The sequence below is a fragment of the Coffea eugenioides genome, chromosome 2, assembly GCF_003713205.1.
Source record: "Coffea eugenioides isolate CCC68of chromosome 2, Ceug_1.0, whole genome shotgun sequence".
Classification (NCBI taxonomy): domain Eukaryota; kingdom Viridiplantae; phylum Streptophyta; class Magnoliopsida; order Gentianales; family Rubiaceae; genus Coffea; species Coffea eugenioides.
In genome coordinates, this window is record NC_040036.1 from 20,026,831 (window position 1) to 20,096,087 (window position 69,257).

Consider the following 69,257-nt stretch of genomic DNA (forward strand, 5'->3'; position numbering starts at 1 on the left):
ATAATCAATAGAATTCAGGCCATCGTTGACGATGAAAGTCACTTGAAAAAAACAAAAACATGAACGTTAGTCAAAGTAATACAAAGAAAATTATAGTCCGTAAGTTCAATAATTGGACTTTAAATTTCACTTCCATCTTAATGCTAATTGGACTTTAAATTTGTAAATGTTTAAAATAATATTGCACTTTTTGGCTAGAAACAGAGTAGTGTGATTTGTTTAGACAATTTATCACACGACCGGAGAAGTAAAGTGTGGGGCAAAGCGTGAATTACCCTTTATTTTATCATTTTAACTAATTTTCATAGGACATCACCATTTTCAATTGACCAAATTCTCTAAATTGTCAGAAATGTCTTAGATGTCTTTAAAATCGATGGAATGGCATGCAAATCTTTGTCACGACTAAGGCATTGGCATATATGGAATGGCATGCAAATCTTGGTGGCCAAAGACATGATCCTTGAAAACGATGTTCTGGCCTCTTAAAGTGTTTTGAAGATGGTCTGGTCGAGATACGGATGTTCAACCTGACAAATTGTAGCAGTGTAACGGAACCGCTTCGCATGCAAAGTTACGCTAGCGATTCGTCAGTATATCTGCCACTGGACCATCCAGTGGTCACTGCCCAGCCTTCCAAGGATCGGTGATGTCGAACCCTTCACCCCACCAAAATTGTCAGAATAGGTGTCGGTCTTCCTCGACCATTTTCGATGAAATTTTTATTCACATCGAGTCTCGTCAGTTTATTTTTTGGAAATTAGACGACTCAGCGGCAGGGCATCCCAGAAGCCCAGGTGTTTTCCTCTTGTAGCCTCTTTATAATGTTGCTGAGACATTTGATTAAACGATGGCAGCGGGGTCAATCCTGACGACGATGCTGCTGCTGGCGGTTTGTACCATAGCCATTACAGACCAAAGAAGTTTGGATGATTTTTGAATGCCTGGTTGAATGACCATAAAGGACTGCTTGTGCTAAGAAAGCAAAATGCTAGGGCATATCGAAACTGATAGCTTGCTGCAGCTGCGGCATCCTCCCGTCTGATGTTATTTGTCACAATTCACATTGCACGTTATTTATAAAATTGGTATTTTACCCAATTAAGAAGATAACATTTAATTTCATCACTGGCTTGAATTAAAAATCGAAGCTTGCTATTGCCTTTTAGTTTGTATATGTGAAAATGGTTCATTACATTATGTATTATTTTACCTTGTTATTGCCTTTTTCAAGCTAGGACAGATACTTAGAGAATATATCAAAATAGAAATCATAAGTAATAAAATGAGACATTGTATGTGTTACAAATATGTGCTGTACATGAGACTTTTCTAATTATTTTTTTTAATTTTAGTCAAAAGGTCGACTTTTCTAATTCGTTTACTGAATTTCTTTAATTGGACTACAATACCAACCACACACCAAATAATCCCTCGCATCAAGATAGAGAACGTGCCCCGTTTTCGAATTGGACTTTCATCAAATTTAGTACGTAAGCTAGATCTACTGGCCATTAGCCAAAGAGAAACGAGCAGCAACATCGCTGTTTTTGCCTATCTTCCAGATAAAGAACGGAAGCTCCCAAAAAAAAAAAAGTGCTTCAGACAATATGGAGACCATAAACACCGACGAGCCAGTGACGCCGGCTGGCCGGCTATTTCTCCAGGCGGAAATGAACCAGATAATCAACTGTGCGATCGGAGTAAAGAATACCCTAGACATCGACGCCGTAAAATCAGAAATCACAACTTCCATAATGCTCAAGCAACCGAGGTTCAGCAGCCTCCTAATTATAGACTCCCACGGCCGAGAGCACTGGCGCAGAACCCAAGTCAACGTCGACCGCCATGTCATAGTTCGCGACGAGCCCGTAACCAACGGTGACCCCTCCATCTCCCAAGAAGACGCCGTCAACGACTACATCGCCGACCTTGCCGTTTCCTCGCCGCTCAGCACAGACAAGCCCTTGTGGGAAGTCCATCTATTAATGGCGCATAACTGCCTGGTTGTGCGGCTGCACCACGCGCTTGGAGATGGGATCTCTTTAATGTCCATGTTCTTAACGATTTGCCGGAAAGCTGATGACCCGAGCCAGATGCCAACTATTGGCGGCGTGGGGACTTCTTTGGCTTCTTCTGGTGGGCAGAGAAGGAAGTGGAGGACGGCCTTGTGGAGGGCGCTTTTGGTGGTCTGGTATACGTTGGTGTTTGTGGTGGAGTTTTTGTTGAGGAGCTTGTGGTTGAAGGATAGCAGGACTGCCGTGAGCGGCGGAGCTGGGGTAGAGCTCTGGCCCAGGAAGTTGGCCACGGCCAAGTTCAGGCTTGATGATATGAAGGTTGTCAAAAGAGCAGTGGCGGAAGCGGTAAGGTTTTCTAATTTTTGGTTTTACCATTCTACTGTTACTTTGGAAGCTGTAAGGTTTTCTAATTTTTGGTTCACGACATGGATGACTCATCTTTTGGTTCACGGACTCAATGACGTGGATGACTCATCTTCGAGTTATTAATGTTGGGTTAAGTGATTCTGGGATTAATAATCTAAGTTATTTTGATTGATTTAGATTGGATAGGATATATTAGAAAATAATCCTTGTTTGGTTAGAAATTGAATTTGATAGAATTACTATTTTAATGATCAAAATATATCTTAATTTGTAGGATCGTTTTAATAAAATAATTTAATAATTTATAACGTTTATTAAAATAAAGTAATTTGAAATTTTAAAATTTGATATATAAAAAATTGTATTCACTCAAACTCAACCCATTCGGGCCCTTAAAAATAAGTTTTAACATAGTTTTTGAATCTAAATTTGAAATTTAATTAAATAATAGTTGAATTTTGGCTAAGTTTGGGTTAAATTGAATAAAATCCAACCCATTTAAGAGTTTTAAGTATGCCAATTTCAAGTTAATATAGAAGATTTTTCTTTGAGTTAAGTTTGGGCTTATTGAAAGCCCAATTCATAAGATTATGTATTTATATAAAATTTTATTGAGAAAATATGGTTTGTAAGGGCAATTTAATCCTTTTATTATGATATAAGTAGGGGTAAATTAGCTAAAAATTTAAATTAATTAATAGGGGTAAATTTGTCAAAAAAATTAAAATAATGCATAGGGGCAAAATAGCCAAAAAAAATAATATAATTAGTAGAGGCAAATTAGTCCATTTATTATTATATTATTATGTGAGATAATGGTTATATAACATTTAGTATGAATTTGTATCATTCACAAGGGTAAATTAGTCCAAATATTGTTATGTTGGTAATAGGGGCAAATTAGTCAAAAAAATTTAAATTAATTGGGAGACAAATTAGTCCATTCATGTTATATTATTGTGTGAGAGTAAAGTTATACAATTATGAGAGTATAAATGTATATAATTTGTAAAGATAAATTAGTTTCAAATTTATTATTCTATCTCTTGGTCATTTCGGAATGACTAATACCAATTTTGTCATGGGATTATTTTATCCCATGGATAGTGTATTAATTCGGTTAATTGGGATGTGTAATCCAATAAATAAAATGCAATCAAACATGGGATGACACAGGATAATTAATTCAATCTTTTGTCATCCCATGAACCAAACGGAATCTAAGTACTCGTTCTATGAGAGATAGGTAAAACCTTTAAATTTTGTTGGCATGCCTAACTGTTGTGTATCTAAGTGTCACTTGAAACCTCCAATGGGACCAAGGAGTTGTCCTCACTCGTTGGCAGGGTATTCTTCCCCTTCTTCTCAACTTTCTTTCTTTTTTTTTATGCCAAAAAACATAAATACTTACGCAAATTGGGAGGACTAACCTCATAAAATGGTATATATGATACGGACTTTTCATAGTTTTGGACAATAATTAACAAGCCTTGTCTATAAGATAAACCTTTCACAATTCCAAATTTTTGTTTTTTTTAATAATGGGGAAAATTGGCAGAAACATCCCTTGAGGTTTCTGATACTTGCACTCACCTCCCCCATGGTTTGAGAAATTGCACTGACCTCTCTTGAATTTACTGATTCTTTGCAAATTCAGTCCAGGCGATTAAAATATTATTTTAGGGAGTGAAATGAGAAATTTGTGTCAAATTTGTCCTTTGTACTACATGCCAAGTTGTATTAGAAAAAAGAATGTCAAAATACTACAAATCAATTAACAATTAATAAACTTTAAGGGGTGTAGTTTATGGGGCAAATAGGCATTATCTATTCAAAGTACCAACTCTTTATGAGCATTTAACTCTCAAACATTTATTTTATGATAAATACATCAATGTTTATAAGTAAAACTCAAAATGTGTTACAGTAATATTTTTACAAAAAGAAAACCGGTAGGTTATCTATTTAATATAAATTAAATATTTTTTTAAAAAAGAAATAGCCCATAAAATATTAATTCTTTATGGTTTTCTTCTATTACATGAACAAAGTATCGGCTCTTTATGAGCATTTTATTTTGAATCATTTAATTTATATTAAATACATAAATGTTTGTAACCAAAATTGAAAAATTTTTACACTAATATCTTTACGAAAGAGAAATTGGTAGGTTTTGTATTTAACAAAAATTAAATATGTGAAAGTAAATACAGATTTAAATTCGATACCTCTACCAGGCAATTTAAATTTAAAAAAAGATTTGAAACTTCTATTTAAATTTGTATTTACTTTCACATATTTAATTTTTGTTAAAACAAAACCTACTAATTTCTCTTTCGTAAAATATTAGTGTATCACTTTTTCAATTTTAGTTACAAACATTTATGTATTTAACATAAATTAAATGATTCAGAATAAAATGCCCATAAAGAGCAGATACTTTGTTCATGTAATGGAGGAAAGTCATAAAGAATTAATACTTTATGGGCCATTTCTTTTTTTAAAAAAAATATTTAATTTATATTAAATATATAACCTACCGGTTTTCTTTTTGTAAGAATATTACTGTAACACTTTTTGAATTTTACTTACAAACATTGATGTATTTATCATAAATTAAATGTTTGAGAATAAAATGCCCATAAGGAGCTAGTATTTTGAATAGGTAATGTCTATTTGCCCATAAACTGCACCCTTTAAAGTTTATTAATTGTTAATTGATTTGTAGTATTTTGTGATTCCTTTACTAATACTACTTGACATATAGCACAAAGGACAAATCTGACAGAAATTTCTCATTTCACTCCCTAAAATAATATTTTAATCCCCTGAACTGAATATGCAAAGATTCAGTAAGTTCAAGGGAGGTCAGTGCAATTTCTCAAACCATAGGGGAGGTGAGTGCAAGTGTCAGAAACCAATTATGAATTGCCTTTTCCTGGATACATTTTATAATTATTTTTACTTCAATATATTAATTCGTTACATTACATTTTTTATCAAAAAAAAATTCAAAAATAGTAATCCAGTTGAGAAGTCACATTTCGTTGCTTTGTATTTGCAGACCATCAATGACGTTCTTTTCGGCGTAGTCTCTTGTGGGCTTTCGAGATACCTCGACATCCGATCGCCCAATGGTATCGTATAATCTATCTGACATTTTTTTTCTATATTAATTACCAACTTTTATTTGTTTATTTATTTTTGCGTCACATAACATTCATGTTAGGTACTCAAGCAAGCAAGCAAGCAAAATTTCATTCAAGTTTGATGTGTGTTGTTCTAAATTTGCATGAGCTATTTTAGTCCAGTAAATCATGTCTGAATACTTCTCCAATTGCTGACATGAAATCCAGCGCTTACAAGAAATTGAGCTTCCCATAAATTAAAGATTAGAATTTTGTAATCCCTTTTCTTTCTTCTTGGTTGAGTTTGATAAAAAAAAAAAAACCATGCATCACGAAACTAAGGACTTGGACAACTCAAATCCTACAAAACTTTAAATTGTTTATTTAATTTGTGTCCGTAATGCCCTCTGCTAATTGCCCCCACTGCCCTTGAATGTGGAACTAAACGAAGGAAAATTATATGGCCCTTTCAGGAAACCATTTCACAATCCCACGTGAATTTAACCTGAACAGGACTGTAGTATCTCCTTTAAACAAATGCTGATGCAGAAATAGGCAATAGGCGGACATTTGATTTCCAGAGAAATAACATGAACCTCAAAACTTGATTCAAATGATGGTGTAACTATTTTCTTTGATTTTACCCCCCCATTCTTTCTTTTGCTCAAGTGGTAGTGGTACCTTTGCGAAGAAATCCTTCGTTATTGAAAGTTTCCAATATTGGTTGTTGCTCCTAGCCTTGCAAGATGGGATTCAGATGACTGGACTTTCCATGGTTAATTTAAGACCTCAACCGGGCCTGCAGGTATGTGCATTTATTAGTAACTACCATTGAGATTTAGACCTTGTCGCTGAACCTGAAGGCATGGTGGTTTTGCACAGGATTTCTCAAAGCTGCTGGATAGCAAATCCGGCACCCGCTTTGGGAATCAATTTGGTATGCTGCTGCTACCCGTTTACTATCATAAAGGAGGTTCTGATCCCCTCCAATTTGTAAGGAGAGCGAAAGCTATGATTGACAAGAAAAAGCTATCATTAGAGGCACTTTTCTCGTACAAAATTGGGTATTTCGTCATGTCTTGCTTCGGAGCAAAGGTTAAGTTTTACCGAAATGCATGAAAAGTTATCGATATCAATTCTTTTGACTGTGTTGCCAGAATATACGTATTTTACAGCGTGTTTCATAGCGACTAAAGTCTAGCACTGTCTTCTGCAACTCTATTTAACTCTTCTTCCTTGCTTTTCTTGCACTGGGTGTTTAGTTGGCCGGCTTGCTTAATTATAGGATTGTCTGTAACACCACGTTCACAATCTCGAATGTGGTCGGCCCTCGGGAGGAGATCACAATTATAGGCAATCCGGTGACTTACCTGAGAGCCAATACCTCAAGCCTGCCCCATGTAAAGTTCCTGCCCTTTGGTTCATCTTTTCTTGCTGTATCAACACATTAATTAATTGTTTTGACGGCGGTGCTGCTGCTTGAAATTTGAACACAGGCCGTTACCGTGCATATGGTTAGCTATGCAGGAAGAGCTGATTTGCAAATATTGGTGGCTAAAGATATCATCCCCGATCCCCAACTTCTGGCCAGGTGTTTCGAAGATGCTCTGCTCGAAATGAAAGAATATGCAGAGGCAGCCAACACGACTCGAAAAGAAAAGTAATCGCTTGTGTGCTGAGGATCACAATTGTGCGGATAAGAAATCATCTTTCATCTTAACAGAAAGCATGGAACCAGTGTTCTATTTTATCTAACTACTATATAAAAACCACCTAAGAGTATCTTCACCAAGAAGTGCCATGTGGATAATTTAAACTGATTTGGCATTCTTTGATTGATTTGTTGTTTTAAAACTATTTTTACCAACAATTGTCATCTGCAATTGACCACTTGAACATGTGTCTTTTGTATATGTTTAACTCATTTAATTTTCCACTCAATTAAATGAGTTGAGCTTGTGGATATTAAAATGAAGATTGAATTATGCACTCATAACGGCTATCTCACTCTTACAATATGAGTTGAAACTTTTATTTTTCTGCATTCTTCCGTTTGGGCCTTTTTGATTCTTACGGTTTCAGAGTCTTTTGGTATTTCATAATTTTTGGTTTCAGATGACGAGCATAACCTCCATAAGGCTTTGCAAGCTTTCAGGCACAAGTTTCTTTTTTGGAGAAAAAGTGCTCACAAATAGTATTAATCAACTGGTGCTCACGGTGTTCTTTGGTAAGGAATTTTCTATTTGTTTTCGTTGTTTTATTTGCATCCAAAACACAAAATAAATATTTCATGGATAGTGAATCACCAGTACTTTGATTAATTTTTTCCTTTTTAAATTGCCTTTGGATAGAAGGGTATAACAATCTAGAAAAAATTATTTACTATATCATTGTTTTCATAAATTTGTTTTCATTAGATAATTGATCTCTTGTGATAGAGTTTGAAGATCAACAAATAGTAGCCATATTCACAAAAGTTTTGGTTTGCAAGTTTGTCTTGAACTACTCTTCTTATTGTTTACTACCTGTTAGATAAAATTGTCTGAGAGGCAGTTTCTATTCGATTTAATTTATAAAGAATGGTTAAGCCAATTGTTTAGATTGTTTTAGTGAGCTGTTGGACGTTTTGTACAGAGATCTCCGTTGGGATAATATAGAATTAACCCAACTTGTTTAAAGTTTCTTTAATTTTTGTAAGCGCTAATTACTATAATATATAGGTGTATAGTGCTATATTTGTTACTTCCCATCTAGAAATATTAAATTTGTATAAAATGTTTCTTTATATTAGTAGGGGTCAAGGGGTAAAAATTTAATCTTTGGCAAAGTATGTTACTAGCAATTTATGAAAGTTTGTTCTTCGTTGTTACCACCAAATTAGTTCTTAAAGAAATAGTAGCAACGACCTTTTTGACTGCACAAACGTCAAGTCCAGCAAGTATTGTGAAGAGAAACTTGCCCTTCAATGATCAAATCACACAAAAAGATTCTGATGAAAAAACATTTGAAACTAAAACTCCAGCAAAAGAAAAAGTAAATGCCAGCCCTGCAAAGAAATGCAAGACTACCTTGCATATTAACTAGCATTGCTAAATTGTCAACCTCTTTTATTATGCCATTCGTCTAAACCATTCTTTTGTTATCAATCACTTCAAACTTTCTTTTGACATAATATATTATGATCTATTACCCTATCACTTTAATTGGCTTAAGGTTGTGTTTGGATTGCATTTTTCATGATTTTTCATGAAAAAATTACTGTAGCGATTTGATGTATGTGAGGAAAAAAGATAATAGGGAAATGTGATCACGGAAAACGACGTAATTTTCCGACGGAAAACCGCAATCCAAACAAATATATGTTTGAATATACATAGATTGACTTGAGTATGCTTTTCTAAATATATGTTCCACTGAAATTTTAATGACAAATACATCATCCTTCAGTGGGCCACTGGCTGTGCCTTGTACTTTACATGTATACCTGTGTACATGTACTATTGATCTGGAAATTAGGCCCTGATGACTACAAGAGCTTCTAGTCTCAGGCAGTTTGCCTGGAATTTGTTCCGCAGCACCACGAAAGACCCGAGTAATGGACAAGAAGTTTAGGCATAATCTACTCGTTATTGCAGCAAACCTTCTTGCTTTTTTCTAATCGCAATTGTTCGTCAATTCTTTTTGAAGCTACTATATATTATCCTAATTACTGAAATAAGCACCCCTCTCTCACTCAATTGGCATCCACTGAAATTTGCAATCTCTGAAATCAAACCATGAGGCTAAAGACTCAAATCTCGTGTATTTCCATACCAACTTATAGACAAAGCAACAGGATAAGTTACATACCAATTCACAAGCAAAAGTCAGCTTTTATTGCGTTAACTTAACATGTCTTACGTGGCGAAGGAAAAGGGCGTCTTCTTGCTGCTTCCCCTCATTCTCCCAAGGAGCAGCCTCCTCACAAAACCAATTGCTCTTCCCCGTTTCTTGGTCGGTACAACCACCAAGGCCCCGGCTTTGGAATTTTTACTTGCTTCACGCTTTGGAACGAGGTCTGCAGCTGCTAGTTGGGAGCCAGAAGGATAAAGCGCTCTATCACTTATGGTTCGACAGGGAGGTTGCATCTGTGTCTCAGCAGTGCTTATAAGTTCCTTCGACTGGGAAGGTTTCAGATCATTCATTATAGTACTTTCTTCACTTAACATCCGATCAAGTAAGGATAATCGCTGGTTCAACTTCTTATTATTCTTGCTGGGAATAGACAACGTTTTATTTGCAGAGGATGCTTCCTTTGGTGGAGTCAGGGCATTTAACTGGCTCCCAAGGTTTAAAATGGTTGCCTCACACTCTGCCAATTTCGCAGAAGCAGCTTTTATCTCCCAGCCCTGCCAATTTGAACAATTATCAGCATGGCACTCGAGCAGTCTTTGGATTTAGGGGTTGAAGGAGTTACGTTTATCAGACTACGTATGCCCATATTGGAAAAAATATTTGATATGTGCGTGTGTGCAAATTGGACTCTAGAAAAATCTCTTGGGTTGTAACAAGAGATCATTACTCCTTTGCAACTGCATGGTGCCATTTTAGCCAACCACCGACATGGGGAAAAAAAAGATGCAGCATCACAAGTTTGCAAGACTGCTGCATATTAGTGGAAATGCATATACCAGAACTAAGATCCTCCAACTTGACTCATATGTTACTCTTGGAGAGCTCAAATTTTGAGAACGGAAAACCTTCTATTCGTTAAAGGGGAACTTACTGTCTGAAGCAGCTTTCCCTCTTGATTTATGTCATCTCTCAGAATTTCCTTGCTGGTAAGACTGGTAATAGAATTCCAAAAGTATAGACATGACACTTCAGTTATTAAGCCAAGACAAATAGTTTTAACTCCTTTGAAACAGCAGAACTTGAGAAAAGGAAAATACCTTTCAAGTTGGAGTTGGAGTTCAAGACACGTCGCTTCCAATTCTTCACAACAGTGACTCTTATCCTCCAGTTCTACTTCAAGAGAAGACAACTTTTGGGAAACATCATTGAGTCTTGCTTTTGCAACAGTAAGGTGGGTGTCAAGTTCTTCATTTATCAATTTCTGATTTTCAAACTGCTCTTCCATCATTCTTTTTGATTCACTCAATGTTTCCAATTCAGTTTCTAAACCTTTGATGCTTTGCTGTGATTGCTCCACGTCACTTGTAAGAGCCTCGCTCTTATCCCTTGCAGACTGCAAATTCAGCTCCAAATCTTTCTGCAAGGATTTCAAAAAATTAAGCTCGGTCTTTAATGCTTTATTCTCTACTTGAAGAATAGAACGAGTCCTCTCCATTTCCAACAAAAGGTTTTGCACAAATCCAAGTTCAATAGCAGTTCCCACAGCATTGTGAGAAAAATGATGCCTCAGATCATATCCAGTACCAGAAATAGGCTGATTGGTAATACAGTTGTTCATGATCCATTCCAGAGCTGACGATAATTCTGCAGCAAACTTCTCAAAACTAACTTTCCCATCCACCAGATATTTACATGTAGCTCCAAATTGGTGCAAAACAGCAGCAAGTTCACAAGCTTTCCATCCAAAAACATGAATTGCAAAGTCTTCGGCCGTTGTGAGCTGATTAGATGGTGAAGCACCTGATTCCATCTCTAACCGGTTAGCTCGCTCAGTACAATCATGTGAATGTCCAGAAGTCAATCTTCTGACAAATTCAACAATTTTGCCAATTGAAATGCTTAGAGGTTGGATAACACCATGGCTTGTTTCTTCCAAACAGGAGCATACATCAGGAACACCTTTGGATGAGCCCAATACTGGAGATGCTGTCTGAGATTTCCATGTAATGTAGCCACTAATAGGTAGTAGCTCATTTTGTCTAGAATGAGCTGAGCTCCTTACCTCATAAGTTTCACGGTGCACTGCAGTTCTAATGTCTTCAAGAAGTTCATCAATACTTCTTTCTGAAACATGAAATTGCTCCAATATCATGTTCAGGACAGCCTGAAGCCAGTCACGTGGTTTTGTGGAAGAAGAATCACTCGTTTGTAGCTCCTGGTGCCTTTCACAAATTTCGTCTCCGACTGGAACAAGTTCCAAACCTGTTGAATCCACGTGATTCTGGCAAATCTCCCTCTTTGAGTAACCAGGTTGTACATGGTGCATATCTGAAAAAGCATGATAATTATCGTGGGGGACATTGATAGCAACTATTGCTTGCTTCTCCATTTCAACAAAATCATCCATCAGGCTCATGTCTGATATCCCCAACGTTCTGTGATCGGGCATATTCTTGTGGTCTGCATCTTTGAAATTCTCAAATTCTGAGATCAAACCAGAAGTCCATGATCGAGAACTACTTGTTTCATGTTCCTCATGGATGTTTGTATCTGATACTGAAGAGACTTTACTGGACACAGTATTCAACACAGCCAACTCCAAAGATCGCTCAGCTTTATGAGGCTCCGCTAGCTGGGCTTCACCTTGTGCTGATATGGGAACTATATGCGTGCATGATGTAACAGAATGAGAGAGATCATTATCTTTCTTTACCAAAAGATCCCTGAGAATCTTGTTTTCTTGTTCGGCATTCTGTAAACGATCAACCAAGAAACTGATTCTCTTACTGGAGATATCAAGGTTTTCTCTGGTAGATTCTCTCACAACTAAACCTCCAGAAACTGGATTGGTTTTTCTCCTCCTTGTCTCTATCTGTCGTCTTCCTTGGAGTTCAACTTCAGCCTTCAAGTTTGCGAGAAGAGCTGGAGCAGGCAGCCTCTTACGCACCATGACACGCAACCTCTGGCATTCAGTTTCTAACTTCTTTACTTTGTTCATGCTCTCTAAGTAGTGCTTCTGTGAGGCATCTGCAAAGCGGCGAGTGAACTCTATCTCTTCATTTCTAATATCAAGATCTTTCTCGAGCACACGGAACTCATATCTCAAGAAAGCATTTTCTTTTTCAACAGAATCCAGTCTTGCCATTAATGCATCAAATTCTGCTTCTACCTGGGACCTGCGAATTCTTAGATCTTCAATCAGGCTTTCTTTCACTTGGATTGCCTCACTAAGATGGGAATTCTCTGCTGTAAAATTTGCAAGCTTTTTGTTTGCTTCTGAAAACTTTTCCTCTAGTTTTTTGTGTGCCTTCTCGAATTCCTTTGAAGTTCTCATTATAGCATCATTTACTCTTTGCTCCTGTTCTTCTCTAACCACATTTAGTTGCTGCATGCAGTCCTTTAATGCCGCATTTAAGTTCCCTAGTCTGTCATTTGCGGCCAATTTTTGTTTCAAAGCTTCATCCAATTCATTTCTCAAGTGCAGTACTTCTGCCTCTACTTTCTTCTGAGCTGGAGTATAAAAGACGGAACCATTTTACTTTTCTGATTAGCCATTTATACGTTTCAGAGATCAGCGCAAATGCCACCGATCATTCAAACCGAAAGAATGAAAATACATTTTGGAAACTGCTTAGCATACAATATTAAAGAATGCAAAGTTTGCGCTTATCACCTGCCATAGCTTCTTCTGCCATTTTTGCATGATTTTGCAGAAGCTCTTCTTTAGCATTGCTTTCAGTTGTCAGAAAAGCTAACTTCTCGTTAAGGATCTTAACGGATTCCTCCAGAGCTATTTCGTTTTCATTTGGAAGAATCTGCACCCACACAAATGAAATGAAATCACGTGGCAAAAATCAAAAGAAAGAGCTTGCAATTTCAAAGCAGAGTTTCTTGTGCGAGACCAGTAATAGTCTTTTGATGGCACCAGAACCAACTAATTCAAAGCTTGAGTGTATAAGCTTATTACACGTAGTGAAGAATTTGAACCAACTTATTGCACGTAGTGAAGAATTTGAACCACGTCACACAGGCTTGACAGAGAAGAGACAGGTTTATTTACCTCTTCTTTTCCTTTCACATCACAATCAGCCTTTCCATTTGCAATGATTGTCTTCTCTGAAGATCTTTTCCTCCAAAGCCATGTCTTCTGATCCATGATTAACTGATGAATGACAAATTAAACAGTAATCCATGTCATTTAAATTCACATAAAAAGATAAGAATGCAGTATTCCGACTCAATAGTTCAGATTGGACAATAAGAAATGCCATCTGACGTAAAATCATTTTTCATCTGCAACAAAGGCTAATAATTCAGTAAACAAATATTCATCAAAATATGTTCATGGCATTTGATTTTTTGGCTTGTAGCTTCATAAAGCAAGTCACGGCCTGAATTTAAAGGAAGCGGTCAATTTTCAATATCATCCATCAAAAACACTCTAAAGCTATTAAAAATCCTTGAGGAATACAAGTGAGTTAACAGAAGAGTCTAAAAAAATCATCATTTCTGAGACGACTAACAAATAGTAACAGCCAAGACTTGATGACCCGGTCACAATGTTGATGCTGCCTTGCAGCAAGTGCCACAGGCGAAACATGATTTGCATAGATGATGAGTAAAAACAACTTCAGATCATAGATCTTGCACAAGCAAAACTAGAGACTTGCTGGTCTGAGCAAAATTGATTCTCTTAGATGTTATCCACGCAAGCTGTTTGTTGTAAATGTGTGACTAATATATAACACTATGTAAAGATAATCAATTGCAGCCACGGGAAGAGTTGGTATGTGATCCCAACCCGGTAAGACTAGGCCGCGGCTTAGTAACTGATCTTCTAAATAGTACAAGTGCACAATTATTCAGTGAAGATCTCAGAGTTAGGTTTCTTCTCCTCCCACACTCTTCACTGTCAGAATAAAGAATCCACCAACCACCCAGAAACTGCTGGCAGATTGGAAACTTAAAATAATCCAAACAAAATAAAACAAAAGCGAAAAAAAAAAAAAAGAAGAATGAGACAAGACTCCTCGTGCATGTCAAGATTCAAGATCATGGAAAAAGAATTACAGAGAAAGAGAGAGACAGTATTAAAATAGGCGAGTACAGGCTGAGAATAGATATCCCAAAACGTAATTATTACTGCATGGAACAAGTAAAAACGACACATACGCAGGTTACTCAACTCAGCTGCCACTCTGGAAGCAGTGTGTTATGACCTCGATGAAATGAAGAAGAAGATGATATTAATACAGGCGGAAAGGTCGAATGCAGCAGCTGGGCAGCACCATGAGCTCCATTAAAATGACATAATCAAGAAGAACACGAACTTTTTAAGTAGTTAGGATCATCAGAGTCTGACACTGGGGGCGAGCAAGCTGGGAAAAATATGAGGTGATGCTCCACCGACAGAGACCCATGTCTTAATAGCCAGATCACAGTTAATATTTAATAGTAATAATGATGTGGTGGAAAGGAACAGTATGCATCGACGGTAGGTATCGAATTGACGAGCAAAATCGTAAAGGAGTCAGTGATGTGGGAATGGCGCCCACTGTACAGACTGCCAGACCCAATGGTAAGGCGATTTCATTTATTTAATCCGAAGATGCGCTACAACAATCTTCCAATTATCAATCACTACTTTTTCTTCTTTTTTTTTTTGGTAGAATTCAGTTTGATTTGGATTGATTGACTCTAATCACTGACTCCAATCAGAACATATTTTGGAATCACAAATTGTAGAATTAAGAACCATTTTTGACATTTTTATACATTCCCCTAATGCAATTTCCAAGAACTTCTATCACGTATAATCTTTGTTGAGAAAGTGATTCAAACTTAACAATCGAAACAATTCAATTATCAATTGTGCGACGCCACCCCAGAGACTGAGAGGTCCCTCCACTAATGAGATGCAATAATACTTCTTTGACATATGAGCAATTACAGAGCATGCATGACGATCAACAAAATTGACCCATCGGCCAATGATTTTGTCCTTACTTTTCCTCGGAATAAAGCGACATCTTGTCCTATATTTTATTTTCATAACCTGATCTACATGCTTGCCTCTTTTTCCTAGGAAGGTATCAAATGCTAATTAATACCCCTATATGCCAAGTTTAATTTCTTACTAGGATGGACTAGGGAGCATTACTTATTTAATACCCCCATCTTTAATTCCTTTTTTTAGAACGATAATATTTATACAACATAATCTATTTTATTAGATTGTAAAATGAATTAACAGATACACAGATCTGACTAGATTAAAAAAATATTTTAACTCATTTTTTAATTTTTTTTTACTACAAATGAGATTCAAACTTTCGATCAACAATTTAAAGAAGAATTTAATCCTTTTTTCAATTCCTTGATTAGTCTTCTTTTTTATTCGTATCGAATGTGGATTGAGATTATTGTTTTATTTGGTGGAACACCAACTGTCACCAGTCAGAGCAACTACGGGCGGCTTTCCAACTCCAAGTGGATGTTTTCAACTTTTCATTATGTCTCTTAGCGTCTAAAAGAATTTGGGTCACCATATCATGGACCAGCTTTTTGTTTGAAAGGTCAAAAAGAAAGTTCATCCATGCTTTTACTGGTTTCGTGCAACTTTTGGATCACAAAACTATTTACTCTAAGGGAAATTTGTCTAATTGATCCCTAACATTTATCAAAAACACTTTTTTAGTCCCTAACATATAAAATCAGCCAAAATTATCCCTCACATTTAAATTGTGATCCAATTTGGTCCTAATGCTCGTTTTTGTTCATTTTTCCGGTTAAAAATAGCACGTCTCTCTCACGTGATCATATTATTAGGGGTAAAACCGGAAAACACATTTCATTACCGGTTGAAAGTAAAAGGATAGGGGACCACCATCCCCTTTTCACCTTTCCCCCTCAAATTACAATTTCAAGAAACCCTAAATTGCATCCCTTAATTAACAAGCATAACTTGGAAATGTTAGTGATGATGATGACGACGACAAAGCTGTAGAGTAGGGATGTAATCGAGCCGAGTCAAGCTCGAGTAGTGCTATACTCGAGCTCGACTCGACTCATATATCCCTAGGCTCGAGCTCGATCGAGTCAAAAAAATTGATACTCGAAACTTGACTCGATGTACTCGCTCTAAGCTCGAAACTCGACTCAATAAGGCTCGACCCTTAGTCAAGCCTTATCAAACCGAGTCTAATCAAGTTTTTTGACTCGACTTGACCAAAAAACTGAGGCATTTTTTAGACATTTTTTCTTTTTAGGTATTTTTATAATTATGTTATTACTTTTTTACCCTTATAAAAATTTATTATAAAGAAGAGTATATTGTAAATTTCGTATAACCTATACCCATAATAGTCATTTTATAATTATAATACATATATATTATTTAAATTATAAATATATTATTTAAATAGCTCGGCTCGACAAGCTACTCGACAAGCCTCGAGCCAAAAATTTGAGACTCGAAACTCGACTCGAACGCCAATCGAACTACTCGAAACTCGGCTCGAACTCGGTTTGACCGAGTTCGAGCCAAACCTTGACCGAGCTACTCGCTAGTAGCTCGGCTTGCGTACATCCCTACTGTAGAGTGTGACGGCCTACGTGCTTGGGGACATGGCATCTCGTCCTAATTTCTGCCTTAATGAATTGGATTTCGTTTTCTCCACCCTCGTCGTCAGCTCCATTCTCAATTTCCTGCTCAAGTATCTCTTGGCACCCACCTCGGGGGTTGAGGGCGCTCCTTTTTCTGGCCGCCTCCCCTCCATCTTCGCCGTGTGTCCTACCAGCCATATGTTCGAGCCGGGGACTTACGGCGTGTTCAGTTAGATGGGAACTTTTATGTACAAAGGCACCCTCTTTGCAGCCGTGGGTTTCGCCGCCGAACTCGTGGGAACTGCCATCTCCAATGCCCTGATCAAGATGAGGAAGAAGATGGATCCCAATTTCCAGACCCCCAACAATCCTCCTCCGACGCCTTTGAACGCTCTCACCTGGGCCGTCCACATGGGCGTCAGCAGCAACTTCAGATACCAAGCCCTCAACGGCATCGAGTTTCTACTTGGCCAAGGGCTTTCCCTCTTTTCTCTTCAAAAGCTTCGTCGTCGTTTTGAGGTGCTTAAATAATGTCCTTGGAGGGATGTCTTTTGTCGTACTGGCCAGGTTAACATGATCACAGGCTGCTGCTACTGTTGCTGCTCCTCCTCTTCCTCTGTCTTCCGCTGCTGCTGAACTGGAACAACAACAACAACAACAACTAGTCAAGGAGGATGAGGAGGTGGTGGTGGGTGTCTGGGAAGGTGGTGCTGCAGCTGGAGATGCTTTGCCTGCTGATAAAGTCAAGTGGTCCCCTATTATTTTACTTTCAATCGGTAATAAAATATTTTTTCCGGTTCTGCCCCTAAAAATATGATCACGTGAGAGAGGCGTGCTATTTTTAGCCGAAAAAATGAGTAAAAAAGAGCAATATGACCAAATTGGATCACAATTTAAATGTGAGGGATAATTTTGGCTGATTTTATATGTTAGGAACTAAAAAAGTATTATTGGTAAATGTTAGGGACCAATTTGGCAAATTTTCTTTACTTTAATCAAGTCTGCCATTCAACAAGAACATATAAATGTTTTTTTTTCATTTATTCTCATTTACCTATCAAAATAACTTCCTCTACAAATTCGAGAAGCCAACAAGTTGGGCAATATGAAGCTATGAACAATAAGTTGCTGTTTGTTTGGATAGAGTATTATTCCAAATAATTATTTGGAATAATTATTGTAACACTTTTTGTGATGTGATATATGTGAGATAAAAAGGTGGTTGAGAATATAAAAAAATTAATTGAGAAATGTGTTTATGATGCAAGCGAAAATTTTTTTTGGAAAATTTTGCTATCCAAACATAGCGCGCCCGCATTCTTCTTATCAAACTCTAATATGCATGTCTAAATCTTTTATTAAATCCTATCAAGTAATCCATAAATCCTGTGGATTTTACTCTCATTACCAATCCTTTTATTTTGGATTCAGTTTATCCATCGAGTAATCTCTACCCAAAAAGTCGATCCTTGTTTACCAACTGTACATTGTCTAACCAAATTCAATTATCTCTTGATACGTTCTGCTAATTTGAATTGTTCAAAAAAAAAGTGAATTAGATTTTTTCAAACTAAAATCAATATACATTGTGTTAAATCAATTCATTGAATTTTAAACTCGGTAGAATCATAGAAAAATTCAACATTTTATGAAGGAACACTACGAGTATGTAAAGTGTTTTGGGAACGATCACATTCATTAATTGTTTATTTTTTATTCGCCTCTCTCTAGCTAAAATAACTTTCTGTGTTTCCACATAATGCGTTTAATTAATGAGTGGTTTAGGCAATTGACAAGCCACATAAACGAAGTCATAAATTTTCATTAATTCATGTCTCTTTCCCCACCTCGTGGCCTTCATATTGAACGGTTGTTCTTGTAAATACAGTAATCCTCCTTCATTACTTTCAACTTGTAGTACATTTTAAATCAAACCGCTCCATGATTCGCCATTCTTATCCGAAATTATTATAATCTAACTAATCGTGAATTTTCATATTTGCATTAATTAATTAATTAAAAAAAACACTGGATGTTGTTACGAAAATGGCTATTGTGTGCGTGCATCTAAAAACCAACTCCAAAACATGCAGCTTTCTCCTCAAAGTTGTGGTTGGGTTTGGAGAGGATAGTTATCCTCTGGGCTGGACAATTCTTTGTGCGCAATCATTAATAGGCTTGTGTTAAAAGAGGGCTTGGGCTACACGGCAAAATCCTAGCAGAATTAGCAAACCCGAGCTTCCATCCATATACTGATGGTCCCCTTAAAAGCCCAAACCCAAAAAAAAAAATAAAATTCCCGGCGTCCCTGAGCAAGACCTGCCCTGGTTTTAAACATCACTAACCAATAAAAGATCGCCACGTGTTCCCGGAATCTAGCCGACTCCGTAATCGAAAAAAGAATTAAGAAAGCAAAAAGAAAAAAAAAATCCCAATCAATTTAAAAGTCAAAGCAACCCTCAGAATTGTTCAACCAAGGCTGGAGGACAAAATTGTCATTTGGCGCTGCTCGCATCACCGCCGTTCTTCCTCGATCCATATCGTCAGTCTCCTCTTCATCACCAATCCATTCTTCTCGTAATCACCAAACCTAATCTATTTATCTGTCGTAATTGTTCAATAAACCTAATTTTCTCTTGCCCATAGCAAATAATTTTTCTATGGAGATCGCACCGACGGTGCCGGCGTCTAGCGATGGCCGCGACAGAGGATCCCTGTCCGTTTCATCACCCAAGGCGGAACCTACGTCTTCTGCTTCGGCGTCGTCATCTTCGGTGGCGAAAGAGGTGACTAGTAACAGTGCGGCCGTGAGCAGGTTCGATGATGACGATGAGGAAGAGGATGTCTGCCGGATCTGCCGGAACCCCGGTGATGCCGACAATCCTCTCCGATATCCATGCGCTTGCAGTGGTAGTATCAAATTTGTTCATCAAGATTGCCTGCTTCAGTGGCTCAATCATAGTAATGCTCGCCAATGCGAGGTTCGGTGGTTTCTGATATTCTCTGTTTAGTTATGATTTCCTTTCTTTTTTTCTTTTACATGTGGTGGTATCTGCGGGTGATCTGGATTTTGGTTAGGGCTTTTTACTTTTCCTTTTCATTAAGTGTTTACTAGTCTAGTATTTAAGCATGTAAGGAGTTTTTTTATCTGAATAATTTTTAGAATCCTGAATTTGAGAGGAGAGGAGAAGTTAATAGAGATCACAAGAGCATGAAATTCAACGGCACCGAAACAGTTTGTTGTGTGTGTCTTTGTGTTTAATTGAATAAGCTGTAGTTGAGAAAGTTTAGAACAAGCCGATTGGTAGGTGGCTTATCGTTATTCTCGTTTTTAAGATGGTAGGTGTCTTTCTTGACTGACATTCATTATCCCTCTATGTCACATGAATTGCAGGTTTGTAAGCATTCATTTTCATTCTCTCCTGTTTATGCCGAGAATGCTCCAACAAGGCTTCCATTTCGAGAATTTGTGGTTGGGATGGCAATGAAAGCGTGTCATGTCCTACAGTTCTTCTTGCGCCTTAGTTTTGTGCTCTCTGTCTGGCTTCTCATCATCCCTTTCATAACATTTTGGATTTGGCGATTGGCTTTTGTTAGAAGTTTTGGTGAAGCCCAGAGACTGTTTTTGAGTCACATTTCTACTACAGTAATTCTTACTGATTGTCTGCATGGATTTCTACTTTCTGCGAGCATTGTGTTCATATTTCTTGGGGCAACTTCTTTGAGGGATTATTTTAGACATTTGCGAGAGCTTGGAGGGCAAGATGCTGACAGGGATGACGAAGGAGAAAGAAATGGAGCTCGTGCTGCAAGAAGACCTCCTGGTCAAGCTAACAGAAATGTAGCAGGTGAAGGAAATGGCGAAGAGGCTGTGGGACAGCAGGGCGTTGGTGGTGCTGGTCAGATAATCAGAAGGAATGCAGAAAATGTTGCTGCTAGGTGGGAGATGCAGGCTGCTCGTCTCGAGGCTCATGTGGAACAGATGTTTGATGGATTAGATGATGCGGATGGAGCAGAGGATGTGCCATTTGATGAGCTGGTTGGAATGCAAGGACCTGTTTTCCACCTGGTTGAGAATGCATTCACTGTAAGTTTCTCTGTGCCATAGCCATTTTTGTTCTTTTCCATAACCATTACTTGTTCCTTAGCTCAGTGCATTAAAATATTTTTTTTTACTTAGTCTGCTCTGAATAACTTCAGGCTGAGGTTTGTATGCATTTAAATAAATTATGATCTGCCACCCACTCACCATTACCTTTTATTTTTAAGAGCAAGTCCGTTGATACACTTCTTTTTGCTTCTGACTAGGTTCTTGCAAGCAACATGATATTCCTCGGAGTAGTAATATTTGTGCCATTCTCATTGGGAAGAGTTATACTTTATTATTTATCGTGGCTTTTGTCCTCAGCTACTAGCCCAGTATTGTCAACGGTCATGCCACTTACAGAATCAGCCCTCTCGTTGGCCAATATTACATTGAAGAATGCATTAACTGCTGTAGCGAATTTGACTTCTGATAACCAGGATTCGAATTTACTTGGCCAGGTTGCTGGAATGTTGAAAGTGAATGGAACAGGGCTGAATGAAGGATCAAGCAACCTTACCACCTCCTTTTCATCTGAACTGCTGAAGGGACAACCTGTTGGGCCATCACGTCTGTCGGATGTTACCACGCTTGCTGTGGGTTACATGTTTATCTTCTCCCTCATCTTCTTTTACCTTGGAGTGGTCGCATTAATTCGATACACTAGAGGGGAGCCGTTGACCATGGGGAGGTTCTATGGTATTGCTTCTATTGCAGAGACTATTCCATCACTGCTAAGGCAGTTTGTGGCTGCAATGAGGCATCTTATGACCATGATAAAGGTTGCTTTCCTTTTGGTGATTGAACTTGGAGTTTTTCCTTTGATGTGCGGCTGGTGGTTGGATGTCTGTACCATAAGAATGTTTGGGAAATCTATTGCACAAAGAGTGGAATTTTTCTCGGTTTCTCCATTGGCAAGCTCTTTGGTTCATTGGGTTGTAGGAATTGTGTACATGTTACAAATAAGTATTTTTGTCAGTCTTCTTAGAGGGGTATAAATCTGCCCATCAAACAATCAATCACTTTTTATCAATTTTTTATGTCATTCTGAATTTATCAAATAATCAAGAGTTTGTTTGTAGGTTTTACGTAATGGAGTGCTTTACTTTCTTCGAGATCCAGCTGATCCAAACTATAATCCATTCCGTGATCTGATCGATGATCCAGTTCACAAGCATGCTCGTAGGGTTCTCTTGTCTGTTGCTGTTTATGGGAGTTTGATAGTTATGTTGGTCTTTTTACCTGTTAAACTGGCCATGAGGGTGGCTCCCTCAATTTTCCCTCTAGATATTTCGTAAGTCATCTCCTCTCAGTTTCTTCTCCCCTAAGATTGTTGCATTCAACATTTTGAGTTCTCACACTCTCTCTCTCTCTCTCTCTCTGTTGCAGTGTATCCGATCCATTTACTGAGATCCCTGCTGACATGCTACTCTTCCAAATTTGTATTCCATTTGCTATTGAGCATTTTAAGTTGAGGACAACAATCAAGTCCCTACTCCGATACTGGTTTACTGCAGTTGGTTGGGCACTTGGTTTAACTGATTATTTACTTCCTAAACCTGAGGATAATGGAGCTCATGACAACGGAAACGGGGATCTAGGTAGGCAAGATAGAGCTAACGGACACCTGGGTGGACAGGATAGAGCCTTAGTGGGAGTTGTCCCTGATGATGTGAACAGAGCCAGGAATGCAGTAGGAAATGCCAGTATGTCTGAGGAGCTTGACAATGATGAGCACTCTGATACAGAGTAAGTTGCAGGAATGCTAACGATGAACCATATTCTTATTTGGACAATCATACCTCTCATATGCAGTATTCATCCTTAATAACGTACAATTGTTGGTGGAATAAAATTTTTGCTTTGGTGTGAGCTCTTTAGAGACCTAGTCCAGCCTATGGTTGTTGGAGAATGTTATAGCTTGGATGATTCATATAATTGTCTACTATTATGAGCTTTCTTTAGTCTTGACAGTAACATTACCTATACTCCAAAATTTACTTCCCTAGCTAACTAAACTTATAGAATCCTTACTACCAAGCTGATGAAGATATTACTTTGAGCTTTCCCTTTTCTAGTCTGGGCCCCTTGGACTATGTTAGTTTTTTCTTTAACTTGGGAATCCAATGACTTTAATTTACCTGTGGACACTATGATGCTAAATGACTTTAGCATGCCGTAATTTTTGGTTTTCCAACCACACTTCTATCTTTTCAGCAAATTGAACCTCAATTTCAATATACTTTTCTTTGCTGCATTCGAGGTTTTCTTGGAATTCTTCTTTTCTGGACTCTTCTAGCTATTTCTGTGATTAGCTTGATGCATTTTACTTGATTTGATTGAACTAGTACTGTGTTATACTAGAATATTTTTTTTGGAAGTGTAATTTTGGCAATTAGCTGTAAGTAAAAAATATGAAGTCTCAGTCCAACTTCAAAATCACTGAGTTCTCTTTTATCTTCCTCTCTGATTTGTATTTCAATTCTCTTCATCACTGCTTGTCTTGTATATTCTGTTAAAATATACAGCTACCATTATCTGTCAATTGGTTTCAGCAAATATCTCATTGGATTATAAATCAGCTTTATGTAACTACTGGCTTCCTGAGACTGTCACCCCCTGCCCCCGGGGGGCATGTTCCTTACATGATCTCTTTCATCTTCCAGTAGGTGCAGCTTTGTGCTTCGAATTGTGCTGCTGTTGGTAGTGGCTTGGATGACTCTTCTTATCTTCAACTCTTCCCTGATTGTTGTGCCTGTTTCACTTGGTCGAACACTTTTCAATGCCCTTCCACTTCTCCCAATAACACATGGAATAAAGTGCAATGGTAATACAACAGACTGCAGCTTTTGCAACTGTATTAAAATTATTTCCTGTTTATGGGATGAGAAATAATGCCTGATATTTGTTTTGTTTTTCTTCAGACTTGTATGCTTTTGTAATTGGAAGTTATGTCATTTGGACCGCTGTGGCTGGAGCAAGGTACTCAATTGAGCAGATAAGAACAAATAGGGCTACAATTTTGTTTAAGCAAATTTGGAAATGGTGTGGGATCGTGATTAAGAGTACTGCATTATTATCAATATGGGTATGGACATTTTAGTTCTGAACAAGTCACTGTTGTATTTGAAGTTTTCTAATTTTTTTATGGGTTGTTTGTTTGTTTTATCTGATTTCCTTACTCCTAACTCTTTTTCACTCATCTTCCAGATTTTTGTCATTCCTGTTTTAATTGGACTGCTTTTCGAGCTCTTGGTGATTGTACCAATGCGAGTGCCCGTGAATGAAAGTCCAGTTTTCCTTTTGTATCAGGATTGGGCCCTTGGATTGATCTTTCTTAAGATTTGGACTAGGCTGGTGAGTATTGCATTTGTATATTGATCCTGATTTTTTCTACTCTTCTTATGGAACTATACTGCTTGTAAATTCAGTTTCTGAAATTTGTGGTTATCTCTTCTTGAATATGAAACTAAATGATTCTATCACAAAATGGGAAAAAAAAGATAGCTTCTAATATTATACTGCTTTTGAGAGAACTAGCTGATGGGGGAAAGCATGAACAAATTCTTCTGAATGCTTTTTTATTTTTTCCAATATCACTTGTAGACATATGTAGAATACTTGCTAATCTAGGAATGGACTGTGCAATACTAAAGCTGAAAATTTGATTTGGTTTATATGTGTGTAGTAGGTGAGAGATATAGGCATCTCATTTGGAAATTTTTTTTTTTTTTGCATTGATATCAGTGAGTTTTACATCTTTCTGACCATGGAAGAGCATTTCTATTGTTGAGTTGATATTTGAAGATTAGGTAAGATTCTTATTCCTAATGAATTGTTCAAACAGGTCATGCTGGATCAAGTGTTGCCTTTGGTAGATGAGAGTTGGCGAATAAAATTTGAGAGAGTCAGGGAGGATGGCTTCTCTAGGTTGCAGGGCTTCTGGGTGCTGAGGGAAATAGTCTTTCCTATCATTATGAAGTTGCTCACTGCCTTGTGTGTTCCTTATGTTTTAGCCAGAGGAGTGTTTCCGATATTTGGGTACCCATTAGTGGTCAACTCAGCTGTATATCGTTTTGCCTGGTTGGGTTGTCTTGGCCTCGGTTTGTTGTGGTACTGTGCAAAGAGATTCCATGTCTGGTTCAGAAACCTGCACAATTCTATACGTGATGATCGCTACCTCATTGGTAGGAGGCTTCATAACTACGGTGAAGGTTTTGAGAGGCAAAATGGTGGTGTTTCCCGGGAAGGACAAAATTCTAATGAACATGGCACTAGCTTACTTCAGAGTGAACCAGATGCTACCGATGTAGGGATTAGGCAAAGGCATGTTCGACAAGATGCTTAATCTTTAGGAGAGGTGTAAAGTAGGGTGTCAATATATCAGCTTGCCAAGGTTTTCCTCATGTGAGGATTGGGCGATGGTTGAAGCATGTGTTGAAGCATCAATTTTTTTTTGCGGGCTTTTGTGAATATGACGGGCCAAAATCTTCGAATGATACAAATCAATGAGAATGTGTATAAATCATTGTGGAACTAGTACTTAAATGTATTCTGTCTGGTCAGTTAGGAGTATGCTTAGGACGCCATTTATGTCAAAATTTTTCTTTGTAGGATTTCGAACACCTTCGTGATGGTGGATTGCCAAGTAGTTGCAGATGATGAACGTTTAAGCATGTTAGATGGCAGCGGACTGCTTTGATCCGTCTTGGTTCTTCTTTTTTCAAATTATGGAAAAGAACTTTTTGACAGGGTTCTTTCCTGCTTTTCCACACAAGTGGACATAATACCTGTATTTTGCATATTTGTTAGCTCGTAACATTTGTTGCGATTCGTTTTGGATCTTGAAATGGCTTGTTAATATTAGTCAGTGTGTTGCTTACTGTAGCACCAATTGAGCTAGCCTGCAATAGTAGCAGCAAAAACCATTGAAGACCTACGATTGTTAGCTAGCCCTGCGATTGAAAAATAAAACATAAAATAGAAAACAAAGCTATGCTACTGAACTATCTTATGCTTAGCCCCAGAAAAAAGAATGAAAAAGGAAAAACTATTTCCATCTAACACGAGAGGAAAATAAAACATACAAAAAAAAAAAGAAGAAATAACCATCTTAAGCTTAGCCCCTGAAAAAGAATGAAAAACAAATCTCAAGCTTTGATATCTCGTATCAATGTGTAGAGCGTTACGCCCACCATATTTTCGTTTTGCTGTTCTTCCGCCGCGCATTTAGGCATATGCCCGGTCGCCAATGTGAATAAGAAAAAAGTCCTGACGTCGACAATTGATATTCTATGTGATGGTATTCGCTCTGAAGAATGACAAACTGAAACGACGACGCCTACTGACAACACACCTGATCACTAAATAGTTAAAAGATTTAGACTAGACCAGCCCATTACTTTGGCTTTGAGTTGCTTTATAGAACCTGAGGAAGACAAGATTTATGGCAATTGGCAACACGTCCAGTTCCCACTAACATAGATGATACAGCCTTCTCATCTACAGATGGGAAAGCGAGCTAAGAAAACAATCCTGAAATCCAAACAGGCAAATAGATCAACATAACAAAATAGTGCATTCCAACCTCAAAAAGAACTGAATCAATGCTCCAACCCTCGTGTTTCAAAAACCAAAGCACAAAAGTCTAGATTTAACTCCGCAATCAGTTCACTCAGGAAACAAGACCATCGTTCAAGGACAATGATGCCAATTGATCAGCAGGATTGGTTGCCTGCTGCTGCTGAGAAACATTCCTTAAGACCTCCATGGCCTCTGCAACCTTCGACTTCAGAGCTTCTGGTGACTCAAGCAGGTGTAGAACCTCTGTCTGGTCCATCTCCAAAAGCATACCAGTAACCTTAGCTGCTGTTTCAGGCTCCAACTGTTCGACAAGTGGGTATAGATTCTCGCCCAACATCTGCAGATAAAATCATAATACTCAGTGATGACAAATTTTAATCCAACTCTCAAACTAAGCATTCATCAGTCATTAGTCACTCAACATTATATTGGTAATGGGAGGGGGGGTGAAGGGAAGTGAAGAGCAGATTGTACAGTAAGAACATACTCCAGTAAAACTGACAGAAAAAATTACTCAAGTACTACTATTTAAAAATTAGAACCCAAGCAAAACAAGTAAAATTCAAACACAATCAATGTCAGACAAATAAAAAATCACCTCATTAGAACAGAATGCAATAATGGATTTCAAATTATGGCAAGCTGAAAATACACAAATATACACCATTCCCAAGTATGTAAGAAATCCCCAGCCCATAAAACAACTATAAAAACACACACATACTCCTGTTTTCTTCAATGGACTCAACAGCTGAACAAATAGAAGAACCACAAATTAACCTACCGTCCTCTGATCAGCAGGAGAAGCGTTGGCAAGCGCAGATGCCAGAGCCCCAATTGGGACTGGCTGAGATACGACATCACGTAATGGCATGCCGCCCATATCATATGGGACGGAAAGCATGCCTCCAGCAACACCTGGCATAGAGACATCAGGCAGGGCACGTCCTGGAGGGTAACGATATCCACGTCCCCTTGGAATCATCTGTCACAAAACGAACAAATTGGGAAGATGCATAAAAGAAGACAGGAATAAATCCGCTGCCTCGAGAGGATAAACATAAAATCCATCTGCAAACCTGCTGCTGCATCATTGGAACAGGTTGTTGACCCTGCTGGACCGGAACAGTACCACCTCGCCTGCCACCAGGACGCTGTCCTTGCTGCCCTTGCTGAACCATTGGCACAAAAAAGTTCGGCATTGGAGCTCCACCAGGCCTCATTCCAGGAACAAGCTGCTGTTGATAGCCAAAACCAGGCTGAAATGCAAAACAGAGAACAGAAACGTGTCCTCAACTTTCCAATAATTGTGCAAATCAATCCACCAGACAGGCACAAACATGACAAAATACATGATATAATATCCCTATACTAACTAATACATTTACCCATCCTAGAATGCCAGAGAGAGAGAGAGAGAGAGAACGCTGAATTCAAATTAGTTCAGAAAGAAACAAGTTGCTCCTGTAACATAAATTTGGCAAATCAATAAGAATAATCTCTGCTTAAAACAGAATAGACCTAACAATCAGTCACTTGTTTCTGTGACACACTAGTGGTGCAAGCACAACATATCAAGAGATGTTACTTAGAAACACAGAGAGCTATAAATTCAGCAATAAATGTATGAAGAATGACCTAATAAAATTATATAGTCAGCAGCCTTTTGCCACCAAAAATCTTAATTTACATAAACATGTTTTTGTGAATGCTTTGATAGCTATTATCAGCTTACCACCAAATATAAACCTTCCTATACACAAACTAATGACAACGTTACACTTCACAAAAGAAAGAACATCAAGACCAGTTAACTGTTATCCGCCCATAATAACTTGTCAAATCAGCCACAGTCATCTCAAAAGGCTCTGAGAAATAAAGCACAAATAGATGCTAAACTCTAAAACTCTCCCCTTCAAAATCTAAGACAAAATGGTGAAAGTGAGCACACTGTGCCTCAAGTAAACAGCTCTTTCCAATCAGCTTGTCTTAAAAAATGAGTAATCAGCACAACCAGATTAAGAAACAGACTCATGAAGAATGTATTTACTTGGGGAGGAATGATAGCAGGTGGCGGCTGTCCATAAAATATTTGTTGCCCTAGACCAGGACGCCAGGGGGGTACATTGGCATTCTAGGAGCAACAGAGGGTCCCATTGCAATTGGACGCAATTGAGAAAATTGAGCCTGCATGAATGCAAGGAAAATTACCCACATTCATCAAAATAACCATAGTAGATATACAAAAGCAAAAGTATCAAAATTTCAAAACTGGAGAGAGAGAGAGAGAGAGAGAGAGAGAGAGATCAGGTGCGTTCTTCACATTACAAAGATTCCATGGAATATAATTCTCATTCAATAAAAAAGTGTACTCATACTCTTATTCTAAATTATCACTAACTGTCATGAGGTTTTAGACTACAAAGTCAAAATAAGAGATAGCATCCAAAATATACCTGCAACCTTGCTCTTCTCTCTTCCTTTCTCTGTGCAAGAGCAACATAAAGTGGTTTGCTAACAATCATCTTCCCATTCATTTCAGAAAGCTGTGGCAGTACAGAGTAACATTGCACCTTGAAGCTCAAATGGAGGAATATAACACACTGAAATTTCACAAAAACAAAACCACAAACTTACAGCTCTTGATGCTTCTTCAGGAGATGAGAATGCAACAAACCCAGATCCTCTGCTGATTCCATTGGGATCTCGCATAACCTGGAAGATACAAGTAGAACACAAAAACTTAATTATTGTGACACAACAATTGGATAGAGAGATGCTATTCAAACAGACACAGGCACCAGAGACCTTGCATGAAGTTATAACACCAAAGGGGGAGAACAATTCCCTAAGCTTATCATCATTAATGCTGTCATCTAAATTCTTTATATAGAGGTTCAACCCTTGTGATTTGTCAGCAGCCTCCTTAATACTCTGCTCGAATCGTTGTTTTAATTCTTGTTCTCTCTCAGATTTCTTTTGGGCTTTCCCAACAAACCATTCTTTGTTATCAAATTGATATCCATTAACAGCTTCAACAGATTTTGCAGCATCTTCAGGGTTCTCAAAGTTCACGAATCCAAAACACTTTGACTTTCCATCTTCATCCCTCATTACCACAATACTAGTTATTGTCCCATAATCACCAAATACTTTCTTTAGGTCTTCATCAGTGGTTGATTCTGAGAGATTCTTCACAAAAACATTAGTAAATTTTGTCTTGTCTACAGCCATTTCTCTTTCTTGTTTCCGAAGGAAAGGTCCGACATATACTTGCTTATCATTCAGCAGCATCCCGTTGAGTTTCTCAATAGCTTTTTGAGCAGCTTCATCAGTATCATATTGCACAAACCCATAGCCCTTTGACTGACCAGAAACATCGGTTGCCACCTTGCAAGAGAGAATGTTTCCAAATACAGAAAATGTATCGTGCAAAGCCTTATGGTCAATCGCTTTGTCCAAATTCTGTCAAGAGAGAGAAAATAATCATTTGAAAAGAACTAAAAAAAATTCAATTGGGAGCAAAGATGTTACTGACCATTGGACCATAGGGTACAACGACCAAGCCCCCCCCCCCTCCTTTCAAAAAAAAAGAAAAAGAGAAGGAAGGGAAAAAAACTGAAGCAGAGAACCATATACCTTAATAAATATATTTCCAGCACCACTTTTACGTATGCTGGGGTCTCTATGAGAATACATAACTCTAATGGGCTTCCCATTGAGAGGAGTAAAATTTAGGATCTCTAGAGCCCGTGCAGCTGTGTTGGAGACAAAGAAATATGGTTAGCAACAGCACTGGGGAATAAGACCCAAACACAAGCAGACAGGATGGAATGAAACAAGAAGACCAACTAATATACAGTAGTAAAAGAAAAGTTTACTGTTGCAAATAGAACTTCAAAAGGACTAGCCATGCCTGGATGAACTGCTGAATAATGCTTCAGAGATGCTCAATAATAAGACCAGTAATTCCTTAGAAATGATAAAGATGAACTATTATATATCACAAGAATTCAAATAAACAAAAGCATGGTCTTTTCCTATTAGGAGGACTTGAAATACGAAACCAAAGGATGTGCATCTCAAATAAAAATCAAAGACTACGATAACACTAGTGTCCTCAACATAAACCAGACACATACATACAGTAATGATAATCTCATAACTCACCCAAATCAGCGATATTTACTTGAGAACCCAGGAATAGATGACTTTTTCAATAAAATAACACCCGAACTCCACATAACTATGACAGTAACCATTAGGTCACCAAAGCAGCCAAGGAATTGAATAGAAATATGAAGGCAGCATTAATTGAAGGATAAGGAGTATGAACTAACCATCTTGCGGATTGCCATAATTGACATAACCATATCCAAGTGACCGGCGAGTCGTCAAATCCCGGCAAACCCTGACCGAAACCACCTGTCCAACCTGGTTGAACAGATCGTAAAGCTGCGAATCAGTCACGTGCAAATCCAAGTCACCTACATAAAGCGACGTCGGCACGAACTGAGGATTCGCACCGCCAGCAGCAGCTATAGTAGTAGCATTCACATTCATCACCGACTGCGGCACCTGAACCTGAGCCATCTCAACTCGAAAACCGTAGCTAAATGGAGGACAAAAATTTTAGGATATTTTTTGGAAATTTTTCAATTTTTTTTGTGATTTTTTTCTCGCTTCCCTCTCCTCTTGTTATTCGAGAAACAAACCCTAGACAGTAGCACCAAAAATTATGACAGTCTAAATTTGGAAAATGTTCCCGAAATTTTCGTTTTTTTTTCTTGCCTTCAATATATTAAAAGAAAATCCAACAAAAAGATATTTTTAAACTCAAAGATTTTCTTTTTCCTTTTTTTTAGCTTTTTACACTAAAAAGAGAGAGGAGAGGGAAGGATGAAAATAGAGAAGGATAAGTCGGAGATCCGACGGAGGGTTTGGGAGTATCGCCGCCGACAGCGACGGCGACGGCGCTGTGGGATGAGAGAGGAGGGGCAGGGGAGCAAAGAGCAAGTGCACGGGGCAAGGGCAGAAGCGGCGGTTTTTTTATCCCTGGCGGGCTCAATAGCGGTGCGCGCGGTTACCCTAGGGGGTGGGCAAGCTTGTGCACAAAATCTGCGCCGTTGGATTAGGAGAGGGGTACGCTGGCGGTTGGTAGATACGGGAGGAGGATTGTATATTTGTGCCATTCTCAAAGGGTTGGGTTGGGATTTGATGTTAAGGGGAAAAAAGGGTATAAATTAACAAATCATGAGACTTCTAGTTATTATCAAATAATTACTCTTTTTATATGATTTTGAAGGTAAAGTAGAAGATCAGAAGATTGCATCTGAATTTTAACTGGAAAGGAGCAAAATTGTTCGTTGGTTGTATGTAAAACAATCCCTATGAACTCTGCAAAATAACAATTGGGAATGGGCATAAATCAGAAAAAGTCACACAAGCTTTCTTTTGTTTTTTGGGTTCTATCAAATTTAGGAGGAATGGAGGAATGCCCTTCATTCCGTACGAGAAATTTATATCAATCTAAAATAAGTACTAAACATGTTTTAGTTGATTCAGAATCAATATAAAAAAACATTTTATGTGAATATATAAGAACCTTACTTACTAATTTACATATTGAATGGAGTTCACTTAACATGTCAAATGAAATAAAATGATACTCTCGTATATTCACGTGAAACCTTTCATTGGTTCAAAAAAAAAATAACTAGTAGGCGTATTTAGCAATTGCTTTGATGGACATAAAATTTTCCTCCCGATACTATAACCAAGATAAATTGAGTTAAACCATTGAGTATATATTATTGGTTTGTTTGCAAGATTCCATAGCTGAGTTTTATTTCACTATAGTCCCTTCGGAGACATCCGATAAAATTGGAACGATACAAACTAGCATGGCCTGGGCAAGGATGATATGCGTAGATAGTGAGAGTTTTATTTCACTGGACCTATCTTCTACGTCTGTTTGGGGCACAAGCGCATGGTCATAATGACGCTGGATTTATTTCAAACTAGTATTTTGACCCGTGCTACGCACGGAGTTATATTTCAAATCAAAATAATATTTTATATATTTATATATTGTGGTACAAAATAATAAATATATATAGACTAAAAATTTTAAAGAAGTGTATGCCTAATATCTTGAAAAAAAATTAATATATAATGATTTACATGATAAAAGAATTGTTAATGCATTTAAGGTGAGGGTTAAGTTGGGTAGTAAGGTGAGAAGAGTTTTCTAAAAAAAAGTCAATTTATCAATATCCGACAAAACATATTATGTTATACCTATATATCAAAACTTATAATATAAAAAAATAAATTATAACCAATTTATTTTCTTCAATTTTTAGAAAAAAAATCTTTCTCCTATCTTATGCCCCCTAAAATTGTTGACTGCATTTAGATTAGCATTTAAAATTCTCCGTAATATGTGTTTGTAGAGTTCTCAAAATTATTAAAAATCACCATCATTTCCCCCCTCCCTTATACGCCAGCTAGTCATCAGATACCTCCTACGACTTTTATATCTTCTATCATGGTACCATCCTCTCTATTATATATTTTTTTTGTCATCTCTGTCATATCCCTGTAATCCCCTTTCTTCTTCTCTCCCTTCTCCGTCCATCCTTGTAACTCATATTTCTTCTTCAACCTTTCTTGCTACTTTTCAACATCTCACCATTTTCTTCCCTCGCTTTCCCCCTATACCTAACCTCTAAATTCATATCCCTGCGACCCAATATATTTAACTTTACCTATCATAATGAAAATATAAAATTGAAAAAATTAACTACAATGGTTGCAATTATTAGTATCTAAAAATGGAAATGAAAAACTGATAATATCTATAATATCCTCAAGTACTACAATCAATATATATATATATATTTAACATAGCAAATACATATTTACATATGAAGACAGCAATAAGAATACATAAAATAATTAATGATACCAAAAGTTATCCTTAGTGTTTGGGTTTTGCACTCTTATTCAAATCTAATGTCAAATTTGGGCCAGATATATACAAATTAAGTAGTATTTTAAGGTTGAATGTTTTATATCTTTCTCTTAAACTATAATATTACTTTTTTTTAAAATTTTTGGTAGAATTGGTGTTGTTATTATCATCATTTTTTTAATCAAAAATGAATATTTCAAAAAAAATTTCAATGTTAAAAGGCTAGTAGTACTTTGTTTTCTATTTAGTGATTTCATAATTTAGATTTATGAATGGTACCATTCTTGATTTTTTTAAATCCACGACATTATTTTCTTTTTGTTTTCTATTTAATGTTGCCCTTTTACTTAGGATTACTAAGTTTAAAGATAAAATATTATCATTTACTTTTTTACTTTTACTAAGTTTGGTAATGTTTTCTTTTTATTTACCCTCCCACTAATAAACTTCAAACCAAATTCCTATATAAGTGGAGCCACTACTTTTTTAAATTAGAAAGGCACGGGAGCTACTTCTTACTTAAGAAAATGTTATTTGCACTCAATTTTTTATTATTTGCAATTCCACCATTTGTTTTATCATATAGTCTAATTACTGAAAATTATATGATCAAAATGACTATTGAAGTGTGAATAACAAAAATGGAGTGTAAATAATCTTACTTATTTAAATTAATAAGAAAGCATGAAAGGATGTTATATTTGTTATCTCTTCTTATGGTCTTACAGATGTTTTAATTGTTGTAGAATCATAAATAACGCAAGGAAATTGGAAACGTGATGGGTTAAAGTTCAAATAGGATAACATGCACATTAACCAACAATTTGAAATGCAATGATTTTAAAAAGTAACCAACAATTTCAAATGTGAAGAGTAGATGTGAAAGTTGAGAGGAATATATTTTATAAATTAAATTAAATGTGAAATGTTAGAAAAATGGAATTGGTAGTGGGAAGATGCTAGGAGGTTTGTTGCTAAAAATCCCTTCTCAAATTTATATAGATATAGATTGAATGGAACACAACGGTACGTGATTATTTTCGTTAAGATGGCATTGCCCTGGGTTATGCGCTTCCTCCACCTAAATAGAGACTTCACGTTAGCAGCTGGCCCTTGCCTTATTTTTTCTAACACTGTGGATGTTAATTGACATGCGTTCTTCGAGCAAAACGGGTTTAGAAATATTTACAAAGTATTGTCATAATTATTATGTCTCTGTACGGGCACATTAAAAAAAATAAAAACATGCGAGTATGCTTTTGAGACCTATAACATCAAGCTAGAACTTAATTATACGCACTACGACAAATAACTACTACCATTCTATCACTCACATCACATCTATTCACCTTTATTTCGCTCTTTGTCAGTTTGGATGGATCGTTTTTTGAAATATAAGTTTTTTATGTACAATGTTATAATAATACATAAAAAATAATAATTTAAAAATATCAAAAACAGCCTCAAAAATACCAAAAAAGCCTCAAAAAACAACCTCATATACATTAAAAGTTTCTCACCTACACCATTACAGTAAAATATTTCAAAAATATCCCAAAAAACAGCTAATCTAAACAGAGCCTATGTGAATTTTATTGGATATATCCGTACGTGAGAGGAAATATGTAACACTTACTCTATAATCGTATCAAGTTTCAAAAAGTTATGTACAGAATACCTCCATCATTGAGTTGTAGGTGCCTAGGTGGGGGTTCAAATCCCATCTACAGCGAAAAAAAATTTAAAAGTGGTGTCAAAACATCCTTTCGATTTAGTAAGGTCTATATATCTACTAGCCTCTGACACGAGTCTCTTTATACTCCCTCTCGCCTCTAGTTTAGAATAAAATAAATTATACAATAGTTATAGTCTCGAAAAAAAAAAGAAAAGAATACATCCATCATATTTGACATCAAGTATGAACTAGTCCACATCCATCATGCCTTGCACTCTGGCTTTCACCAAGTTTTGTGTCTCGTCACTGCACCGGTTGACCCAACTCGAGTCTTACCACAAAATGACACCAAATGCAAAATCATCCACAGAAAAGCTATATAATAAGCCAGCGTCGATTGGTTGGTTGTTTTGACATCGTTAGGGGCCTGTCTGACGACAAATGTTTAATCGGCACTCATTGAAATATATTTGAAGTGTCATATTTTTTTATATGTGATTTAAAATAATTAGGCAAGGCAAATAAATAGGTAAAATTAAATAAAATGTATATAAATGTAAGGAATAATAATAATTGTTAGTATGTATATATACGTGATAAATTAAGTGAATTTTAGATGTACTAATGAATGTGCAATGAGCACGTGTTAAAACACTCGTAAAACAAATATGCAACGTGTCTTTCTGTTTTCAAAATCCTAAACTAAAAATTGTGAAGCTTGGCGTGTAATAGTGTGATAGTGGTCGGTTGGTTCATGAGCAAGTCAAAGGGATAGAAATACATATCACGAGAAAGGAGAAACTTCTATTTAAAGAAAAAAAAAAACACACTTGGAGTGCGAGAGAGAGACAAGAGTACAGAAGAACAAAAACTAGGCCTTATTGATCCTATCTTTCAATTGTCAGTTTACGGAAGTTATCAACCTATCTATATCTATATAAATTTGAGAAGAGATTTTTAACAACAAGCCTCCACAACCCTTCCCACTCTCAACTCTATTTTTCTAGCATTTCACATTTATCTTATATCGTAAAAAATATCATGGGCACATTACATCCCCACGTTTCCCTCAAATAACAAGTTAACTCTAACTAACACTCCCACGTTCCCTCAAACAAAAATTTAACTTCCACTTACATTAAAACTCTTTCCACTTATCCGCGCGTCAGATGGTTGTGGTACCACTACTGATTCCCATTTTCCAGTGAGTTGAAGAGCATTGACAGAATAAAGATAGCCCCTAATTCAATGGAATTGAATATAGCACATGATCTTTTCCAACTGCCACGGAGCAACAATATACTTGGTACTTAGCCCCTAATTCAACAGAATTGAAGATAGCACATGATCTTGTCCAACTGCCACGGAGCAACAATATACTTGGTACTACTACAAGTAACTCTTACAATTTCACTCCACACCCACCTTTCCACTACAATTAAAACCCTTCCAATCAACTTCCTTCTCGAACCTCTCAAATTAACTTCACAATGGAACATGGTCGTTTACAGGCATGTCAACAACGCCTAAATTTCAAACTCGTAAGATTGCAAAGGAGGAAACATCTGCTAACAAAGCGAAAAGGACGCCACAGCGGTCCCGCACAAGAATTGGAAAAGTTCCAACAACTTTGCGTCGACGAAAGAGAAATCTCACATCAACTACGATGGATAAAATCTCGACTACACCGATTCAAACGCCGCGCCAATCAAATTAGAAGTTTCGGTACTATTTATTCTTTTAATATTGATATTTTCATTGTATCATTCTCAATATTATAATATTCTCAATATTACAATATTACTGTTGTTTCCATTGTTTATAAGCATTAAGATTCTTTAAATATTCTCCTTCTTCACATGTTACTAATCCTTGTTGGCTCAATCAACAACGTATGGTACTATGGCTTTTATGTGAGTTTAGGCATTTAGACATACAGTTCTCATTGTATTAGTAATTAATCAGATTAGTCCCGAAACATGGTCATAGCTTTGATTAGAGAAAACATTTTTTTGTCATTAAATGTCTACCTAAATGTCTCTTTCATGAAATAGTCCCGTGGCTGTTTTATGAATAGTGGGCTTAACGGATAAAAAGGAGACACAATCTTATGTGTGTATACAATACATTTATAAAGGAAATTATAATTAGATGTAGTAATACTCAAAACAAATCGATTATTTCTACGCACAACGGCTAAAAGTTTAGAACAAAAATGGAGATTAAGATATTTTCTCCAGTTACCTCAAGTGACTATCCAAACTTAGAGACAAATAGCTGGGGAAACTTACGAGGGAGTAATGTAACATTCTTTTTTTTCTTTTGAAAACAATATAAAAGTAAGGTAATGTGAATTAACTGAAACATTATAATGAACAAGGAATGCAGTTTGCATTTATTGCATAAGTCTATGGTGGAAGATCATGCTTAAAGTGTTTCACTATAGCCCTTTAAATTTGACAAAGATAATGAGTAATTCTCAAAAGTATACTACGCCCCACATTATGGCTGGAAAACTGATCATAGCATGAGTTGTACTCATGATATGACTTATGTTGGTTTTACCCCAAACTGTTAATATGGTAGCATATTGGTTATTACTCCAAATTGTTGTAGTACTATTAATTATGATCACGAAAAATAGTAGTACTATTAATTATGAGTTGTGATCTTTGTAGTTCCTTCGTTTCTTTGAAATAAGATGTTCTGAAGGTTGACATTAACAGATTACTACTAGCGGGTAGGTTCGTTTTTTGTGTTTTGGCTTTTTTTTTTGGCAGATTTTGTGTCTTACTACATTACATGTCCTTGGGCTGTTCAAATCTGGATTATGCTGTGGAAAGTTGGAATCGTGCAAGACAAAAATGTTGATGATCGATAGAAAGAGCAAAAAAAAAAAAGGGAATAGATTCAAAAAATAATTCTTGCAAAAACATATGAGACAATGGCACCCAAGAATCTTTAACTCTAGCCCATGAATTCTTGGAAAAAATTGCTTACAAGAACATATGAGACAATGGCACCTAAAAATTAATATACTTTTTAGATGTAATCTTATGGACAGTAATCTTATGTATCAAATTAGAAGTTTTGGTACTATTCATGCTTTAAATATTCTCCTTCTTCTCATGTTACTAATCTTTGCTGGATGATTCAACAAAGTATGGTACTATGGCTTTTATGTGAGTTTAGACATTTAGACATATAGTTCTCATTGTATTACTAATTATTCAGATTAGTCCCGGAACATGGTCATAACTTTGATTAGAGAAAAAAGACATTTTTGTTGGCTTTTATGTGAGTTTAGACATTTAGACATATAGTTCTCATTGTATTATTAATTATTCAGATTAGTCCCGGAACATGGTCATAGCTTTGATTAGAGAAAAAAGACATTTTCTACATAATGGCAGACTGCTACCTGGTCTCAAATTACACACTTTGACTTCTAATTCTTGCAAATTTAGGAATCGGGACTCTGTCTTTATGTGGTTTTTAACTCTTAAGTATCTTCTTCGAGGTAAAAACTCAATCTTTTGCTTAACTTTTAGTGGAAAAGAGAAATTGCTGAAGGTGTAGAGTTCTACTGCGTGGGTATCCTTTGAAGTATAATGGTCGTACTTAGAGATCCAGTATTATTGTCAATATGTTTGATGTGCTAGAACTAGGTACCTAAATTTGACTCCTTTTCGTTGTTGAACAAAACTTGGCAAATTGAGTACCAATCATTGACAAACACTGATGACAGGAAAAACCTGCCATGTAGCCTGCTAAGAAACGCAAGTAGTTGATTTAGGTCTTGCGGTGAAACTGATCAAGTCGGTTCAATCAAGCAAAACTCTAATTGAGGTCAATGGTATGGAACATATGATCCAAGTTTTTGCAGCTGATTTTAAAAAAAATTTGACTCATTATATTTGTAAAACAATGTAGGAACTGAAACCTTAGAAGACAAACCTTCAAAATCCATAATTGATTATTCTTTCAAATTAAACTTTGTGCAGAATCCCATACTAATATTTATAAAAGGTGCCATCGACATATAAGCTCATGAGAATGAGATGGTTGATCCTAAGAAGTAGCACAATCCAGAATAATATAGTAACTTTTCAGAATAATATATGCACGGGCACGTTGATAGGTGTAAAGCAAATGGCTCACGGAGCATCTTTCACACGCCTACTTATAATAACGAGCATCTGTCCAACCGAAGCATCTTTTAGAAATCTTACTTATGGTGGGAATGAGGTTCTAAAAAAATGTAAAATTCATGTCACATCTTGATTGTGCTATGCACGGGCATAATCCAGAATGAGATGGTTTCCATTGTTTATAAGAATCAAGTTAGAGGTTTCCGTACTATTTATTCTTTAAATATTGGTATTTTCATTATATTTACAATTATTAATAATATTTTCAATATTATAATATTATTATTGTTTTCATTGTTTATAAGAATCAAGTCGGTATTATCTATTCTTTATGTATTGGCATTTTCATTATAATTGCAATTATTAATAATATTTCCAATATTATAATATTATTGCTGTTTCCATTGTTTATAAGAATCAAGTTAGAAGTTACGGTACTTATTCTTTAAATATTGGCGTTTCCATTGTTATTTCAATTATTAATAATATTTCCAATATTATATTATTATTGTTGATTTCATTGTTTATAAGAATCAAGTTAGAAATTTCAGTATTATTTATTCTTTAAAATTTGGCATTTTTATTGTACTTCTAAATATTAATAATATTTCTAATATTATAATATTATTGTTGTTTTCATCGTTTATAAGAATGTGGAAAGAGTACCAATTGCTTATAAGCACTTTAATAAATACTACCGAAAGCTCCCCAATTGCTTTGTTAATATGTTACATGTTAACAAATAGTACTAAAACCTATTATTGCATATGCAGTAGTCAATCATAATGAATAGGATCACTACAATCTTATCTAATATCAGAGGTTCACATAAATATATCGTCATTTTTACTACCAAAATTGACAATTTGTTTGGAACAATAATTAACATAATAAAAAATATATTTTACTATTCTAAATGTTTAATTACATACCATAAAAAATATAGTGACTCAAAACTCTTATGGTCGAAATCATGCTTCACATTTCACATCGATTTCACCCACTAAATAATGTCTCAAACATAAAATATTACCTACTATCAGAAACATTACCAAATTAAGGATAAATTTTCTCAAATGTTACTATTAAATACACATATTACCATTCATTAATTAAAAAATATTTTTTCAATCTAAAATACTTCTTTTCGATATTTCTAATCTTTGCACATAACGTAATTTGTCGTTACCAGAATGGGGAATAAAGTTCTCGAGGTAGAAGTCACAACAGGATCTAATATTGGAGATTTAGTTCTCATACCTCGGATCTCTTTAACACCACAGAGTGCACGGACTCCTTTTCCAATTAAAAGGAGACAATTTCCTGTGAAAGTGGCATTTGCAATGACTATCAACAAAAGTCAAGGCCAAACCTTGAAAAATGTTGGCGTTTACCTTCCTGAACCTGTGTTTTCACATGGTCAACTTTATGTTGCTCTGTCCCGTGCTACTTCGCCAGTTGGATTGAAAATACTCATTGTTAATAGAGATAATGATCCATGGGATTAAACAAAAAATATTGTGTATCGTGAGATTTTTGACTCCCTTTGATAAATTATGGACATCGCTTTGTTTACAAAAATAGTATATTTACATCAGACCATATGTACTATATATGCTTCACACTTTGGCATTTTTTTTGTACTTCTTTGAATTTGTGTTACTTGCTGTATCAAATATAGCGCTTAAATAATTAACCTTCATGCTATATTATAATAATTTACAGATATTCGATATACACCTTTACTCTATCTGGATCCTTGCGGATACGGATGGAATGTAAAGGTTAGATTGTTTCGATTAATAGATATGACCATATATGGAGTGCTTCAACGTTCGGGATGTATCAAGATGCTTTTTGTAGATGATCAGGTAATAATTAAGAGTGTATGTTATTTATTATATTGAATATTGAATATTTACTAATCTGTTGAAAACTATCAGAAATTTGTCATGCAGGGAGTTATAAAAGGCAGTAATATGATAAACATTTTCGCAGATAATCTTCATGAAGGCAAGGTATACTGGTTTCAAAATATATATGTAATTCCGACAGATCTTAAATATCGACTTGCACCACATCAGTACCAATTATCGTTTGGAAACGATACGAAGATAGTGAATATTTTGGATGATTGTGCAACCATACCCCGTTTCAAGTTTAATCTGGTCAAACTAAAAGATACAGAACAACACATGGGCAATGATGTGCAATTGATAGGTATTTCATTCATAATTAACCATACTTCTATTTAAGTTGTTTATTTGAAGTGGTATTACTTATATTTTTTTATCTTTTGCAGATGTAATTGGTTTAGTTGTATCCGTTGGTTCACACTATCAAACATCTATCAATGACAAAACTAAGTATGACATACTTTTACTTGACAAAAGATTAGTCACTAGATTCAATATCCTTTAAAGTATTTTATATTCTACAAATTTTGATTTATACTTACCAAAATTGTCTAAATGAAGTTTGACAGTAGTTCGGTTGACTTTATGTGATAAATTTGCAACCGATGATGGTGAACACTTGCGTCAAACTGTTACAAAAAATAATGTTTTGCTAGCCTGTGGTATTTGTGTGAGAAATTATAAAGGTAATTCAATTTATTTTCATTTTATTTTATTTAAATTTTATAGTTTATTAATAAATAAAGCACATTGTGCAAGACCGTTACTGTATACTATTCGAGCAAGCAAATTGTATATCAATCACTACTTGAATTTTGCTCAATACCTACACAGTTGGTAAGTTTTACAAATACCAAAATATTAAATTATTAATAATATTTCATACCTTTACGAATATGTATTTGAAAAATGTACAGGTTTGAGAATGATAAATGTGCTCAGAAATTAGTGACGTGGTTGCGGTCATGCAATTTTACAATATCCCAAACATTGTTGATATCAAATGCTAAGAGAATATGGATATCCGAATATGCAGTTATACTTACTGTACAATTCCTCTCAATTAATTAAGTAATGAACAAGTATCTACATGTAGTTTCGAATTAATAATTGTAATCTATATATTCTTTGGATGGTTTTAGGTTAAATATTTTCGAATACTTATTTACATTCAAAGTATCAACCTAGACAATATGTTCCATGAGTTATGCAAAAATTGTGGCCAATCATATCAATCTCATTTTGGAAAAATGGTGTGTATCCATTGTAATGACGTAGTCGACACTATTGTCAGGTAATTATTTACATATATTTTGAATTTTAATATAATTTGTTGCATCATACATCACAATTTCTTTTTAATAGATACAATGTTAATATAGAAGTTAGAGATTCTAGTGGTACCTTATACCTCGCTCTTCAAGACAGGCATGCACGATTCATGTTTCGTTATGATGCTTCTTATCTTAGAGATTTAAAAACAAAGGTATACATTATTTATGTGTATATTTTTTTGCACAATATTATTTACAAACTGTTTAAAACAAAAGTTAATTTTGAACTATGTATGCTTTTAATTGTCAGAAAAATGGAGGTGCATTGTTCGACCAACACATTAATTCATGCAAAAATCGTGTATTCTCATTTATAGTGCGAACTCCACAAAAACCAACAGAATTAATTAAACCCCCAATACTGGCGTTCGTACTCAGAGTTGATTGGTGTGAAGAATGTTCACACCTTCGTAGAAGATTATCAAATCAAAGGCAAAATGTCTGTAAGTATTTCATTTACTTATCAAATTAAATATTCAATTATATTTAATTGGACCCTTATGTCGCTCAATTTATGATATAAATTTCTATTTTTTTCAAGATCCAACCTTCATCAAAGTGATCGTTTATAAATAATGGAGATGTTTTTATCATATATTGAACTATTGTTACAAAGTTTCATTTTTTTAAATATACTTTCATGTGCCCAAGATTATAATATTTTACTATTCTTAAATTCTTTCATAGATTGTAATTTTTTTTAATAATGAAAGCACCGTGCGTAGCACGGGTATTCACACTAGTATAGTAAAAGCATGAATGAATTTTCTAAAGATGGTGGTTGTTGTGCTAACGTGGCTGCGTTTTATTGGCTGGAGTTTGGTCGTTATTCACGTGAGGCTCGCGTGCTTTCGCTAGGGGGAGGAGAAGTGGAATTCTTTCTTTGTCCGAGAGAAGAAGGTGAGGACCTTCGGTTTTGAGAAGAGACCGTTTCTCTGTAGCGTGGGTACCATTCTCTTGTCAGCAGCTTGCTAGCTGAGTGAGCTTATGACGGTAGGTGATGGTTTGATTGATGACAGGTGTTGGGTGATGGGCTTAATGTGGGTTGTATGATTTGACGATATTGCCCTTTTTTTAAAATCAAATGCACCGTTGTATCTTGCTGAGCTTCTTCCTTCTCCTTGCGATTTGGGAGTTTCAGCTCTTCTCTGCAAACCTCCCAAAGAATGCCTTTTTTCCTTTTTCCTTTGATTGACAAGACTGAAAGCTCTTTGTTTCTCCGATGTATATAGAGGTTTCTATGTTTCTGATGCCACATTTTCCAACTATCATCATCATGATTCACGGTAACTGTGCCTCATTTTCATTGTTCTTTTCTTCCTCTTCAGTTGCTTGCTTCTTGGTTCTGAGCTATAGCCTCGCTTCTTTTTCCTACTTTCTCTTTTCTTTGTAAGAATTGCTATCTTGCTGTCTTCTTCCGTAAGGTTTAATTCCACTGTTATTCTTTGATTTTATCTCCTTTTTCAGCGTATTGCCTGCATTGTCGTTCTTATTTGGTTTTTTCCCCCCTAAAATTTATGCCCTCCTAATCTGTTACTGTTGCATTGCCTATTTGTTTTGCTATTCGGCTCGATTTGTTTTTTCTCTTCTTTCTCATGCGGTTTATTTAAATTTAGTTTTCTACCGTGGCCTCCTGAGCTGTGTTTTCCACTTTCCTCCTATCAACAGTTCTTGCATCACTGTTTTTGTCTTTTTTAGTAGCTCCCATTCGTGCTTTCTTGCTACGTACAGGTTATCTTACCCCACCTTCTGTTTTATGCTCTTTTTCCTTTTAACCTTGACTTTGTTATACTTTTTCCCGCTTTGTTCTCTGCTACTTGTTGTGCCGCATTTACTCTTTGTTATTGTATCTTCTTAACCTTTGCCCCTCTCGCTATTTTATTGGATGCAGAAACAAGTGCTTTCCTCTTCTCTGTTGCTCTCCTGTTTGCTGATAAAGATTTGTTATATATATCTAAGGTTAAGGTGACTGGATATGCATTCCCAGTAAAATGAAGTTATTTGATACCTAGCTTCTTTCTTTGACCTATCAGACATTTATTGATCAGGCGTTTCAAGTTCATCTGAATATGACTGGATTCTCTTTTTTTGTTTTTTGTTTTTTTTTGTTTTTCTTTTTTTTCCTTTTCTTCATCGATTTTTTTCCTCCTCGGCCGCCATGTCATCTCCCTCTTCTCTATCGGCTCCCTTGAAGGTGAAGTTTATTTCACTTTAATTTCTTTGTTTTAATTGATTGTTCATCATCTTTATGAGTCAGTCTTGATTGATCAGAAAATAACTGTTGTCAAATGGACCTAAGAAAGGAACGCCGAAACTCATGAGCATTTCTTTGTTTATCAACTTTTGGTGGCTTGCACCAGTAAATTGTCGTTTCTGCATTTTCAGGTCGTTTCTACATTGAGAGGTGTAAAGAAGATGCTTCCTATTGGGGAACCATCTCATCAGGACGCCTGAAACGTATACAAGAGAAGTAAGCAGCAGCCTACTCATTCATTTGACTTTTAAGCTGCGAAAATATTATTAGTTCAGTTAAGCTTTTTTTTTTTAATCCATATTCTGAAGCTTTTCATTCTTCATCTCCAAGCTTCATCGCCTTAAAATGCAGCGCTACCTTGAAATATTTTATTTTCTCAACTACAGAAAGTTGGTGAGTTCACTTGCGCCTTTACTATTCAACAAATTACTCACTTTCCAGCGTTGTTTTATGCTTATCTTTGGCTCTTATTTTGTCCTTTGAATTGTTATGTGTTTTAGGCTGAATCGGTTCCTTTGACCAATTGAATAGATGAAAGCAGGTGAGGCTCTGGTTTCTCTTCCTTGCCGTCATACACGAGCTTCAACAGGAGAATGTTGAAGAGGAGCTCGACCAAATAAACTTAGCCCAGAAGCTAATAACTAAATTATGAAGTTGATCTTAGGTCTATATTTTCCGTTTTAGTTTTCCTTTTCTTGGGGTAATTATTCTTCCATACTGGACGTATGTTCTCCTGAACTGCAGGGGAATGAGCTGTGAACATTTTGATATGTGAATGAAATTTTGTGTTTGTTGTCTTTTGATTTTGTATAAAGCTGAAATATTTTGATATGTGAATGGAATTTGGATTATGAAAAATGATGTGAATTAGTGCTTGTTATGGTCTTCTGCACATATTGTGAGACATTTTTTTTTAGGCATAGTGATGCCGTTCCTTTTTTTTTTTTTTTGGTGGATGGTGGAGGTCAGCAACTAAGTAAGGCTGTATATAAGTAGTATTTGTTTCAAAAAATGGTGTAGTTTTTGAAAAATTTGTGAATAAGTAGTGTATACGTTTTGTGTCTATTGAAGAGATATTTCCTGGTTTAGGCTCTGTGAATGTTAATAGCATCTGCCTAGGTGACTAAAGATGTTTGGTTAAGAATCTTCATGTTATTAAATGACTCTGCCAGTTCTTCCTTCTGACCATCTCATGTTGCTCGTCCTCGGCACTAACTCCACAGGGAAATCTTGACTATACTAATTTTTGTAGAACCCTTCAAAGAGCATACATTTTTGCAAAAGCAGAGAATTAGTCAATAATAGCTTAAATTTTATTGTCCACCTGAATGAAATTAATTTCTTTTGGCTTACAGCTCCAGGTTTTTCTTTTTAGTACTTCACCCAATTATTGCTACCAATGATGCATAGTACTTTGTTATAGGTTGTTTTCCATATAAATATCCTGATTTGCAATATTTATTCATAAAGATGCTGCAACATTATCGTAAAATTTGCATTCTTGCAGTTTTGTGATAAATTTTTAAACTCCATTTTATTTATGTTGTATTTCAACTGCGCATAAATGCCTTCTGATTAATCATCTACCTTGTTAGCTAACCTCTCTGATTAATCATTTTACTTTTAACTCTACACTATATTTGTAAGAAATGGTTTCCTGGGAGCCAGTATTCCTGTATTATATACTACGTTAGCTCCATTTTTTTCACCAGAAATGGTTTTGTAAAAAATGAAAGTTGGCGGTTGCCGTTGACCAGAGGCTTTGTGAGAAACGTCCGAGAAATATGAACAAAATTTCAGACTTGTGGAATGCCTATACTAAAAAATATACTTTTTTACATAAATTGTTATTCTTTTATTACTTCAAAACTGGGCAGGGCATTTTATAGTTCTATCGTGCGAAGCGCGTTTATGCCTCCTAGTTTTACGCAAACGGGGTCAAGAGAGTGGAACAGATATAGAGATATGGAGGGGAAACAGAACAATAACATTAATTTGAACTTGGACAATGGGCTATTAGTGGCAATTAATCCAAATTTAGAGGGGCTATCCATGTCCAATTAAAACTTGGACGGGATGGACTCAAAGGAACTTGGGTTTTAAATTGGGTCAATGTGAAAAATGTCCCCAAAAAAAATGGAAAGATGGAATGCTAGGGTAATGCCATTATTGTTGCTTTTTCCTTCTTTCTATTTCTTTTAAAAAACAAAACTTCTTTGTCTTCATACTTGATTTGTTTATATTTGATTCTTTTTTTTTAATTTTTTTTTATATTCTTGCTAGTTTATTCTCTTACAATTGCTCAGATTTTGGATATCACTTGATTGTTAACTATAAAAATTCATGCACTTTTTTGTGAATTTGGATCTATAGCTTGGTTTCGTCGTAAATAATTTAATTTATCATAATATAATATGATATTTAGACAATTTTACTTGCTTCACTTATGATGTTCCATGAATTTATTGGACAATGTCACCTCTTTAAATTTTTTTTTTTCCTTTTGTTCCTCAGCCCATGTATTGATCTGCATGATTAATTTGGTTTGATATGATTTTCTTTAAAAAAAAAAGTGTATGCCATAAATCTACATTGCATACTAACTTATGTACCTAGAAAATCTATATTGTAGATCCAAAAAAGGAAAAATAAAAAGAATTTTGGTTGTAAATTGGAGCAATTTACAATATAGGTGAACGAGAAAAGAAGTTTGTTTTGTACTAAAAAACACTAAAATAGAATTTATTGTAATTTGGATGGTATCAAAATAGACTTAACCCATTTTGGTCCTATCCATATTTGTCTCATGACTATATGAAACTGTTTGGGTATAGAACTATAGATCCAGTTTTTCTGGTCTCGTTTTTAATCTCAACCAAAATCCGTCCATCCCACCTATTTCGCATATCTACTGAAAGTAACCATACCACCAAGCTGATAATTATGTTCTTTGAGCATCAAGATCCCTTTTTAGGTCGCGGACCCTTGGACTATTTTTTCTTTTATTTCGGAATCCAATGACAATTTTATTCGCTATGGACACTTCGATTTTAAATGACTTCAGCATTCCATCACACTCTTAGACTGCGAAGCTCAGGTTTTCATGCTAATAGAAACCTTTTAGCATTGCGACGTGGCATACAAGCGAGGGCGTTTGGAATTCCAATCGTTGAGTAGTCCTTAATACTACTGTGTAGTCTTTTTTTTTTTCATCTAGTTGTCGCAAATTCGATTGGTCACCAATGTCTAAGTTTGTCAAATAATTGGCCCAATCCATAATCTTCCATGGACATAGATTTAACCACATCGATAGCTTCCTTCCTATAACAAAGAAACAATGCTCGTAATTAGAATCTCAAGCTTAGTCCTACAAACAACAGAAGGTGAAAAAACAAATAAAAAAGGAAACAATGGAATAAGGAATTTTAAGTTTAATATCCAGCTCCGGTGTAGAGAGCATTTTGACCACTCATATTTAAGTTTCCACCGTGCATTTAAGCACATGCTCCCTTATCAGCGTGAATAAGAAAGAGCATGAACCTGACGATGTCAACTACTGGTATACTATCTAATGGTATTTATTTGCTTTGAAGAATGACTAACTTAAAATGAAAATGGATGCTGACAACGTAGCCGATATCTAACTTGTTAAAAGATTAATACCATACTAGCACATTAGCTTCAGCTTTGGTTACTTCATAGTACCTGAGGTAGCTAGGATCTGTGGTAAAGTCTCAGTTCCCAGTAACCTAAAACAATGCAGCTTTCTCATCTACTGATGTGAACGCGCGGTAAGAAAACAATCTCGAAAACCAATAGGGTTTAGGTCAACATAACAGAGTGGTAGATTCCAAACTAAAAAGAAATGACTCAAGCTCCAAATTTCATGTTTCAAAAACCAAAGCACAACAGGTTTTAACTCCCCAATCAGTTCACTCAGGTAACAAGACCATCATTCAAGGACAATGATGCCAATTGATCAGCCGGATTGCCTGCCTGCTGCTGCTGAGAAACATTCCTTAAGACTTCCATGGCCTCCGCAACCTTGGACTTCAGAGCTTCTGGTGACTCAAGCAGGTGTAGAACCTCCGTCTGGTCCATCTCCAAAAGCATACCAGTAACCTTAGCTGCTGTTTCAGGCTCCAACTGTTCGACAAGTGGGTATAGATTCTCGCCCAACATCTGCAGTTAAAATCATACTAAGTGATGACAAATTAACAATTCCGATAATAATAGAACTCTCAAACTAAGCATCATAACTCACCCCACATTATGCTCGGGATGGGATAAAGGGAAGCAAAGAAATTGTCAAAGTAGGAGATTGTCCAGTAAGAACATGCTCCAACAAACTTATGACCCAAGAGAAGCACACATTCAAGCACGAACATCACTAGTCAAATGTCCTCCTCAATTATGCCAGAAATATGTGCTTTAAGAATTATTTACGAAGTTGCCACACAGTGAAAACCATTATGCCCAAGACATCCCACAAGTACTAAAACCCAAAAACAGCACAACTCCTTGAAACAAACCCTTCACTTTTTCCAGTCAAAGTATTTAAACAAACATATTATAAAAAAATAAGAACAGAAAGATGCTCTCGGCAGTTTCCACAATTTCAAAGTATCTAGCTCAACATGAGATACAGAAAAACTGACGGACCAAATTACTAAGTACTGCTCTTCAAAGACTAGAAGCTGCCAAGCATAAAAAGCACAATTCAAACACAACAGGCATCAGTCAAGAACTCCAAAATCACCATTATTAGAAAACAGCAATTATGGATAAATACACAAATGTACAGCATCCTAAATTAAGAATATAAAGGCACATGCATACTATACTTTTCTCTTTTCTTGAATGGACTATGCTAAACAGATAAAAATGTCAAATATTAGCCTACCGTCCTCTGATCAGCAGGAGAAGCATTTGCAAGGGCAGATGCCAAAGCCCCAATTGGAACTGGCTGAGAAACAACATCACGCAATGGCATGCCACCCATATCATATGGGACAGAAAGCATGCCTCCACCAACACCTGGCATGGAGACATCAGGCAGGGCACGGCCTGGAGGGTAACGATATGCACGCCCCCTTGGAACCATCTGTCACAAAATGAAAATTGAGAAGATCATAAAAGAAAAAAAAAATGATTCTAGCGCCACAAGCAAGGATAGGCATGGAATTCATCTGCAAACCTGCTGTTGCATCAGTGGAACTGGTTGTTGACCCTGCTGGACTGGAACAGCTGCACCCCGCCTGCCACCAGGACGCTGTCCTTGCTGCCCTTGCTGAACTAATGGCACAAAAAAGTTTGGCATCGGACCTGCACCAGGCCTCATTCCAGGAACAAGCTGCTGTTGATAACCAAAACCAGGCTGACAAGTAAAACAAAAAACCACCCTCAGCTTTCCAACAATTGTGCAAATCCATTACATATGCATAAACACGATGAAACAAAAATATCCCAATATCCCTGCACCAACTAATAAATCTAATATCCCAATATCCCTGCACCATCCCAGTAATCTAACCTCCCCCCCCCCCCAAAAAAAAAAACCAAAAAAAAAAGCACTGTACTCAAATTAGAACAGAGAGAAACAGGTTGTTTGTGTAACATAAGTATGGCAAATCAATAAGAATAATCTCCCCATAAAGCAGAACAGACCTAACAATCAGGGACAATGTATTTCTCTGAAACTTTAGCAAGCTTAGCAAGCACATCATATCAATAGATGCACTTAGGTACATGGAGGGAACCCGCTGTTATTAATTAAGCAACTGATGTAAGGAGTGAAGGACTTAATTGAATCATAAAATCACTAGCCTTTGGCCATAAGCATCTTTGATTTACATTGAGAACATGTTTTGTGAATGCTTTGAAGCCACTGTTATAAATTAAGCAACGATGTAAGGAGCAAGGACTTTAATCAAACATAAAATCACCAGCCTTTGGCCATCAGCATCTTTAATTTACATTGAGAGCATGTTTTTGTGAATGCTTGGATACCTATCATCAGCCTACCACCGTAGTATATATAAACCCACCTATTTACATATTAATGCCAACGGTACACTTCACAAAAGAAAGAACATCTGACCCAATGAAATGTTATCAGCCCATAATATCTTGTTAAGGATGCAGTGATCTCCTTGCTCAAATTAAAATCAGCCACAGTCATCTCAAAAGGCTCAGACAAATGATTAAAAACTTACAACTCTCCCCTTAAGATCTAAAAGGAAAAGAAAAGTAAAAGCAAGCATACTGTGCTTCAACCAAACAGCTCATTCAAATCAGCTCGTGTTAGAAAATGAGTAATCAGCACAACCAGAATAAGAAACAGATTCATATGAAGAATGTATTTACTTGGGGAGGCATGATAGCAGGTGGTGGCTGTCCATAAAATATTTGTTGCCCCAGACCAGGACCGCCAGGGGGGTACATTGGCATTCTAGGAGCAACAGAAGGTCCCATCGCAATCGGACGCAACTGAGAAAATTGAGCCTGTATAAATGCAAGAAATTGACCATGCTCATCGAAATAACCATACTAGATACAAAAGCTAAAGCATCAAAATTTCAAAACTGGTGTGTGTGTGTGTGAGAAAAAGAGAGAGAGAGAGAAATCGAGTGTGTCCTTCAAATTACAGATCATCCATTGAAAATAATTTTTATTAAATAAAAAAACACTGTATTCTGACACTTATTCTAAAATATCTCCCGCTTTCATGAGGCTTTAGCCCACAAAGTCAAAGTAATAGATTGCATCCAAAATATACCTGTAACCTCGCTCTTCTCTCTTCCTTTCTCTGTGCAAGAGCAACATAAAGCGGTTTGCTGACAACCATCTTTCCATTCATTTCAGAAAGCTGTGGCAGTACAGAGTAACATAGACATTCAAGGCCAATTGAATGGAGGAACATAACATACTTAAGTTCCACAACAAAAAAAAACCACAAACTTACAGCTCTTGAAGCTTCTTCAGGAGTTGAGAATGCAACAAAACCAGATCCTCTGCTGATGCCATTTGGGTCTCGCATAACCTGGAAGATATAAGATAGAACACAACAATTCGACTTTTGTGACAAAACAATTGAATGGAAAGATGCTATACAAACAAAGAGACAAGAACCAGAGACCTTGCATGAAGTTATTGTCCCAAAGGGAGAGAACAGTTCCCTGAGCTTGTCATCATTAATGCTATCATCTAAGTTCTTTATATAGAGGTTCAACCCTTGTGATTTGTCCGCAGCCTCTTTAACACTCTGCTCGAAGCGTTGTTTTAATTCTTGTTCTCTGTCAGATTTCTTTTGGGCTTTCCCAACAAACCACTCTTTGTTGTCAAACTTATATCCATTAAGAGCTTCAACAGATTTTGCAGCATCTTCAGGGTTCTCAAAGTTCACAAATCCAAAGCACTTTGACTTTCCATCTTCGTCCCTCATTACCGCAACGCTAGTTATTGTTCCAAAATCACCAAAGACTTTCTTTAGGTCTTCATCAGTGGTAGAATCTGAGAGATTCTTGACAAAAACATTAGTGAATTTTGTCTTGTCTACTGCCATTTCTCTTTCTTGTTTCCGAAGGAAAGGTCCAACATATACTTGCTTATCATTCAGCAGCATCCCATTAAGTTTCTCAATAGCTTTTTGAGCAGCTTCATCACTGTCATACTGCACAAACCCGTAGCCCTTTGACTGACCAGAACCATCAGTTGCCACCTTGCAAGAGAGAATGTTCCCAAATGTAGAAAATGTTTCATGCAAAGCCTTATGGTCAATTGCTTTGTCCAAATTCTGTCAAGAGAGAGTATATAATTATTTGAAAAAAACTAAAAAAATTTTCAATTGGAAGCAAAAATTTTACAGACCATCAGGCCACAGGATACAACGTCAAGGGGAAAAGAACAAGAGAAGCAAACAACTAGGTACCTTAATAAATATATTTCCAGCACCACTTTTACGTATGCTGGGGTCTCTATGAGAATACATTACTCTAATGGGCTTCCCATTGAGAGGAGTAAAATTTAGGATCTCTAGAGCCCGTGCAGCTGTGATGGAGACAAAGAAATATGGTTAGCAACAGCACTGGAGAAAAAGACCCAAACAAACGCAGGTAGGATCAAAGAAACCACAAGACCAGCGGGGGAAAAAGAAGAAATTTACTTCTACAAACAAAACTACAGAGAAAGCAAACACTTGGGCCATGGCTGGATGAACTGCTAACCATTGCCTCGGAGATGCTAAATAATAAGACCAGTAATTCCTTAGAAAGAAAGAATAAAGATGAACCACTATACATCACAAGAATTCAAACATACCAAAAGCATGATCCTTTCTTATTAGAACTACTTGCATTACAACTTTGAAAAACCAAAGGACATTGGCATCTCAAATAAAAATGCAAGACCACGATAACACTAATCAATCAGTCCACAACATAAACTCCACACATACTGTAACAATAATCTCATAACTCACCTAAATCAGCGACATTTACTTGAGAATTCAGCCATAGGAAACTAGACTGTTCCAATAAATAACACCCGAACTCCACATGACCATGCAAGCAACCATTAATTAACTAAAGCAGCAAAGGAATTGAATGGAAATATAAAGAAAGCTTTAATTGAAGGATAAGGAGTATGTACTAACCATCTTGTGGATTGCCATAATTGACATAACCATATCCAAGTGACCGGCGAGTCGTCAAATCCCGGCAAACTCTGACCGAAACCACCTGTCCGACCTGGTTGAACAGATCGTAAAGCTGCGAATCGGTCACGTTAAAATCCAAGTCACCGACGTAAAGCGACGTCGGCACGAACTGAGGATTCGCGCCGCCGCCGCCGCCGCCAGCAGCAGCAGCAGCATTCACATTCATCACCGTCTGCGGCACCTGAACCTGAGCCATCTCAACTCGAAAACCGTAGCTAAATGGAGCACAAAAAATTTAGGATTTTTAGGAAATTTTTCAAGTTTTTTTTGTGATTTTTTTTCTCACTTCCCTCTCCTCTTGTTATTCGAGAAACAAACCCTAGACAGTAGCCCCAAAAATTAAGCCAGCCTAAATTTGGAAAAAGCTTCCGAAATTTTCGTTGTTTTATATTTTTCCCCTTCAATATATCAAACGAAAATCGAACAAAATGATATTTTTAAACCCAAAGACTTTCTTTTTCCTTTTTTCTTTTAGCTTTTTAAAATAGAGAGAGAGAGAGAGAGGAGAGGGAAGGATGAATTTTTTTTTTTTTTTTAAAGGATAAGTCGGATATCCGACGGAGGGTAGGAAAAAAAAACCGCCGACGGTGACGGCGACGCCGCTGAGGAATGAGAGAGGGTTGTAAAGAACAAGTGCGAAGCGCACAGAGGGGAAAGAGAAAGGGAGATAGGAGCGGCGGCTCTTTTATACCTGGCGGGTTAGATAGCGGTGTCCGCGCGGTTCGACCAGCGGAAGTGGGTAATCTAGTGCACAAAATCTGCGCCGTTGGATCAGCAGAGGGGACCCCACTCGACGTGGTCCGGACTCGTGTTTTCGTCCGCTGGCAGTGTGTACGTAAGCGGGTTCGTGATACTGCATTCTCAAGGCTCAAGGGGTTTGCTTTGATCGATATATAAGATTAAAAAGGATTACCTCTAAATTTGCTGCTACCGGATTCTTCTATCAGTTATTTGAAAAAATTAGCTGATTCTTGCCGCTAAAGGTAAAGCATAAGCTCAGAAAATTGCACCTGCTTGAAACCTATGAGTATACTTTGAGACCAGATTGAAACTAGAACTCATGCTTTACAAAAAAAAAAAAAAAAAAAAAAACTCGAACTTATGCACTAGTAATCAATAACTACTAGATCACTCGTAAATATTCAAAATTTGAAGTATTCTGCTTGTATACTTTGTACTACAAAAAAAAAAAAAAATTTGTATGTCAGAGGAAGAATGTATTGCTTTATAAGCATTTTAAGTTTCAAAAGTTCTGTACGTAATATATCCACATTTGGTGCGAAGTATGAACTACTCCATATGCAAATTAAGTTCCAAATTTTTTACGTATATCCATCACGCTTCTACTTTGGATTTCACTAATTTTGCGTCCCGTCACTCAACTAGTCATATAATTTTAGTATTATATCTTGTTTGATAAACCTAATTTAACACTTAAATTTAATAGATTCAAATCTTAATATATTTGCATGTGTTTAATAACCAAAAATATAATGCATTAATTAATTAGGTAGGTCTAAGTTTTTTAAACAAAACTTGCTCAAAACAACTGTTCATTTATCACTCAATGTTAACATTCAATATACATTAAAATTTAGTAATTTAAAAATTCAGATTTCATACTTCAATTATATCAAATGCCCTTAGGGTTGCAAACGAATTAAATCACTCGTGAGCACTTTTGAGTCGGATCAGTCAAAATTCAGCTCGAGTTCGAGGTGGCCAAATTGAATTTGAGCATAAAGAAACTCAATTTGTGAGCTCGCAAACCGCTCAATTATATATATATAATTTATTTTAATAGTGAAATTACATATATATTTTTAATATTTTATTTTTTATTAAGAAAAAAGTTACTATTTTATTCATTTTTAAAATATATTTTTTAAAGATTAAGTAGGTTTGAACTCGAATTTGAAATTGAGATTGAATTCAAGTTTTACATTGAGAACTCATCAAATTCAAACTCGATAAAATTAAATTAAAATTTGATTCGATTAAGACAAAACTCGACTCCACTCAACCCTCTTCTAACCCTGTATATGCATCCTTAGAAAATGACACCAGTTGCTAAAAATCGTTCACAGGTAAGCTATAACAAGGTAATGCCGGTTGTTTTGTCATCGAGAGAGAGTAAAACAAATATGCAACATCTAAGCCTGTGCTTAAAAATCTAAATAAAGTGTGAAGTTTGGCATGTATTAGAAATATATATCACCAAGAGAGGCGACACTTCTGAGAAAGAATAATATAGAGAGTGGGAGAGAAACAGAGCGTCGGAAGAACTACAAAAGTAGGCCTTCATTTTTAAATTGTACTAACTCTCCTTTAGTTCCTTAAGGCGGCGTATGACAGATGTATGCAGTCAAGAGCGTGCAACAGAAGTACATTGTGGAGCTATAAACGGGTGCAGGACAAAAACGATTTGGTCCCATTTGTGGCATATTTATCAACGTAGCATAGCATCTATACCTTGGTAATTTTCCTAAAATGATTTGTTAATTAGACCACTATCTCGTACTAAATTAAGTAAGGTGCTTTTTAGCATCAGATGTCTCACACTTGCAGTTATTGGAATTTTCCATTAGTTTAGTCCTACAGTTAAATGGTGAATTTCAAACCCTAATCTCTTCGATGTTATCCATGCAACCTACTTAGACAAAGAACTTTAGGGACAGCAAAAATTGGAAAGATTTAATTGTCCTTTATGAGGAAATAGAAATTGGAAACAGTTACTACAATTTAAGGTTGGTTGGAAATTTGTTAAATGACTATTACACCCTTGATGGCAAAACGTACACATCCTTAAACAGTTCATTACTATTGAGGGAGCAAACTGTTAGCTGAAAAAAGGCTTTTCAGAACACGAGAACCCTGCTGGGTCTTCGTCTATTTCGATTATCGGGCAAAGTAAAGCGAAAGTTGATCATCCATTTGTTGTCAAAATTTTGGCCCCTTGGATTCTCAATTAACTAAAGCGCAATTCTTCTTGACCCTTGGATTAAAGACCAACTAAGGAGAGCACATGCACCAGGCTTCTTCTTTTTTTTTTTTTTTTTTTTGGGAGGATATATGGAAACGTCTTTTTTCACAATCACTTGCGGGGCCTTGTCGTTATTTTTTTTCCACCCATACCCACGTACTTTCTATCTCTAATTTTCATGCATAAGATTCGAATTAAGAATCTAAGAGTAAAGAAAACTCAAAAACACTTCACGATTTGAAATCCAATTTTGACGGCGAGGAAGGCACCAAAAACACTCCATATAGATGTTATTTATATTCTTTTTTAAAATAAAATACGAACTCATCATTTTGTGATATTTGATCCGAAATCAATTAAAACTCATAATGCTGATTGTGGTGGAATAAGTAATCCTATGTTTATTTATATATTTATCTTTTAATTTAGTAATACAGACTTTCTAATCAATATTTTTCTTTTGGGTGATTTGGCCAGAAGTAAGTTAGGCCCCTTTTGGATTGCGATTTTCCTCAGAAAAATTGTTTCGTTTTCCGTGAACACATTTTCCTATCACTATTTTACCTCACATATATTAAATCGCTACAATAATTTTTCTGCAGAAAATCCAGAAAAAATGCAATTCAAAGGGCCTTAATTTGTTTGCTCTCGTACAAGTTTGACACGGTTCATTCATTTCTAAGTACAATCAGCGTTGGCTTTTGGAACGCACTTGCAGTTTTAAAACATCACAATCAATACGAAAAGTTATCAATGCGTGTAGTAGAATCACACACGATAACTTCAAGAAAGATATATAGTAAATGGCTTGGATCGTAGTAATTTACTCCTTACATTAACCCCTGATTATCTAGGGTTAATGTTGTAGTATCAGTTGACTTGTCCCATAATAACTTTTTCGATTTTACACATCATATCATTACTTCACTTTTAAACATCGCAATCGAAGATAGATTTTTTTTTTTAGTTACTGCATAAAGTTGCACTTTCCGGTGGGTGCACAACCAGCCCCACCTAGTAATTAGGTATATAATAAATAAGTTGAACATATCTGGTAGCAGCTGTCACTCAGGTGGCCAAAGTCGCGGTGATGGTACAAGCAAGCAGAATGACCATAGATATTGGCCTATTGGATTGAACAGCTTCAGTGCGGGCCCCATTTTTCACCAACTACAGTAGAGATCCGCTGCCGCCGCCGCCTTTTTGGACTGTGGAAGCTAAAGACTTCCACCGACCTGCGGTGTTCGCCTGGCTTTCAGAAATCATAATCACAGGGGGAGGATAGCGATGGTGTTTAGGAATTCAATTACGCGTATTGGTAAACATTTTACTGAAGATTGCTAAAACTTTTTCATAAGGAGTTAGGGGTGTGGGATTTACGGGATAAAAGAATGTAGAGAAGAAACAGGGAAATACAGCAGCCGTCTTTTAAAAAAAAAAAAAATTCTCTGAGGGGTTGATTAAAATTTTAGTTACTTAAATTTAAAAAATTAATAAGCAGGCTAGTGGTATCGAAATTCCCATCTTCAGCTGCTGGCAAGCGGGAGTGAGAAATTTCGCATGTTACACGTTCCTGGTGCTGGGTTGCACTTACACGACGAAGCACATCACCATTCAACAAGCAAAGATTCACCAAACAAAACTACTCTACTCTAATTAAAATTCGGATTTTTGCTGCTAAGTTCTGTTTTTTCCGGCCTTCCCCAAGCTATATATTTGTGCGTGTTTTCTCTTTTGTTTTGCGGTTGCCTTCGCTAGAATCGCATCATCTGCTCTGATCGGCCTTGGGTTTGCATTCTCTGCCGGAATTGAGTAAATAATAATGGGCTCGATCAGTTGTGCCAATTATTTTACAATCAGCTCCACTTACGTTGTCGATCATCAGTTTCCGCCTTGTGCCTCTCCTTCCTCGTATCGCTCTACACTTGGCTGTTCCCGACTACCTCCTCCTCCTACTGAGCACTACCGCCGGCGTCAGTTCGCCAAGGCAGTGAGGCCTGCCGATGTCGCTCCTTCCTACTCCGACACAACCAACTCCATGCCTGTGAGTCACCCTCATCCACAACCCCCTCTCCCTCTCCATTTTTACATGCATTACAGACACACACACACATCTTTAGACGATGCTAATTGTATATTGCAGCGATCCTCCACACCTTTCTCCAGAAAAAAGGGTAGAAAAGAAAACGGGCATAGTGCTGGGCATGGAAAGATTTGAAATAATCATCTTTTAGTGCTCTGCTCGATCCTCGTGCTATGGTTGCTCCTTGAGATAGATCGAGTAATTAAACACGTGTCTTTTTTTTTTAATCCTTGACAGTTGGAGAATTTGTATCTGCAGCCAAAAGGTCGAACTAACCCGGTTGGTGAATTTATGACTGGGAGAGACGATTTACATGTGGTGAAGGCTTGTACAACTGTTGAAGATGGTATTTTCCCACTCTTGCGTCGTTCACTTTTTAACAGGCACGATATGCAGTGACTTACCCTGTCCCGCCTCCTTTGTTGCATTTGGCAGCACTAGAAACTCTTGCCAAGAAAAGAATCACTGGATTTCCTGTGGTAGATGATGATTGGAAGTTGGTAAAGTTCAGGCCCCTTTTCCCTTTTCCCATTTATATTAGCAAGTCTTTTGCATTCAATGGAGACAGAAACTTTCTTGCAGGTAGGCGTTGTTTCCGATTATGACTTGTTGGCACTTGACTCTATCTCAGGTACTCCTTTTAGTTTCAAAACCAAAGTCAACTTTTAAAAAATTCGTACATTATAAGTTACTCTGCGAGGTAAATTGTTTTTGGATCCTTGTTTGGTTCAATAAATGAAAAGCGAGTAAATGTGTGCCGACTAAGAAAGGAGAAATAAACAAATCATATATATCAGAAGAAACCTAAGTACGAATCTGGCGTAGTTGCTGCCCATCTTCCTGATTTCCACTTTTTACTCAAGCAAGCATATGATTATTGAAGCCCGCGCTGGGTGGTCTGCTGGTGGAAGGATGCCCCTTGGTTGAGCTCCACCTGGGTTCGATCCCGGGCAGCCACCCAGCTGTTAAATTCTTCAGCATCGGTCGGGCCCGCTCTGCTGGGGCGCTGTGGGATTAGTCGGGTGTAGGCCCGGATACCCCAGTGATGACAAAAAAAAAAAAAAAAGCATATGATTATTGAACTTCTATGTTTTCTCACAGGTAGAAGTCAAGCTGACACAAATTTGTTTCCTGCTGTTGATAGCACTTGGAAGGTACTGAAAAATTCTCTGTTCTCTGCATTTTGCATTTGGGTCCTCTTGTCCATTCTGTTCTTTGGTTGGAACTCTTTATGCTAGACGCGCTACATATTTGATATTTCTTGGTTGTAAGCTGTATGCACATTTCTCCGTATCCACATAACAGAGCAGGCAGATCAATTAAGACAAGGGCACGGATATCTGCTTGGGGTTTGGGTTTTGTGGGAAGGAGCAAATCATTCATGGCTACCCCTAATTCAGGGAAAGTTGAAACTATATTGGCGCTTAAGGAATTACTAGGTTTTGTGTTTTTGTCTTTTGACAGAAAAAAAAGAAAAAAGAAAACTGGTGCATCCCATTATGGTTTTAGTCATTTGATTTGGCATACTAGAGAAAGAATTCCGGACATTGAACTTCTAATGCATGACATTGCCTATTGTGACAGACATTCAGCGAGATACAGAAACTGCTGGGGAAAACTAACGGAAAAGTTGTTGGCGACCTCATGACACCTTCTCCGCTTGTTGTTCAAGAAAGTACTAATCTTGAGGAAGCTGCAAGGTTAATGCTAATCCTGAATTTCTTGCACCAAGTTATGCTTGCAGCTTGTTAGTATAAATTGCAAGCATTGTATCTCGTATAGCTTTGCAGTCCCATTCCTCTTTTCCACAAATAATTAAGTCCAAGAAAAGGTTAAAATCTGATATTGCAATTCTTCCTCAACTTGCTGGAAGTTAAGCACGTCCTCTGCAAGTCCTTTTTTTTTTTTAAGCATTTGTGCAAATCTTATTCTTCACCGACGGTGTATATATGATATACTTTTACTTTGTGTTAACAAAATGGCTCGTGTTGATGTTATGAACGGGTTAGAGCCTAATTGAGGGGTTATATTCAATTGAAATCCCAACTCTTGGCTGCATGCCTGCATGTCCTAACCACTTGAGACTTTGTGTTTTAGGTTGTTGCTTGAGACCAAGTACCGTAGACTGCCAGTTGTTGATGCCGATGGCAAACTGGTAAGATAGAGTGCATTTTCAATCTAGTATCGATTGGGATTTCGTTACATTTTTTCATCAAGTAAATGGATTTTGATCAGTCCTCTTTCTTTAACTATAATAGGTTGGAATAATCACAAGAGGTGATATTGTTAGAGCTGCTCTTCGGATAAAACATGCCAGTGAGCAGATTGGATAACTGCGAGACTTTTGAAGATGTATCTTTACATGGAATATACCTGCATATTGCTGCCAGTACCGAATTGTTTCCACTAAAGTAGCTCAATTGTTTGTCTGAATTATTTTTTGGGTTCAATACCATAGCATTTGGGTAAAATTTCGTATGTACATTTTCTAAAGAAACTCTGGAAGCTGTCGGAATTTATTTCTGTAGATTCATGCTTTATAGGCTTGGTTGTTGTTCAGATAGAAATTTTTTATACTGGAACTTGAGATTGAGATTGAGGTCCATGGTGAGATTATATTTCATGAACAAACTGTGGTTCAACTAGCGGCTATCAAGAAGGTCAAGGTATTGCAATGCTTGCCATGTATGGTGTGGTTCTTTCTGTACGCTATAGACCCCAACGCTGTGAAGCATGGTGACTCCGGAATTTTCAAGTATAATCGGGAAAGAATTCTAGCTGCTTTAATGCCTGGCTTGTTGACTATGTGATTTCTATGTATCTTAGCCGTCAGAACCATTTGGAAGCATCCCCAGATTCGTTCCTTCTCCGTGCCTGATTATATAGTTCTTATGAGCCTAGAGAATTGATGAGCACCGAGAGTGCATGTTACGGATATAACCTCAATGAAACGCCTAATTTTTTAGGCTTTCAGTGGGCATATTTCTCTATCATTTTTTTACTTTATATACATACATTGTTACAGGATATTTTTTTACAAAAACTTCAAAAAATAACAATCCAAACTGACTGTACAATTGTGCAAATCTGAGGAATCAGACCAGATCAGAAATTTTAGCGGGTAGCAGAAGGATATGATAAGCATATTAATTTGCTTTGTTTTGAAGCTGTGTCAAATTAAAGGCAAGCAAGTACGCTCTATGTCTACCGCGTTGAACCCAGGATGTTCCATGCTCAAAATTTTACAAATGTAGATTTTGAGAGAGAAGTTATTAAAATTGACTTCCAAATTTTTTTTGCCAATTTTGATGTTTATAGAATTTTTTGGTGTAATATAGAGTGCAGAAAGGCCTAGGTAGTTGCCTGCTCCAAACATTTTTTGTTCAGTTATCAGTAGCCACAGCAAGGCAAAGTCAACGAGATAAATCATATTTGCTTTGCTCGAATCAAGGCCTCATTTCAGTTTTGCCAACTGTCTTTTGCTCTTTCTCCTTCCTGTTCTCTGACTCTCCTCTACTCATGAGATCACAATCTCCAGGTGTAGAAATGTTCTTTTTTCCCTTTTTGGGTGGAGGAATTCCGAATGATCGACCTGGCCAGGCTGTTCTCAAGCCATGGTGTCAAAGCCAGTATGATCACCTTCCCGAACGATGCAGCTGTCTTTGAAAAATCAATCAGAAGAGACCAGCAATCTGGGCACGACATCAAACTCCTCACTCTTCAAACCCCTGCAGATGATGCCGGCCTCAGCACAACAGACATGTCTGCCCCGCCGCTCACTGACACCTCCGTTCTCCAAGAACCCCTCAAACAAGTCATCAAAGACTACACCCCGGACTGCATTGTCGCCGATGCCTTCCACTGTTGGGTGCCGTACGTTACTGACCAAATAGGGAGTTCCACAAATCATCTTTAATGGCAATTGTTGCTTTGCCAGCTGTTGTGAATATAGTCTCAGACGGCATTCGCCTCATACAGAAGTCAGCTTGGATTCTGAGCCCTTTCGAATTCCGGGTCTTCCTGGTAAGATAGAACTGACTAGGTCTCGGCTTCCGCCGGCCTTTCTCCGAATGGGGAATGGAGTTCCAGCTAAGATGATGATAGCAGAGCAGTACAGTTTTGGACAAGTTATTAATGGTTTCTATGGTCTAGAACCAGCTTATGTTGATCATTGTAGAAATGCAATGCGAAAGAAAATTTGGCTTGTTGGACCCGTTTCTTTATGCAACAACAATCTCGAAGATAAGGCAAGACAGAGAGAGGTCAAAAGGCCACTATTGATGAAAGTAGTTGTTTGAGACTTTGAGTTGGCTTGATTCCAAGAAACCAAGTTCAGTTGTATTTATAAGTTTTGGCAGCCTAGCTAGACTCAGCTCCACTCAACTTTATGAAATCGCTTGTGGTCTTGAAAATTCAGGTCATCCGTTCATATGGGTGGTGGGAAAAGCACTAGAGGAAGCAGGTAAGGATAAATTTCCGGATGGACTTGAGGAGGGGATGATAGGAAATAAGAAGGGATTGATCATCAAAGGGTTTTTACACCAAGAAAAAAAAAATCAAAGGGTGGGCTCCACAGTTGCTTATCTTGGAACACGAGGCTATAGGTGGGTTCCTGACGCATTGTGGATGGAATTCTGCTCTGGAGGGAGTGTGTGCTGGGGTGCCTATGATCACCTGGCCGCTCTCAGGGGAGCATTTTGCCAATGAGAAGTTGGTGACAGATGTGTTGAAGATTGGAATAGCAGTTGGGAGTGAGGGATGGGCGTCGTGGCCATTGGAGAGGAAGGAGGTGGGGGGGAGGGAGAAAGTGGAGGCGTCTGTGTTAAGGCTGATGAGTGATGGTGAAGATGAGGAAGAGGGTGAAAGAATTAGTGAAGATTCGTAAGACGGCGGTGGAAGAAGGCGGGTCTTCGTTTAATGACACGCCATCGTTGATTGAGGAACTCAATTCCCTCCGGCGGGCGTAAAATATGGTAGTAAAATACTACTTGCGGCAAAATAGAAGTCCGTCGGGGAGGGTGGGGGTGGCGGTGGCGGTGGCGGCGTCTAGTCCACCACTAGGTTAGGAGGAAGAAAAAAAAAAAAAAAGAATTGTGTGTGTTTGTGCAACGTTTTGTACGAAAACAACGAGGTGAATTGATGCTCTGCCTAATTACTCTTGATGGAAATTTTATTGATCTTTTCTGCTGAAATAGTACTCCAATGCAGTAAATCAGAATTTGGATGTCGTTTCATGGGGTTGGTTCTTGTTGCACAAACTATTATGGGGTGTTTGAGAAATGGGTTACGCTCACTACATAACTCATCGACTGTGAAATTGCAAGAAATTGACGATGGAAGTTAGTATACTGTTCTGAGTTTATCACTTATTTGATGCTACTTGTGTATATAATTGGAATTTCTTGTATTTTAAAAGTCTGTCGTGGGTTACATGTAACTTTATAAAAAAACATACTACATATTTGTACTTTATTTATTTAATTATTTAGTGAAATGTTGTGTGGAGCTATAGATTAGGAAGAACAGATAATACCTTTCTTTGCCGAATCCGCATTTTGTAAAGATATAAACAACTTGTAGTAATGAGATTAAGTAATCATATTCTATCACAAAAAAACAAAAGAAGCGAAATCTTATGGCATTGAGAAGATATGGGTACATGAGAATATTATTTTTTTTTTCAAAATTTTTAGTGAAATCTAATGTCACTGATACAAAATTGGGCAATCAAATGAAAAATAACACTTTGCCCCTATGAACGTAGGGAGTAGTCACACTTTATCCTCTCAATTTTAAATATATACTCTTTACCTCCCACAAAAAAAGATTTATATCTTCTCTGTCGTATCAATTATACAAAAATATCAAACTAAAAAAGTTTTTAAAAAGTTAATATTTAGTTTATACCCTTGAAACTTTTCTAGTTGGATTAATATTTGCTTCTATATACGCTTTGTTCAATTTATTAGACTTTACGTCAAACAAAACGAATAAATAACACAATACTAAAAATAAATATAATTACCAACATCTTATATAAAAATGTAATATCAAACTAATTTTAAAGTCATTTTAATTTATTTTAATTTTAGACTAATATCATTTTCATTTTTTTGTTTATATTATTCCAGTATGAAATTCTTAATCAAATTTGCTAAAATTGATTGATACATATCATTTTCAAACTTAGAGATGAAAAATGGAGATTAAATCAAATTTTAAACTTAGGGAATAGACACTCTTAAGTTTAGCCTAAAAGTTCACATAAACTAAATAATAAAAAAACTACCTTTTAAACAAAAAAAAAGGTTTAGTATTACCTCTTTTTTCAAAAAGAAATTTGGTATGCATGTTTATTTTAGTATTGTGTTATTTATTTATTTTTACTTAAATCATAATAAATTGAACAAAGCATATATAAAAGTGAATAGTAATTGAAAAAAAAATTTAAGGATATAAAATAAATTTAAACTTTATTTATTTTTTTTAGTTTAATATTGTTGTATAACTGATACAATAGATAATATGTATATTTTTTAGCAATAAATGGATAATAATGTCATTGCACTCACTTTTTTTAATTTTTAACTTTGACTAGTCTTTATGGGAGCAAAATGCATATATGTAAAGTTGAAGGGGGTAAAGTGTAATTATTCCCTAAGTTCAGGGGGCAAAGTGTTATTAACCCAAGTTTTTAAGAGGTAATCAAACTCAAAAGGTATTCCAATTATTCTGTAATGCACTCCAGAGAAAAAGACCAAATAGTAGTTGCTTAGGGTATATGTTTGGTGTCAAATGGATTGGGTATTGGATGAGCAAACCCAGTTACGCAAGGGATTACGTAATCACTTTTTATGGCTCGACTTGGACTTCCAGTGTTGATTTACGGAGTGGCTGGCGCATGGCTTGGAAGGGAGTAGAAATCATAACTTGTGATGTGAAATTTTGAGCCGTCATGTTTGATGTTGTCAATCTAGTCTAATTGTACCCTCAAAAAAGAAACATTAGTGAATTGCATGTTATCATATCAGCCCCCCGTTTGCGACTTAATCATAATGCGAATAGTTTGGAACAAATTTTTTTAATTTTACTATTATGAATTGACTGTAGAAAGTGTGTATTTGTGTTTTTCAGGTTTAAAATTCAATTTTGTGTGTATTAGCTGGAAAATGGTGCAGGAAGGGGTGAATAAAAAAAATAAAACAAAAAAAGTTTGTTTGTGTTACTCATGCGTGCTTGAAATTACGTGTCTAAAAAAGATATATATGCATAAAAAGAGGATAATTTTTTTTTATATACAGTCAGTGTATACACAAGTGGGCGTAGATGTGTGCCATGTGATCTAATTTTAAATTTGAAATTCACCTTTTATATAAACGGCATATATCTACACATATCAGTATAAAAAAATTCATTACATTGATAGTGAATAAAAACTTAATCCTAAAAATAATGTGGATAGCGAAAAAATTTGATGTTTGCATTATAGTTTGAGTTTTCTGGTGGCAGTTTCAGATTTTTTACAAAAATTTTTCTGACAGGAAAACATACATTTGGAATTGGATCGGGGTTTATTTGAAATATTATTTAAAACAATTACTATAGAATTCTTTTTTATCATGTGATGTATGTACGCTAAAAAATTAATTAAAAAACATATTTATGATGCAAATAAATATTTTTTGTGCAAATAATGCCCATCCAAATACATCCCTTAGTCAGGGCAATGTTGCCGGTCTAAAAGATGGCCAACCAAGGAGGAGCAGCAGAGTTGGACGAGGTCGCAAATGAGTAGCTCCGTTCAACTCAATTTACCGGTATCACAATTTTCAACCTCGTATTTACTTTTAAAATCCATGCCCTTAAACAAAAGGCTTAGACTAGTAGTCAGCTGTATTTTAGAGATGTAGTGTCGTAGGTTTTAAGTGCGCCAATTATACACTCAAAGACAAAAAAAAAAAGGGCACATTTATGATTTGGATCACTCGGCTTCAGTTAAAAAAATGATGGCATACCCCACACCACGATTTACTTTCGATGTATTACGTTTCTGGAAATTGTTGTACTACTCCCATTTGGTAAGTTGATTTCTTCTTGGGAGAGTCGATGCCTGAACATTTTCCATTTAAACGTGGGCTTAATTTTGGTGGAAAATAGTTGGGATGCAACGTGGATGGTGGACCGTTTACCACAGCAATTTGGGTGACGAAAGGGATTATTTCAGCAATCAATTAATGACGAAGGAGTTGCCCAGGCTGCCGAGTGCTGGTAGTCTCCTGCGTCCTGTCCTTTCTCTCTTCAATACGTACACATCTTGGACAGTACGTTCGTGTTGGACAAGAAAATGCATGAGTTGGACTGCATGTCAGGTCGGATAACCTGTGAAGATCCGGTCAACCAATTCCTCACACTTCTAGAATACACGGAAAATATGAACTGCGAGTAACAAAATAAAATACTACTAATATAATGCCAAAGGGATTTGGATAAAACCTTTCTCATGGTGAAGGGGTAACAAATGAGACTTTGCCAAAACCCCAAGGGTTCAAGTCCAATTCATCCTCTCTGCATTTCAAAGGGCAGAGACTCGAGAGGAAGACGTATCCAGCCCGCAGTCAAAACTCAAAAGTCGTTCGCACACGATCTACGTTTGAACAAGAAGCCAAAATTGTGTGGTTTTCCTCTGCTTCCCAGAAAGTTTCTTAAACCACTCTCAATAAGAGGAGCTTGCCGGGTTTATATATACTTGCATTACTTCGTCAGTCAATAATCGCATCAGGAATTAGCTCAACCGAATTCTTTCTTACTGTCTTTCAAAAAAAAGAAAACTCCACTGCGTCTATTTCTTGAGTCCATACCTCAAATCAGAGGCAAAAATGGTTCACCAGCTGCATGTATTCTTCTTCCCCTTCTTTGCTCATGGCCATATGCTACCAACCTTAGACATGGCCAAAGTCTTTAGTTCTCGCGGGGCCAAAGCCACCGTCATCACCACTCCTCTGCATGCCCCAGTTTTTAACAAAGCAATAGAGAAATGTAAACAGCTGGGGTTCGACATATCCATTCGTGTTGTCAAATTCCCAGCCGTGGAAGCTGGCTTGCCGGAAGGAACAGAGGGCGCTGACCAATTGAAATCCGATGACATGCTCCCCAATTTCTTCTTGGCAACTCGCCTGCTCCAAGAACCCGTGGAGCAACTCTTACAAGAATGCCGCCCGCATTGCCTCGTTGCCGACTTTTTCTTCCCCTGGGCAACTGATTCTGCAGCCAAATATGGCATCCCAAGATTGCTTTTTCATGGATCGAGTTCTTTTGCAATGTCCGCTTCTGAGAGCGTCTGGCGGAATAAGCCTTACCGGAATGTTTCCTCTGACGATGAGCCCTTTGTTATACCTGATCTTCCTCACGACATTTATATAACCAGAGGACAAGTATCGACCTACGAGCGGCAGGAGGTTGAAAACGAGTTCACAAAGATGATGGAACAAGTCAAGGAATCAGAATTGAGGAGCTACGGTGTTATTGTCAACAGTTTCTATGAGCTTGAACCTGATTATGCTGAGCACTACACGAAGAAATTGGGAAGAAGGGCTTGGCATGTTGGCCCTTTCGTGCTCATTAACAAGGAAGCTGAAGACAAAGCTGAGAGAGGCAAGAAATCAGCTATTGATCAAGTTCAGTGTCTGGAGTGGCTCGATAAGCAAAAACCCAATTCAGTTGTCTACGTCTGTTTTGGGAGCATGTCCAACTTCAACGCTGCTCAATTACATGAAATTGCCAAGGGTCTTGAGGCCTCTGGCCAACAATTCATTTGGGTAGTAAGAAATTGCGTGGACGAGGAAGATAGCAAGAGATGGTTTCCTGAAGGATTCGAGGAGAGAACGAAAGAAAGGGGCTTAATTATAAAAGGGTGGGCACCTCAACTCTTGATTCTTGGGCACGAAGCTGTGGGAGCATTTGTGACTCACTGTGGATGGAATTCAACTCTGGAGGGCGTATCTTGCGGTGTGCCAATGGTTACATGGCCCTTGTTTGCAGAGCAGTTTTTCAATGAAAAATTGCTGACGAATGTCTTGAAAATTGGTGTTGGCGTCGGGGCTCAGCAATGGAGCAGACTCACGACTGAAATCATAAGGGCAGAAGCTTTAACCAAGGCAGTGGATCGTATTATGGATGGAGAAGAAGCCCTTAACATCAGAGGTCGAGCAAAGGCCCTAAAAGAAAAAGCTAGGAAGGCAGTGGAAGAAGGTGGATCTTCTTATTCTGATTTCAATACTCTCGTGGAAGAACTGAGCACGTATCATCATGCAAGCAAGAAACCAAGTCTAAGCGAGGGGGCAAATATTTTGACTTAATATGCATTATTGTTTTATTTCTTCTTCTTTTTTTTTTTTTAAGTGCTATCAGGTTTCAGTCCATGATATATATTACGAGTACTTATTAATTATTGAAGCCAAGGCTTTGTAGCGACAGACTGAACCGTTTGTGTACCCTTTCCTAATTCTTTCAACTTTTTCTTCAGTCAATTTTTATTTATTTATTTATTTATTT

At 36.7% G+C, this 69,257-nt stretch overlaps 9 protein-coding genes and 2 pseudogenes across 13 annotated transcripts; 8 read left to right on the top strand and 3 right to left on the bottom strand.

Moving 5' to 3' along the window:
• The first annotated feature begins 1,467 nt into the window (after window positions 1-1,467).
• Window positions 1,468-7,505, top strand: LOC113764151 (O-acyltransferase WSD1-like). The gene is made up of 6 exons (XM_027308223.1): window positions 1,468-2,363; window positions 5,449-5,521; window positions 6,250-6,317; window positions 6,395-6,607; window positions 6,775-6,912; window positions 7,009-7,505. The coding sequence occupies exons 1-6, from the start codon at window positions 1,611-1,613 to the stop codon at window positions 7,174-7,176; spliced, it is 1,413 nt and encodes a 470-aa protein (XP_027164024.1). The 5' UTR covers window positions 1,468-1,610; the 3' UTR covers window positions 7,177-7,505.
• A 1,744-nt stretch (window positions 7,506-9,249) lies between these two features.
• Window positions 9,250-14,729, bottom strand: LOC113761050 (filament-like plant protein 7). 2 transcript variants are annotated; one of them, XM_027303865.1, is made up of 6 exons: window positions 14,533-14,729; window positions 13,407-13,508; window positions 13,020-13,161; window positions 10,444-12,856; window positions 10,278-10,338; window positions 9,250-9,900 (listed from the first exon to the last, which is right to left on the bottom strand). In XM_027303865.1, the coding sequence occupies exons 2-6, from the start codon at window positions 13,500-13,502 to the stop codon at window positions 9,409-9,411; spliced, it is 3,204 nt and encodes a 1,067-aa protein (XP_027159666.1). In that variant the 5' UTR covers window positions 13,503-13,508; window positions 14,533-14,729; the 3' UTR covers window positions 9,250-9,408. The 2 variants fall into 2 exon arrangements, with proteins under 2 accessions (XP_027159666.1, XP_027159665.1); XM_027303864.1 differs by having other exon boundaries at window positions 14,519-14,729.
• Window positions 14,730-14,806: 77 nt separating this feature from the next.
• LOC113759167 lies at window positions 14,807-17,768 on the top strand (annotated as a pseudogene).
• A 1,649-nt stretch (window positions 17,769-19,417) lies between these two features.
• Window positions 19,418-25,877, top strand: LOC113762541 (probable E3 ubiquitin ligase SUD1). 2 transcript variants are annotated; one of them, XM_027306032.1, is made up of 10 exons: window positions 19,418-19,493; window positions 19,598-19,932; window positions 20,346-21,038; window positions 21,260-22,027; window positions 22,118-22,329; window positions 22,425-22,784; window positions 23,702-23,862; window positions 23,960-24,123; window positions 24,246-24,392; window positions 24,883-25,877. In XM_027306032.1, the coding sequence occupies exons 2-10, from the start codon at window positions 19,612-19,614 to the stop codon at window positions 25,381-25,383; spliced, it is 3,327 nt and encodes a 1,108-aa protein (XP_027161833.1). In that variant the 5' UTR covers window positions 19,418-19,493; window positions 19,598-19,611; the 3' UTR covers window positions 25,384-25,877. The 2 variants fall into 2 exon arrangements, with proteins under 2 accessions (XP_027161833.1, XP_027161832.1); XM_027306031.1 differs by having other exon boundaries at window positions 19,429-19,528.
• Window positions 25,878-26,414: 537 nt separating this feature from the next.
• Window positions 26,415-31,732, bottom strand: LOC113762194 (polyadenylate-binding protein 8-like). The gene is given in 10 exon segments (XM_027305520.1): window positions 26,415-26,955; window positions 27,403-27,603; window positions 27,698-27,877; window positions 28,669-28,730; window positions 28,733-28,805; window positions 29,075-29,164; window positions 29,256-29,333; window positions 29,427-30,083; window positions 30,258-30,376; window positions 30,959-31,732. Coding segments are annotated over 10 exon segments (1,959 nt in total). The 5' UTR covers window positions 31,212-31,732; the 3' UTR covers window positions 26,415-26,709.
• A 744-nt stretch (window positions 31,733-32,476) lies between these two features.
• LOC113764303 lies at window positions 32,477-32,567 on the top strand (annotated as a pseudogene).
• An 8,046-nt stretch (window positions 32,568-40,613) lies between these two features.
• LOC113759172 (ATP-dependent DNA helicase pif1-like) lies at window positions 40,614-40,928 on the top strand. Its single transcript, XM_027301739.1, has one exon. It carries the CDS (start codon window positions 40,614-40,616, stop codon window positions 40,926-40,928), a length of 315 nt encoding a protein of 104 aa, XP_027157540.1.
• A 7,615-nt stretch (window positions 40,929-48,543) lies between these two features.
• LOC113761260 (polyadenylate-binding protein 2-like) lies at window positions 48,544-54,285 on the bottom strand. Of its 2 annotated transcripts, none has more exons than XM_027304161.1 (9): window positions 53,578-54,285; window positions 52,855-52,973; window positions 52,063-52,719; window positions 51,889-51,966; window positions 51,703-51,792; window positions 51,291-51,413; window positions 50,122-50,301; window positions 49,828-50,028; window positions 48,544-49,106 (listed from the first exon to the last, which is right to left on the bottom strand). In XM_027304161.1, exons 1-9 carry the CDS (start codon window positions 53,834-53,836, stop codon window positions 48,861-48,863), a joined length of 1,953 nt encoding a protein of 650 aa, XP_027159962.1. In that variant the 5' UTR covers window positions 53,837-54,285; the 3' UTR covers window positions 48,544-48,860. The 2 variants fall into 2 exon arrangements, with proteins under 2 accessions (XP_027159962.1, XP_027159961.1); XM_027304160.1 differs by having other exon boundaries at window positions 51,291-51,428.
• Window positions 54,286-57,919: 3,634 nt separating this feature from the next.
• Window positions 57,920-61,671, top strand: LOC113763395 (CBS domain-containing protein CBSX2, chloroplastic-like). 2 transcript variants are annotated; one of them, XM_027307182.1, is made up of 8 exons: window positions 57,920-58,667; window positions 58,965-59,052; window positions 59,142-59,206; window positions 59,289-59,337; window positions 59,808-59,860; window positions 60,291-60,406; window positions 60,804-60,861; window positions 60,965-61,671. In XM_027307182.1, exons 1-8 carry the CDS (start codon window positions 58,446-58,448, stop codon window positions 61,037-61,039), a joined length of 726 nt encoding a protein of 241 aa, XP_027162983.1. In that variant the 5' UTR covers window positions 57,920-58,445; the 3' UTR covers window positions 61,040-61,671. The 2 variants fall into 2 exon arrangements, with proteins under 2 accessions (XP_027162983.1, XP_027162982.1); XM_027307181.1 differs by having other exon boundaries at window positions 57,922-58,667; window positions 58,944-59,052.
• A 618-nt stretch (window positions 61,672-62,289) lies between these two features.
• On the top strand, window positions 62,290-63,591 carry LOC113759181 (abscisate beta-glucosyltransferase-like). Its single transcript, XM_027301747.1, has 4 exons — window positions 62,290-62,579; window positions 62,644-62,879; window positions 63,124-63,168; window positions 63,311-63,591. Exons 1-4 carry the CDS (start codon window positions 62,290-62,292, stop codon window positions 63,589-63,591), a joined length of 852 nt encoding a protein of 283 aa, XP_027157548.1.
• A 3,930-nt stretch (window positions 63,592-67,521) lies between these two features.
• Window positions 67,522-69,242, top strand: LOC113762022 (scopoletin glucosyltransferase-like). Its single transcript, XM_027305258.1, has one exon. It carries the CDS (start codon window positions 67,583-67,585, stop codon window positions 69,059-69,061), a length of 1,479 nt encoding a protein of 492 aa, XP_027161059.1. The 5' UTR covers window positions 67,522-67,582; the 3' UTR covers window positions 69,062-69,242.
• The last annotated feature ends 15 nt before the right edge of the window (window positions 69,243-69,257 follow it).

Excerpts from the sequence above, each read along its gene's own strand:
- LOC113764151 (XM_027308223.1), top strand. The coding sequence starts at position 1,611 with ATGGAGACCATAAACACCGACGAGCCAGTGACGCCGGCTGGCCGGCTA. Across the intron at positions 5,522-6,249 it reads CGACATCCGATCGCCCAATG|CCTTGCAAGATGGGATTCAG; the intron begins GTATCGTATAAT and ends TGTTGCTCCTAG. Across the intron at positions 6,318-6,394 it reads GACCTCAACCGGGCCTGCAG|GATTTCTCAAAGCTGCTGGA; the intron begins GTATGTGCATTT and ends GGTTTTGCACAG.
- LOC113761050 (XM_027303865.1), bottom strand. The coding sequence starts at position 13,502 with ATGGATCAGAAGACATGGCTTTGGAGGAAAAGATCTTCAGAGAAGACA. Across the intron at positions 12,857-13,019 it reads GGCAGAAGAAGCTATGGCAG|CTCAGAAGAAAGTAGAGGCA; the intron begins GTGATAAGCGCA and ends TTTATACTCCAG. Across the intron at positions 9,901-10,277 it reads AGGGAAAGCTGCTTCAGACA|GGCTGGGAGATAAAAGCTGC; the intron begins GTAAGTTCCCCT and ends TCAAATTGGCAG.
- LOC113762541 (XM_027306032.1), top strand. The coding sequence starts at position 19,612 with ATGGAGATCGCACCGACGGTGCCGGCGTCTAGCGATGGCCGCGACAGA. Across the intron at positions 21,039-21,259 it reads TGGTTGAGAATGCATTCACT|GTTCTTGCAAGCAACATGAT; the intron begins GTAAGTTTCTCT and ends GCTTCTGACTAG. Across the intron at positions 23,863-23,959 it reads ACATGGAATAAAGTGCAATG|ACTTGTATGCTTTTGTAATT; the intron begins GTAATACAACAG and ends GTTTTTCTTCAG.
- LOC113759172 (XM_027301739.1), top strand. The coding sequence starts at position 40,614 with ATGGGGAATAAAGTTCTCGAGGTAGAAGTCACAACAGGATCTAATATT.
- LOC113761260 (XM_027304160.1), bottom strand. The coding sequence starts at position 53,836 with ATGGCTCAGGTTCAGGTGCCGCAGACGGTGATGAATGTGAATGCTGCT. Across the intron at positions 51,967-52,062 it reads GGACAATAACTTCATGCAAG|GTTATGCGAGACCCAAATGG; the intron begins GTCTCTGGTTCT and ends TATATCTTCCAG. Across the intron at positions 51,793-51,888 it reads CTGAAGAAGCTTCAAGAGCT|CTTTCTGAAATGAATGGAAA; the intron begins GTAAGTTTGTGG and ends GTACTGCCACAG.
- LOC113763395 (XM_027307181.1), top strand. The coding sequence starts at position 58,446 with ATGGGCTCGATCAGTTGTGCCAATTATTTTACAATCAGCTCCACTTAC. Across the intron at positions 59,053-59,141 it reads TTGTACAACTGTTGAAGATG|CACTAGAAACTCTTGCCAAG; the intron begins GTATTTTCCCAC and ends TGCATTTGGCAG. Across the intron at positions 60,862-60,964 it reads TTGATGCCGATGGCAAACTG|GTTGGAATAATCACAAGAGG; the intron begins GTAAGATAGAGT and ends TAACTATAATAG.
- LOC113759181 (XM_027301747.1), top strand. The coding sequence starts at position 62,290 with ATGATCGACCTGGCCAGGCTGTTCTCAAGCCATGGTGTCAAAGCCAGT. Across the intron at positions 62,580-62,643 it reads GCCTTCCACTGTTGGGTGCC|CTGTTGTGAATATAGTCTCA; the intron begins GTACGTTACTGA and ends TTGCTTTGCCAG. Across the intron at positions 63,169-63,310 it reads AAAAGCACTAGAGGAAGCAG|GTGGGTTCCTGACGCATTGT; the intron begins GTAAGGATAAAT and ends ACGAGGCTATAG.
- LOC113762022 (XM_027305258.1), top strand. The coding sequence starts at position 67,583 with ATGGTTCACCAGCTGCATGTATTCTTCTTCCCCTTCTTTGCTCATGGC.